At 32.4% G+C, this 70,233-nt stretch overlaps 7 protein-coding genes and 1 pseudogene across 14 annotated transcripts in view; 2 read left to right on the forward strand and 6 right to left on the reverse strand.

Moving 5' to 3' along the window:
- Nucleotides 1–2,824: 2,824 nt before the first annotated feature.
- Nucleotides 2,825–4,892, reverse strand: LOC148762876 (toll/interleukin-1 receptor-like protein; annotated as a pseudogene).
- Nucleotides 4,893–14,385: 9,493 nt separating this feature from the next.
- On the forward strand, nucleotides 14,386–21,791 carry LOC18599487 (zinc ion binding / DNA binding protein). Of its 4 annotated transcripts, none has more exons than XM_018121427.2 (10): nucleotides 14,386–14,625; nucleotides 15,624–15,703; nucleotides 16,209–16,396; nucleotides 16,788–17,634; nucleotides 17,832–17,941; nucleotides 18,634–18,693; nucleotides 19,730–19,780; nucleotides 20,417–20,487; nucleotides 20,855–21,088; nucleotides 21,189–21,791. In XM_018121427.2, the coding sequence occupies exons 1-9, from the start codon at nucleotides 14,516–14,518 to the stop codon at nucleotides 21,051–21,053; spliced, it is 1,716 nt and encodes a 571-aa protein (XP_017976916.2). In that variant the 5' UTR covers nucleotides 14,386–14,515; the 3' UTR covers nucleotides 21,054–21,088; nucleotides 21,189–21,791. The 4 variants fall into 4 exon arrangements, with proteins under 4 accessions (XP_017976916.2, XP_017976917.2, XP_017976919.2 ...); XM_018121428.2 differs by having other exon boundaries at nucleotides 21,210–21,791; XM_018121430.2 differs by having other exon boundaries at nucleotides 16,788–17,039; nucleotides 17,238–17,634; nucleotides 20,855–21,791.
- An 811-nt stretch (nucleotides 21,792–22,602) lies between these two features.
- LOC18599489 (disease resistance protein At4g27190-like) lies at nucleotides 22,603–27,939 on the reverse strand. Of its 3 annotated transcripts, XM_088806476.1 has the most exons (6): nucleotides 25,051–27,939; nucleotides 24,470–24,646; nucleotides 23,898–24,329; nucleotides 23,346–23,643; nucleotides 22,920–23,274; nucleotides 22,603–22,751 (listed from the first exon to the last, which is right to left on the reverse strand). In XM_088806476.1, exon 1 carries the CDS (start codon nucleotides 27,310–27,312, stop codon nucleotides 25,855–25,857), a length of 1,458 nt encoding a protein of 485 aa, XP_088662602.1. In that variant the 5' UTR covers nucleotides 27,313–27,939; the 3' UTR covers nucleotides 22,603–22,751; nucleotides 22,920–23,274; nucleotides 23,346–23,643; nucleotides 23,898–24,329; nucleotides 24,470–24,646; nucleotides 25,051–25,854. The 3 variants fall into 3 exon arrangements, with proteins under 3 accessions (XP_088662602.1, XP_088662601.1, XP_088662603.1); XM_088806475.1 differs by having other exon boundaries at nucleotides 22,920–23,643; XM_088806477.1 differs by having other exon boundaries at nucleotides 22,920–23,643; nucleotides 25,051–27,923.
- A 3,809-nt stretch (nucleotides 27,940–31,748) lies between these two features.
- Nucleotides 31,749–37,677, reverse strand: LOC18599491 (uncharacterized). Of its 2 annotated transcripts, none has more exons than XM_007029484.3 (7): nucleotides 37,310–37,677; nucleotides 35,413–35,503; nucleotides 34,262–34,377; nucleotides 33,750–33,809; nucleotides 33,602–33,667; nucleotides 32,116–32,315; nucleotides 31,749–32,020 (listed from the first exon to the last, which is right to left on the reverse strand). In XM_007029484.3, the coding sequence occupies exons 1-6, from the start codon at nucleotides 37,364–37,366 to the stop codon at nucleotides 32,124–32,126; spliced, it is 582 nt and encodes a 193-aa protein (XP_007029546.2). In that variant the 5' UTR covers nucleotides 37,367–37,677; the 3' UTR covers nucleotides 31,749–32,020; nucleotides 32,116–32,123. The 2 variants fall into 2 exon arrangements, with proteins under 2 accessions (XP_007029546.2, XP_007029545.2); XM_007029483.3 differs by having other exon boundaries at nucleotides 31,749–32,029; nucleotides 37,310–37,676.
- A 1,280-nt stretch (nucleotides 37,678–38,957) lies between these two features.
- LOC18599492 (anthocyanidin 3-O-glucosyltransferase UFGT-like) lies at nucleotides 38,958–40,886 on the reverse strand. The gene is made up of 2 exons (XM_088806922.1): nucleotides 40,298–40,886; nucleotides 38,958–40,043 (listed from the first exon to the last, which is right to left on the reverse strand). The coding sequence occupies exons 1-2, from the start codon at nucleotides 40,797–40,799 to the stop codon at nucleotides 39,178–39,180; spliced, it is 1,368 nt and encodes a 455-aa protein (XP_088663048.1). The 5' UTR covers nucleotides 40,800–40,886; the 3' UTR covers nucleotides 38,958–39,177.
- Nucleotides 40,887–45,728: 4,842 nt separating this feature from the next.
- LOC18599494 (anthocyanidin 3-O-glucosyltransferase UFGT-like) lies at nucleotides 45,729–47,711 on the reverse strand. Its single transcript, XM_018121566.2, has 2 exons — nucleotides 47,072–47,711; nucleotides 45,729–46,803 (listed from the first exon to the last, which is right to left on the reverse strand). The coding sequence occupies exons 1-2, from the start codon at nucleotides 47,562–47,564 to the stop codon at nucleotides 45,938–45,940; spliced, it is 1,359 nt and encodes a 452-aa protein (XP_017977055.2). The 5' UTR covers nucleotides 47,565–47,711; the 3' UTR covers nucleotides 45,729–45,937.
- A 70-nt stretch (nucleotides 47,712–47,781) lies between these two features.
- LOC18599493 (protein EXPORTIN 1A) lies at nucleotides 47,782–60,771 on the reverse strand. The gene is made up of 32 exons (XM_018121565.2): nucleotides 60,358–60,771; nucleotides 58,945–59,061; nucleotides 58,586–58,678; nucleotides 58,396–58,467; nucleotides 57,934–58,041; nucleotides 57,773–57,855; nucleotides 57,017–57,155; nucleotides 56,865–56,933; nucleotides 56,680–56,757; nucleotides 56,410–56,472; nucleotides 56,271–56,315; nucleotides 55,777–55,884; nucleotides 55,558–55,656; nucleotides 54,803–55,006; nucleotides 54,343–54,402; nucleotides 53,778–53,888; nucleotides 53,298–53,395; nucleotides 52,923–53,031; nucleotides 52,392–52,457; nucleotides 52,195–52,293; nucleotides 52,007–52,087; nucleotides 51,789–51,878; nucleotides 51,296–51,381; nucleotides 51,104–51,184; nucleotides 50,837–51,019; nucleotides 50,240–50,306; nucleotides 49,633–49,743; nucleotides 49,326–49,433; nucleotides 49,103–49,240; nucleotides 48,893–49,030; nucleotides 48,704–48,808; nucleotides 47,782–48,491 (listed from the first exon to the last, which is right to left on the reverse strand). The coding sequence occupies exons 1-32, from the start codon at nucleotides 60,454–60,456 to the stop codon at nucleotides 48,369–48,371; spliced, it is 3,231 nt and encodes a 1,076-aa protein (XP_017977054.1). The 5' UTR covers nucleotides 60,457–60,771; the 3' UTR covers nucleotides 47,782–48,368.
- A 3,891-nt stretch (nucleotides 60,772–64,662) lies between these two features.
- Nucleotides 64,663–70,233, forward strand: part of LOC18599495 (ER lumen protein-retaining receptor-like) — a 5,870-nt gene continuing 299 nt past the window's right edge. Inside the window, exons 1-6 of one of the 2 annotated variants that reach the window (XM_018122375.2) lie at nucleotides 64,663–64,850; nucleotides 67,112–67,377; nucleotides 67,917–68,032; nucleotides 69,761–69,834; nucleotides 69,917–69,980; nucleotides 70,219–70,233. The exon at nucleotides 70,219–70,233 is cut by the window's right edge and continues 299 nt beyond it. In XM_018122375.2, coding sequence (XP_017977864.1) covers nucleotides 64,760–64,850; nucleotides 67,112–67,377; nucleotides 67,917–68,032; nucleotides 69,761–69,834; nucleotides 69,917–69,980; nucleotides 70,219–70,233 — 626 coding nt within the window. In that variant the 5' untranslated portion in view covers nucleotides 64,663–64,759. The remainder of the gene's footprint in view (nucleotides 64,851–67,111; nucleotides 67,378–67,916; nucleotides 68,033–69,760; nucleotides 69,835–69,916; nucleotides 69,981–70,218) is intronic. The other variant, XM_088806827.1, reaches the window with a different exon arrangement.

Consider the following 70,233-nt stretch of genomic DNA (forward strand, 5'->3'; position numbering starts at 1 on the left):
TATATGAGAGAAATAAATAAATATTTGGAACTAAAAAGTAGAACTAAGTAAAATAATATCTAGTTATATATAAAAGACATATAATCATAGGAAAAATAGACTAAGTAACTAAGTAAGGACTGAAACTAATATTAAAATAGATAATCATATAAAAACGAGTTAAATAAATAGAAGTAAATAGGATATGCTTTAATAATGAGAATAAGTTAGGTATGTAACAGAAATAAAACATTTAATTATACAAATTTCTATATATAGGTATATATAGAAAATAAAAGAATATAATATAGTATAAAATTATAAAAAAATATAATGATTGTTTTGGAGATTAATGCCGATGATGGAATGTTCTCTCGGAACGTGAAAAGTCATAATTCCGAATAAATTTTTTTAGGTTAGAGATTTAGATTAAGACCCCACCAATATGATGGGAGGGTTTTAATTTTGAGTCTCAATGTTTAAAATCTTAAGTGAATAAAAAAAGCATTAACCTAATTACTAATCAAACAAAAATATAGAAATAAAAAGAAATAATGAAGTAATGAAAATAATAAATGTGGTGATAACAATAAATGCAAGAAGGAATAGATGAAATATAGAGTTCATAAAAATACATAGGATTATGAAAAATAATGATATTCATGATGAATAGTAAATAAAATAATAATAAAATTTCCAAAGATGGTAAATTCATAATAATGAGTATAACTAAAATAATAAAAAGGCAAATATTTAGTTATAAAAAATAGATTTATAAGAACATAAAAAAGGAGAGAAAATAATATAATAGTTATTCAAAAAGAAAATAGGAGAGGTAATTAAGAAATAGAAAAGAAGATGAGTTAATATATATATGTCAGTAATAGTAATGAAATAAAATATTTTGTTTAGAGGACATAATATTTAGGTGAAAAGAGAATCTATATAGCAAGGTAGATAAATACTTAAATAAAAAATACATAATAAAATAACATAAAAAATAGTTCATGATATATATGCATAGAAAGAAAAATAACAAAAAAGAAATCTCAAAGAAATGACAAAAGAGTTACAAAAAGGTTAAGAAACAAATATTGAAATTTATAGGCACTTCACGTATCATTATTGCATCGTTAAATGTCATGACATGTAGACATATTATGTGCACGAGTCAAAGCCCCAAGGATGGGACTTTTCAAAGGAGCTTGCGAAGGTGAGTTTCTTGGAAAAATTTCTTAGGTGAAAAAATATCTCCAAGTCTCACTAGTCAGATGGGAGGGCTTGGAGAATATCTTTAATAAAAGGCTTCTGCTTGTAATAGGTTTGCATTCACGAAAATATTATTTTCAAACGCGAATGATTACTCCGATGATGAGATTTACCTGAAAGACTTGTGAAGGCAAGTTTTCTCGAGTAATTCTCTAGGTGAGAGGTAATCCCCGAGTCCCACCAATGTGATGGGCGGATCCGGGGAATAACCTCAATGAAAGGATTTTTTTCAATATTTTGCTAGCTATAGCGTACATTTCACGACTGCATCATTTGCACGATGCTATAATAAGTTGTAACCTGATTTAATAAAATAAACAAATAATGGTTAAGGAAACACAATGAAATAAATTTTAAAATTAAGGCTTATATAGGATAGTATATGACTAGATGATACCGTTCGTAGAACTGGCGTTACAAGGGTGCTAATCCTTCCTCATGCGTAACTGTACTTCCGAACCTAACTCTAAGATTTCACAGATCAGTTTATTATTCTATAGACATATTTAAAATCAATTTAGAACTCCGTCGAATAGAATAAATTTAATAGGTGACTAATTGCACCTAAATAAAAAAGATTGGTGGCGACTCTCTAAATTTTTCACGTTTAGCAATCGAGTTCTCGGACTCGCACATTTCGACAGTTTGGCAACTCCTAGGTTTTTTTTTCTAGGTCTAGTAGTCTAGTTCTCGAATCCGCACGTTACGACACGTCCTTATCACTTTTTGGTTTTGTGAAATTTATTGTGTAATATAGGATATACTAATAGGAATGTCAACTTAGAAGACACTGGAGAGCGAACACACAAACATATATAAATATTTCAATTTCTTCTGCTTAGAATATTAAGCATGAATAATTTTAAAAAAATGAGATAAAGGTGATTAATTATATTCAAATTATCAATGCTAATATATAATGTAACTAATTGAATTAGTATTAAAAATTAAGAGATGTCAACTTAACTAAAATCATGAAAAAATAAATAAAAATAATAAAATCACAGATAAAAATAAAGATATATTATTCTTTTTACTAACTCAATTCAATTTAATTTTCTTTAATATCTATTTTTTTCTTCTTTAAATAATTGTCTCTGTAGTATATCTACTTTGTTATGTACTCAGGTAATAAAATAACTAGAATAGTTATTTTTTTCTTTTTACTCAATCAGTAATATTTATTTCATACATCCAAGCTGAACGCCAGGTAAAATTTAAAGTAGAATACCTAAACGTACGGCCGCTCCCAAGGAAAAACACGTCTTACTCAATTCAATTTAAATTTCTTTAATATCTATTCTTTTCTCTTCTAAAAAAAATGAAATTTTTTATTTTAGAATTCTTCAAAAATTGTTTTTTGAAATTTTAAGTACATATAAGAATATAATAAATAATAATCAAAGTCGATTTTGTATGATAAAAAACAATTGAAAGTAGACATTCGATTTGAAATAGAAGTTGTAAAATAGGCTGTTCACTCGCGTAGTGAAAATACATATAACTAGTATCATAAAATAATGAGCATATATAAGTTTGCAATTTTTAAGAAGACATCAAGTAGTTAAAAACTTGCTTACCTATCTTCTAGAAGCATGCCTCCCAAATCCGCAACTTCTCTTAAAGCAGCCTTCCATCTTTGTACCATGTGCATCTCAGACTTGAAGCTCTCTTCATGTCTAGCAAACGCTTCTGCAAAACTCCCTGTCTGCTTCTTGACTTGAGATGGATTCACGTCATAGAAAATTGGTAAAACAATGTGTTTGGAGAATTTTCTATGTTCCATTATCTTTACAAGTTCATTAAGGCACCATGTTGACGAAGCATAATTCTTTGAGAAGATAATGATAAATATTTTTTATTCTTGCAATATTGCTTTGTCAATCTCCTCTCTTATATTCATTCCTCTCTCAATTTCATTAGCATCTCTACATGTGTGAATCTTTACTTGCACCAAAACCATGTAAATATGATTTATAAATTTTTTACACGTATCTGCACCTCTAAAATTCAAAAATACATTATAAGTGTATTGAAAAATTGATGCGGAGAACTCTTGGTTGTGGACCATTGGAACCTGTCATTGAAGAAGAATACAAAAGAATCCAGACTGGCTGATAAGGCACCTAAAATAGTATTGAACAACTTAATTATCTCATCAAAAGAAAGAATTTAATAAAAAAAATGAAGGCCTTATACCAATATTAAAGAATAAAAAATAAGTAGTTATATAAGTTGAAGCTAGAGCTAGGAATATTAAAGATCATAACTAAGCTGGATAATGAATTTAGACAAAACAGCACCAATTATCTTTGTAATTAGTAACCGACATATATATTTTGGATATATAATTTCAAATACATATGAAGGAGTTAAGAAGAGAAAAGTTAACTAGAAAAAAAAAACTAGATTGGCAACAATTTTCATTTAGGTTAATCGTAACTAGGACACTTTTCTTTTTTAAGAAAGTAACATTAACTTAAAAATAAGTCACTAAGTAGGTAGAGCTTTGATGTATATATCTTAGATATATAATTTTAAATACATATATATGTCACGAATTACAATTATCGTTTCACTGAAATTAATATTTATCAATAAAAAATTTTAAAAATATATATGAAACAACAAGTTATAATATATACAAATAATATCATAATAGTTTCACGAGACTTTCTGAAATTGAAATCTTGCGGAACTTATTAATTTGTTCCTTATTTGCACTATTTCAAGAGAAATTGTTTTTAATTACTATAACTTATTTGAAGGTTAATTGTAATTTATTAAAAAATTAATCATCCTATGCTATCTAATTTCAGACAAGAGTTTCACCTTTTTCTTTCCTCTACAGTCCAATCTCAGACCAAGGCTTAATTTGCTCTCTCATTTTCTTGGCCTGAACAAGACTGGAGACACTACTAGTCCAATCACCTGATAGTCTTTTGCAAGTTGCAAGTGAGCTGAGATCCAAAAGTTATCGGCCGTCCATATCTGTCAATCAATTTACGGTAAAAGGTCAAATCAAGCAAATGCATTCCTGCTCCAAGTACATCTGCGGGTCAATCACTCCGTATGCCACACCCATTCACACCTCGAAAGAAGAAAATTCAAGATAAATTCATTTTTCGTCGTGCCTACTTTTTCCAATTCAAACTAGTGCCACTCTTTGTCCCTTCCCAATTATAACAACTACTCTTTTCTATTATTTTTTTAATTTATTTGTCTTTTCTTCTTTTTATTATTATTTAACTTAAAGTGATAATATTTTATTTGATGTTTCAATTAGTTGTTGCCCCTCCATTCTCTTTCTTTCCTTCATCTTCCTTGTACATGTTAGTTAAATTCATTCTTTATCATCATTATAATTTTTATTATAGTGATTTATTTATTTTCTATATTTTTTCTTTCCTTCTTTTTATTATTGTTTATTAAATTTATAATTTTCTATTGATTTAAATTAATTTAATACTAAAATACATTTTTACCTCAACAATTATCTTTTTCGCTCTTTTTTATACTTCCAATTACCTGCCATAGGAGCTACCCGCTTTGATACAATTTGAATGGTCCATGGAAAAATCCTGTCCGCTATAAACCTTAGCTGGAAGCAAAAATTCTGTCCATGCCTTGGTTTCCCACCACATTCAGACATATCATGTCTAAATTCATACCATGATTAATCACAAAAACCCAGCTGTCCAATTGGCGATTAAATACCATCAATTATTCTCCAAGCCGCGTAGGACTCCATTAGTTTCCGAGAATCCCTCAGCACCGTGTTCAAGAATCAAGCAGATCATTGCGCCAACTCATGACCAGATTACTTTCCAACTCGCGTAAGACTCCATCAATTACCAGAATCCCACATCAACATGACCAAGAATTAAGCAAATCATTCGGCCAACTCATGTCCAGATTCAGACATGAACAAATTATGATCGATTCCAGCGCTCAGCTATTACTCACAAACGGTGTGTCCCAACTACAATGAAACAGAACCATTCGTTATCAAGAACGTTTAGGACTCTTTTCAAATTTCAAATTTTTCCAGCCATAGCTCCAATAAGACCGTTTCCACTCAATCCAGCTGCTAAGAGATAGAGTCCTATTCCAAATAAATTCAAAAACTTATCATACCCTCCGGCGCTTAAAGATTAGTGCGGGATAATCTGGATTAAATCAGAATTTCTAAGAGTCCCCCCTTAGCCAAAAATTCAGCAACTTCTTTCCCCTGACGCCAAACATGTGATATTTTCCAACTTGGAATCTTCTCTTTCATCCGTTCCATAGCAGTTATTACTTGTGTATATTTTCATGGTGCTTCCTCCGGATTATTCGATCACAATACAGTTGAATCACTCTCAATCCACAAATGACCATGCGTGTGTAACATATGTGTAACAAAAAGAGAGAAGGCCTCTAGGATTGCTAGTAATTAAGCCAAGTCAGTATCCTTCACACCAATTGGTTTAGAGATCTTAATTTTGGCCTCACCAAACAAATCTCTTAACATGCCTCCATACTTGCCCAACCCGAACTACTTGATTGTTAGAACACAGAACTAGAAAATCAAGAAATTAACTTCAAGGCATGAACAATGCCACTTTCTTTAGTTTTATTCGCCTTCTACTTGTAGTGTGCAAAAAAGTTACCAACATATAAATTTCAAAGATAAAATAAAGCAAAATAATTAATGGTGTTTTGCATTGACAAAATCAATTCATTCAGTACTCATAAAGTATAACAAGATTATCATTCTTCTATAAGATTTTTCTGCAGCAAAACATTATAGAAGAAAATTTGGAGAATATGGAGAAAGGGGGAGAGATTGTTTTTATGTTTTTTTTTTTTTTTGTGTTACAAAAGTGAGTCTTTTTATAGGCATAGGTGGCTATTCCCAATAGACACTGTTGTATTCATTCCAAACAGTCACCACAGTTGGTTTTTTCTAACAATCATGACTCTTTCTATATTTTCAATTCCCAAACGTGACTTTTATTAGAAAATGTCCAACAATCCCCTACTTTTTCAAATTAATCCAAATTTTTTATAATCTTGAAAATCGATTGCATAAATGAAAAGGTCATTCGATTGAACATTCATTTAGTGAAAACATGTTAAAGTTAACCGAAACTGTATGATAGACTATGTTTTGAACCAACTATTCCATTTTGTTAACTAAATATGTCTCACACAATGATTTCAATACCAATAAATACACAATATCCAGTGACGCTTTTATGACCATGCATCTGCATCCTCTTTTCATGAGTGCTAATAAAGTCACTCTTAGAAGCAGCCACACTTCACACTCACATAAGTAGATCTAATCAAGAACATCCCTGTAACTAAAGCATTCTAATAAATTTATGTTATGGGTCTATTAAAAGTATATAACTTATCATTTCCTTACCATTATAGGTCACTAGCACATTACTTGGGATGGAATATAGTATATCATATTATAATGCTAGCAGCCACATACAGATAGTGTACTTTATCTCATTGACCTCAAGACTTGACGTTACACCAAGCATTGAGTCAAGTTTCCACCATGAGTGACTTTCAATTTATGAGCTTGAACCCCATCCCCTTTGAGGTCTTATTTACAAGATCTCTAACAAGATTTTTTGTTAAAGAATTCGCCAAGTTTTCACTAGACCTCATAAAAGTTATAGTAATCACTCCATCAGAAATTAATTGTCGGATATAACTATGTCTTAATCCAATATGTGTAGACTTTCTATTATACACTTAGTTATATGCTTTTGCTAGGGTCACTTCACTATTACAACGGATAAGAATTGGAAAAATTGGTTTAGGCCATCAAGGCACAACATAAAGTAAAATTTTGAGCCATTTGGCTTCCTTGTGGCAACAATCAATGCAATAAATTCGATTACCATGGTCAAATCCGTTTCACACGTTTGTTTCTTGGACCCTTAAGAAATGGCATCCCCACCAAGCATGAAGATCCATTTGCTTATGGAAGCATGATCTTTTAAACTTGTAATCCAACTAGCATCCAAATAACCTTCTAATACTGATGAATATCCATTATAGCAAAGTGCATAATTAATTGTTTTCTTTATGTACCTTAGTATACTATTTATAGCTTGCTAATATAAAATATTTGGATTATTTGTGTACCTACTTAACTTTCCAACAACAAATGTTATATCTAGCCTTGTACATTTTATTGCATACGTTAAATAATAAATCATTATTGCATATTATAATTGATCAACAATCCTACTAGCATTAGGTACTAATTTAATTTAAGGATCCATGGGTGTAGATGCTAGTACACAATTACTAAGATCAAATTTTTTAAGCACCTTTTTAATGTAGTGTGATTGTAACAAAGTTATGTCATTTTCCTTTCGAAATTTTTAATTCCTAAAATGACATTTGCTACACTCATATAATTTATTATGAAGTTATTTGACAAAAACTTCTTTATCTCCTCGACTTATTCCAAATCTATGCCAAAAATTAGAATGTTATCCACACATAAGCAAATTATAATACCTTTGCCACTTTAGAATATGTTATATATGCACTTGTTAAATTCTTTTATGTTGTAGCCATTGGCTAGAACGACTACATCAAATTTTTGATATTATTGTGTTAGTGCTTATTTAAACCCATATAATGTTTTGATAAGCTTACAAACCTTATGCTCTTGTCCCTAAACAATAAATCCTTTAATTTTTTTTCTTTAAATCCCAAGAGCATAATTTCTTGTTTTAGAATCAGTGCAATGAATGATCACAAAGCTATACTATTGTATTAGACCTCTAAATTAATGTTGCATGGACATATGACTCTTTATAATTTTTTTTCTTTCATTTAGGAGTGATTCCCTACAATAAGGTCACATATCTCAAATGTTACATTAGATCATTCCATTAGTGGTCACATATCTCACATATCTTTTCATTTTTTTTTCATTTCTTTGGAAAAGTATATAATAAATTCTCATTAAAGCTCATGATGTCTAGTTTTCTACACTTACAAAGAGAATTTTTGTAGTTCTCAAATCACTATAAAGCATAAATTAGAAGAGCAACAATGAAAAATTGACAAGTTTTTACATGTTGAGACTACCTATGATCAAAGCGGACAATCCTATTGACATTAAGCTTTTTTTTCCTTTTTTTTTATTTTAATGCTTAGTCATCCATAAAGAAAAATCATAAGATCTTGACTATTTCCTCTTGAGAATTTATTCATATATTTGATGTGTCTAAATACTGTACATAACAATAATACTAAATTTTCAATTTTTTTTTACTTTTCAAAAATTAAATCAAATAAATCATGACTTGTTCTGTTGAGAATACCCTTGTTAGAGTCTCACAATTTAAGTCCTTTCCAAAAAAGGAATAAGAATGATGACAATAGTTGCCATGGCAAAGGCCTAAAACTCCAAAACCAAATATATATTAAACAGCAAAAATTGAGAAGAGAAACAATAAATTTCTACAGAATTAAGTTTCCTCACTTTTTCCTATTACAAGATAGTTATGGTTACACGTTACCCAATTTAGATAAAGACACCAATTTTTTTTTACTTAACAAGTGCAGTGTACCAAGATTTTTCAATGAAATTTCTTGGATCATAAATCATTAGAAATTCTTGAGATATTTAATAACTAATCTTTCAGAGTAGATATTGTTACGACAATTCATGCAAATCAAATCAATTAAGGAAAAAAAGCTTATCTAGTAAACTTGTGAAAAATCATTTTTCTATTTTCTTTGTCAACATCAACCCCATCCAATTTTACAAAAATCAAAAGCCAATTCCCTCAGTATTCCACTTACAGTAGTCATTATTAAAATGAAATAAAACCTTAAAATTGTTAGAACACGGACACATCAACACTATGCTATGTCAGCATTATACCATGTTAGCATTGTGCCACATCAACATGACCATGCCATATCAACACATAGTCAACGCCACATCAACATACTTAACAATTAAATTTAATGGTATTAGAGTTAAGGACTATAATTAACAAATTCATAAAGTCTAATGACTCAATTTATACAAATTATTATAAAGGGACTAAATCCATTCCTTTTGTAGAGTATAGGGACTAATTGCATAATTTAATTATATAATTTTGATGTATAAGGAGATTATTAATTTATATATCAAGTAGGATCTATATATATTTTAAAGTATATTATGTTATAAATTTAGTGAATTATTAATTTATCATATTAGTTTCAAGTCAAGTGTCACGACCCAGAATTCCCATCGGGCCCGTAACAACCACCGCGACGTCCTGATAGGCACTCATTACCCCAAATGCCGATCGAAACCCCGCAAGGCTTAGCATCAGCTTCTGCATCTCCCCGGTGAGCGACAGTTATTAAATCTTGCATTTCAAGAAATCATAAGTAGTTTCCAAATCAAAATAATAAAATATTATTTTCTGACTCACAGGGGCATTTTCGTCATTTTTTTTCGATAATATCGAAACTCGCCAAAAACATGGTGTAAAAGCTAAATATGTTCATACATATTTTAAATCAAATAACTAAAGTATAAAATTACTTTTACAATGACACGTAGGCCCCCAACTAACCAATAAGATGCGAGTCTGTGAACCTATAATTTTGACAATGCAAGGCTAACTGAAGTCCTTGATGCAATCGGCTATCTACCGGCTATCCCGAACCTAAAATGTGGGGAATTGAAGGTGGTGAGATTATAAAATCTCAGTGAGTAAACAAACACCATCTAAACTATCTAAAGGCGAGTAAATGAAGACAATTAAAAATAATTAACTTCAACAAATTTTTCACATGATGAATATTCATTTTAACCAAATAATCAATATGACTCGTGAATTACTCAAAACTTGGCTCATGCCAAATCCTGTACTCGGTGACACCTGGACCAGGGGTATCCAACCGAGCCCGTCAAGGCTGTTAAAAATTCATATTTCGCATAAATCATATTTTTATTTTGAAACATAGCCGTTCCTTGGCGTTGGCTGAGTCTCACTTTCACGCGGTGGTCCACGTGAAGTGCACTCAAAAAGCCCACCTCAAGAGATACCCTACACGCCTCTACGACCCAGGTGAGAATATAAAGGAGTTTACCGTGCCCCTCTAATAGGCTGGCCCACGGAACCCCCCACCACTGCAGTAGCTAATCTTTTATCTACCACCTGATTTATAAAATCTTTTTCTGCATGACATGGTAATTTATCGCAACCTAGCCTCTCAAGGCTAAATACACAGTACAAGTAATTCTAACACCAAAATCAATTTAGCCATTCATGCTCATTTATTCTCATAAGCCATTCAATTTAAAACCATAAATTTACAACACAAGCAGGCAGTCTCCAATTACTCTATTTTCAAAATCAATATTCGATTTTTCAGAAAATTTATAAAATCATTTTATAAAATCACAATTTCTCTTAAAACATAGCAATTTACTATTTAAACCCATTTTTCATAAAATCACACAATTGTATAAAACTACTCTAGATAATTAAGACGATAATAAGTTTACTCACAGTTTCTGAAAACTAAATTCGGGTATTCCAACTATTACTCCTCGAGTGCGATTTCTTTGCCCTTGCCAGAGGATTCGTCACCTTGACAAATTGTACAATTAAGAGGTTTACTACTTTGGTACTAAACCAAAATAAACTAATTTATACTACTAATGCATGATATGAAATGCAAAATGTTTAAATTTTGCCTAAACGAGATGTTAGCCTATTTCAGTCTTTTACCCGATAAATCAATATACGCGTCCGTTTAAACTCCAAATTAATTTTTTTCAGTTTCTATACCTCAATTGCACCCAAATTGACTTAATGTCCCTAAGTGGTGCAAATTATCAATTCCGATAGCAAATTACGAAAATACCCCTAGTGGATAAAAATTCATATTTTTGCTATGAAAATTCCCATTATTTTTCTAGGCTCATAATTCATCATTATTCATCATAATTCCTCAAATAAACATCAAGATCAGCAGCCAATATTCCCCTAAAAAATTCGGCATAATGGGTTTCAATGGGAGAAAATTATTTCTCTAGCTTATTTTTTGCTATATTTCAATATAACCTAACTAAAATCACTTAATTCAATTAAAATCAACCAAAACTCAAGCTCAAAACTCATCCATGGAGGTTTGGCCAGCATGGGTGTCCATACCCACTTTCTAAGTTTGCATGGAAATGAGAAAAAAATGCATGGGTAGTGAAAATCACAAGAAAAATCAATGAAATTTACCTTTTTAATGCTTGATTTCTTGATTTCTCTTGATTTTCCCCAAATTGTTTTAGCTAGGGTTCTTATTTCTTTTCCCCCTTTTCCTCTCCTGGTTTGGACAGTTGAAGAAGATGAGAATTCTGAAATTTTGACATTTTTAAATGCTAAAATAATATAATATTATTTTATTTTATTTTTTTTTGTTTTATTAATTCCTTAAATTCTAGCCATCCATTTATTTCCAAATTTTCACCATACACTTGTCCCACATATCCATAGCTTAGATAACATTCTCAGACTTATCCAAAGTCTTGGTGGAGTAATTTTTGAAATTCATACTTTTACCCCCGTAAAAGTAAAAAATTACATTTTTGCCCCAAAAACTGAAAAATTACCCATAGGCATATTTTTCATCCCTTATACTCATACCATTCTTCAAGTTGTCAAATTTGATCTAAATTCTCTCAAAATCTCAAATTTTGTCCGTGAGTGGAAAAATTACGATTTTGCCCATACACTCCAAAAATTACCGAAATTAAACTTTTTCACTGTCAAACCCTCAAATTAAACTCCAATAAGTTTAATATATTCAATCTTAGTCAAACAGGATTAAAAATTTTCATATTCGTCCTCAGGTGATAAATTACCATTTTGCCCCTAAAATACTTAAAGTCCGGATTAACTCCATATCGGACCTCAAACTCTGAATCCTCATTTTAAATCAACCCATGGGTTTTAGTTTTCTCAAATTCATCCTCGATTCTCTGTGTAAACTAGTTCAAGACTTATTTGACTGAACCGTACCATTAGGGGTAATACAGTCATTTAACTTGGTTTCCGGGGAAATTCAATATACAAACATGCTATCCAAAGCATGTGAATGATATATCACAAATAATTTAGAGTCGGGTGTTACATCAAGATTGACTAAAAATATTATTTAATTAAAATTATTAATTTATAAAGATTTTACTATAATGGGAAAGCATTGGTCTTACATTGATTAGCCATTCAAATTCAACACAATCCTTACAAATGCTACTCATACATCTTTAATTTCTAAATTTGACACATGAAGTATTGCCAAATGAATTAAAAAGGAAGGGTTACCATTTTCTATTTTAGTGAATTCACATGCAATGAGATGTTATTAAACAAAATTAATAAATAATAGAGAGAAATAGCTTTACAATCAAGTAAATCGGGGCGAGTTAGATGAATAGTGCTTTTCCCCAATGAACTTAGTGATGCACAATGTGTCACTTGTTCTTGAGGAAAAAGATAAAAGAAAAAACCTCTCATAATTCAAGAAAATGTGAAGAGAAAAATCTATTTAAGTACTTTTATATCTTAGTCACCAAACTAAACTTTCTAAAATATCTCAATTTCTAATCTTTTTAGATTATTTTCACTGTTACCTAAAGTGGTGATGGAGCTTTTCAGAGTGTTCCGAGCTATATTCACTACTTCCCATGCAATAATGTATTTCCCTACTAGACAACTCATTAATATATCCAAAAAATAATATATTAATAGCTAAAATCAAGTATCTACTTATTATTCATTTATTATTTATTTTAATTAAATTGAGATATAATATGAAAAGAAAATAAATATTATATATGATCAAAATTTGGTTTGTAGGTGTAAGTCACTTAAGTTCAAATCGTTTCAAATTAGGTCAATCTAAATTTAGATCTCTTCAAAAATTTGATTCACTTTTTGAAAATTGATTTGGGTTGGATCGGGTTGCTTTAAAATGGATCACTTAGGTCAACTTTTTCCAACTTTAATTGATTCTCTTATTCTTCCCTAGTCAACCATGCAACGCATTCAATAGTTCAAAAGAGTAAGTCCTTATTTTGAGATCAATAGCCTCAAATTTAGATGAAAACTATTTTAAAAAAATGTTTTTTCCAAGTCAATGAGATCTTATCTTAATGATAAAAAAGTTTCGAAATTTTTAAATTTTCAATTCAAGTTCCACAGTATATGGATTTAGTCTAATTGTATTTTAGTTTTGTTAAATTAGTTTATTTTTTTGTATGGATACAACACGTGAAATTTATAATATTTATTTAATTGTAATTGAAATTTTTGCTTGTAATTTATAATTTTAAAAAAATAAATATGATGCTAAATGAATATTTTTGAAAGATTAAATATCTATTTTGAGATCAATTGTACAAATTGAGAAGAAAACTATATTCATTAGAGGATCTTTGATTCAACAAAAATCAACTCCTTAAAGTCAACATAGGTACCAACCAAAATTTTCATTGGACAATCCCTATAATTTATTTTAGCAAATTGGGTGACACCCAATATTACACTGACGATAATTTAATCAAGCATTGGCTTCAAGCAAGTTATAGTAATAGATGCAACTCTAAAAAGTTTAATCATGCACTTATGTATAATAAGTTCATACCTAGTGATCTTCTCCCTCCTTTCCTTCAAAGCCTCTGAATGGATCTGAACGTAATTATATTTACTTCTTCAAAACTTGATTTAGCAATTGAAATGAATTAAATACCAATTGAATTGAATTTAGGTTTTAAGAGTGAGGTGGGGATGTTGTGTTGGTAGGAAGAGTTGGTTCGGTTCCAGCGGTAATACTCTCTCTTATTAATTGAAAACCTTTAATAGGGTACAGACTGGCTCTTCCTGTCCTTCGAGTGTCAGCAATGACCAAATTTACCTAATTATCCCAGCCAATATAACCTTTAAATGACGTAAATAACCGTAGTAAAGTTGGGACAGAGTTGGAATTTAACATAGATTTACATGATGATTAGTTTCCCTGCAAAAAGAAAGTTACCTCCTGCAACTTTGATTACCCTACGTTTGTTTTCCGGAAGAATCCAAACCTCCTCAGTCAAAAAGTTAAAAACAAAGAAAAGTACTCATCTTTTACTTTGGTTTCTTAAGGACAAAATCTGTCAACACCTTCTGGCTCTTTGTCTTTGAAGTTTCAACGTACGAAGAAAAGAGAGTATTTTTGTTTTTTTGTGGCAATGAGCAAAAACAAAGGGAAGAAAAAAGTGAAAGCAGAAAAAGAAGATGAAGCTGAAGATTGGTGTTTTGTTTGTAAAGATGGTGGGAAGTTGCTTCTCTGTGATTTCAAGTGAGTTTTTTTTTTTACATTATTTTTCTGTTTTTTTTGGGTAATATCAGGGTTTGTTTTTATTTTCTTTTTTGGTTTTCTAGGTAGTATTAGGGTTGTTTTAATTGGTTTTTGTCTTTGATCTGAGTAAAAAGTCAGGGCTGGATCAGTTTGTGTTGCGTTCTCTTTTTCTATGGTTAGGGAAAGAATATTTACATGGAAATATTTTGGAGAAGAAAGGGAACGGAGTAAAAGGAATGGAAAAGGGAGAAGAATTCGGATAAAATGAAAAGAAAAAGAAAACAAGGAAAAAGGAAAATTGAAAGTGATGATGAAGTTGTTCTAATGCTTAGAAGAGGAGGGACTTGTATTGAAATGTGTAAATATAATTTCTAATGTAATGTAGATGGCATTTTGTCAGTAAATTTCCAAATAATAAATGTACGGTTCGCATTTTACTGTTTAATAGATAACGACCAAGAACTGGTTTAAATTTCGTTTAATATATATATTACAAGAAATAATCATTAAGGAAGGAATTTGTTATTATTTTGTATGCATTTTAGTTATAATTTGATCACAGAACTCTTTATGGAACAATTAAGAACCGTGTAATCTATTAAGAGTAACTGGCTATTAAGTGCATGTAAATTGAATGTCCTCTGTAAACGTGCCGATACAATTAGAGAACTTTGTTTAAGAGTTCTTGCAAGTATCCTTGGTTGAATACTTGAACTTATCTTCCTTAATTGCTCATGGTATATACTTCTCAGTTCTCATTGATGCCGTTTTCGATCTAGTATGCTGAACTCTTGCTACTGGATTTTTGAGTCAGCATTCATACTTCCTTTATGTACATTCATTGTCAGGCTCTGCTATATTGCTATTAGCTAGGTTTTCTATTTTGAAATTTTGGTCATCCATAACTACTATTAGGATGGTGTGCCCGTTTAGGGATGCATATATTCTAATTCCTTAATAACATATGTATATATGATTCCTGTTTTCTCTGTTTTCAGGGGTTGTGGAAAAGCTTATCATCCCGTATGTGTAGGAAAGAAAAATTCTGTTTTGAAGTCTGAGGGTCGCTGGACCTGCTGTACGTCACTTTAACTTCAAATGATACTGTAGAGCATACACAATTTTCATTTGTCTATATCTACTAAGTTAGTTATGCACAAATCTGAAAAGAATAGCATGTGACAAGGCTCTTTAACAATTGATATATAAATCAAAATAAAGGTCAAGTTGTTGACTAATCCTGATTCTGCTGTCATCATTTTATATTTGTGAACAGCTTTCAATAGCTCAAGGGTATTATCTTCCTATTTGCCAGTAGTTGGTAGATGTACTTATCTTAAATGTAGAGATTTAATTTTACATGATTGGGAAAGAAAAGTGCAGTTATGTGCTTTGGCAATTTTAGCTTCTCTTATGATGCACTATGATAATCAACTGAATACCCAATAGACTTGATCACTGTTTTTCCCCTTATCTAGGATTCCACATATTTATATATACTGGTAAGCAGAATCATAATATAACTTTGATGGCTCTTCCCACTTCCCTCTTTAAGCCTTGGTCTCAATAAATTGTGTTTTCAGGCAGGCATTCTTGTTCCGTTTGCGGCGGTCCCCCTCGGTTTTATTGCCTCTGCTGCCCTGATGCTGTTTGCAGGCTCTGTGCAAGATCAGCTGAGTTTGTGTCTGTTAAGTTGAAAAAAGGACTCTGTAAAACATGTATAGAGGTTGCACTACTTGCAGAAAATAATGCAGAATTTAACTCCCAAGGGGTATGCCACTCAATTGACAAGCTGACTGATGGATTTATAGCCACTGTTTTCTTTTCTCTTGGGCTTTATCATGTTTTCTTCAAATATTGTAAATGCTATGTAATCTAATATTGCAAGGCTTTTTGGTCATGGAACCCTTTTTATAGAACTAGGCAGAACTTGATATTCTTAGAAGATTAAAGAGAAAAGAAAGTGGTATCAGAGAAGAGAGAAGTGGGATGGGTGCAAGGCGAAAATAGAAATTTTGATAATCTCCCTTTTTTCCTTGTGGCCAGTAGAGAGAAATGTTTACAGCATGTCTTCTGTTTTCTTTAAATCTCTCTCTCTCTCTCTCTCTCTTTTCCTTTGTTCGTGGGAGCATGGCCTTTTGAACTTATGGCTTGATCCACAGGTCAAGATGGATTTTGAAGATCCCGATACAGAAGAGTTCATGTTTAAAGGTTATTTGGAGATAATAATGGAGCAAGAAGACTTGACATTTGATGATTTGCATCGTGCTGCGTTGAAGAAGGAGAATTATGACAGTAGCTCAGATTCTGATAAGATTGAGGATGAAGATGCTGTAGTGACAATTTCAGATGGTGATAGTGATACAGATTTTGCTGTAATAGATAATTCATTGGGCAAAAGAAAGAAGTCTGAGGTTAGAGAATATGTTGGATGGGGTTCAAAACCTCTCATTAATTTTCTAAAATCTGTTGGCATTGATGCAACTGAAAAATTATCAAAATTTCAAGTAGATATAATAATTTCAAAATACATTCTAGAGAAAAACCTTTTTCGTGAGGAAGGGAAAAAGAAGACGGTTCTTTGTGATGAAAAGCTGTATTCTCTTTTCCAGAAGAAACAGGTGCACAAGAACAAGATATATGATCTTTTGGAAGCTCATTTTGTTGATACTTTGGGACAGTCAAACTCAGATGAAAACGAGAATGATAGTGGAAGTTGTTCAGGGAATGAAGATGAACATATTATTGCAGTATGCAAGAAGCAGAGAACATTGAGCACTGATAAAGTGCCTCTTGAGGAAAAGGTGGACTATGCAGTCCAAAAGAATTGTTATGCTTCTATAGTTGCTGAAAATATCAAGCTCGTGTACTTAAGGAGGAGCTTAGTAGAGGAGCTGTTGATGCAGTCTGATAATTTTGAAGACAAGGTTGTGGGAAGTTTTGTCAGAGTGAAAAGAATGCATGGGAACTGTTCCATAAGGACTTCTTTTCAGCTTCTGCAAGTTACAGGTAATCTTTCATTTGCAAAAAAAATTCATCTTTTTGCTAATGTTGCACTAATTATTTGTTATTAATCTATAACCCTTATTTTGCATCGAATTTAAGTCATCAATATACAATGAACAGAAAAGATGCTTTCTTTATTTTTGTCATAAATTATTCAAGATTCTGTTAATTCACATGATTCTTGATCCTTTACTTCTCAGGCATAAAGAAAACCTCTAATGCCAAGGTTGACAGGGGCATTCTGCTTGAGGTTTCGTGCATGCCAGTTGATATTTGTATTGACATGCTTAATGATGGTGACATCTCAGAGGTAACAGTTATCTGGGAGGTTTTATCTTTTGTTGTTTTTCCAAAATTTGTAATATTGATATAAATCACTAAAATGATGAATTTTTTTTATACCCATATAAAAGGTAATTTGGTCTGAACAAATTTATTTTTTTTAACAGCATTAAAAGAAGTCCTTTCAATTTGAGGATTTTCTTGAGATTGTCTAAGGTCTTTATTGACCTCATTTAAAGTTATCTGAATTATGAATTCTTGCAATACCTCCTTACGCCTCAACCAAGTAGACTCTACAAAAGTTACTAAGTGAATTTGCTTGGCTTTCTAGAAACTGTTAGATGATACCAGCATGGAGTGAGTTTCTCATGATATACTTAAAACCTTTTTCTTGCATTTGATTGGGTGTGTCTGTGTTCATCTTCATTCTTTTTTTTGGCCACTTTTGATTCATTGATTTCAGTTAACCGCTTGAGCTGTGATGCTTCATCAGTTCTCTTAGTGCTGTTCACACCAGGCCAAAGTGGCAGTTGTATTCTCTTCTTTTGTGTTCAGTTCTCCTAGATCCTTTGCTTAAATGCTATTTTATAGTCTATGTATTTTCTGTTCAGATGAGGAGGAAGTTATTGATGAGGAAATCTCCTCACTACATTGTTTATTATTGATATGTTTGGTTAGCACCTTTATTGTTTTTTTAGTTGCGTAGTGTTGACTTAGCAGGAAGAATGTGAGGATTTGCGACAGAGGATGAAAGATGGTCTTCTCAGAAAACCTACAGTTGTAAGTTCTTTGACAAACTTTTACTTTCCCAGAACCAACAACTTATTTGATAACTTTTTATGAGTGATTACTACTTGTTTGTTTATATGACCAGTCTATGCTAATGTACTAGTAAGGTTACTCAAAGGGCACTATTCTTAGAACTACAAGGAAAGGAAATGTTGGCTCAAAATGGTACTGGAGTTATTACTTGTAGTGAAAGTAATGTGCTGAACCTAACAATCAGGTGAAACGAAGAAATCATTCAAGGGTTCAATAATTGCTTACAGAAACACTTAGCAAAACTTATCTCTTTGTGAGAAGGCAGAAGTGATTTGAATTTGACTTGAAGGACATTCTCTTCTTCCGACTTGGAAAATGCACTCTTGAGGGTTTGCTTTCATACTAGAACATTGCCTTCACCCGGGATGAAAGATTTTTGTGTAACTCAAAGCTTATACACTTTGCAATTTGATCCTATTTCCTTAAACATGTTTGAAAACTGAAAGATATTGCTATAAGTGCATTAACGTCCATCATATACAAGCTGGCAATTGGTGAAAGAGATCTATTGATGATTTTAATCAACCTATAATCACAGTTCTTTCAATGTGCATCTTGTTGAAGGCTGTTTCAGTCCTTCTGTTGCTTGGTGTTGGAGATATGCTATTAGGATTTAGGAGATTAACCTCAAGATCTGGATTATGAATTTCTTGGTGACGATTTATGGTTACAATTGCAATTTTACAATTTTGAGTTCAGTTGAAGAGAAAGATGGAATACTTTTCTTTCATGGATGTGAGTTTCATGTGTGAACCACTTAAACTGTAACATATTCTTCTATGTTATCACTTGTCATTTCATTGTTTAGAAACTTCAATCTCTTTATCTTGAAGCAAAAACAATTTAAGTTAAATGGCAAAGTTTGACATTGTGTGTTGTATCATGGCTTCCTATTTATTTTAATTAATGTTTATTGAATCTGGATTTATTAAAATTCTTAGCAAGTAGGGAAACAGGTTATTCAAAAATTTAAATAGAATATTCTGATTGACAGGTGGAGCTTGAACAGAAGGCAAAAAGTTTGCATGAAGATATAACAAAGAATGTATGTATATGTAATCATTCTGATTCTCTTGTTATACTTTAGAAAGTTTATGTGTTTTCATTTGCATTTTGATTCCCAATGCCTTGGCTCTGTAACTTTAGGTCTGATCACTTGATTATCTCTTGGGGCTTGCAGTTTGATAAAAGGGAATAAATGCAAATTCTAGTTAATGAATTTAGAGCAGCATACTTGCACTTTAGTGTAACTGTCTATTTGTGGGTGTGGGTGTGTGCATGATTGAGGGGGAGAGGTGTTGATTATGGACAGCTTAGACCTTTTGGCCGGTATATATTTAAGATAAGGTACTATCTTTAGAAGGAGGTTCTATTTGAATGATTAATTTGAAATATATACTTTAATGTCTTTCTTCTCACCCAAGAATTTATTTTTGCATGATATCATCTTTGTGCTATCGTTACCCTGCATTGATAATGCTCATGATTTATGAAAATTCATTTATTGATTAGAAATTGGTTTTGATACTCATTTAGGAGCAGGTGGTTGAAAAATATCGTTGATGTCCTTGCGAGTCTAATATCTATATCTATTTATAGTTCATTTCACTTTTCTTGTTACTAATTATTTGAATGTAGATTTCTTTAATTGTCTTTGCATTATATGGAATATTGTTGCCAGTGGATTCAAAGACAATTGGTCAGCTTGCAGAACAAAATTGATTTTGCACATGAGAAGGGACGGAGATATATATATCCTTTTTATGATGTTGAGCTATATTGTAGAGTCAGCCATAGTAATGTATGCTTGGTAACTACCAATACCTGAAATTCACCTGAATTGGTAATTTAAAATTTTAAACATGCCTTTTATGAAAGCCAACTCTTAATTTCCTTCTGGGAGGATCCAATTTTTTTTCTTCATTTTCTGATCAAAACTTTTATATAAACTTGTAGAAGATTGCCTTGAACTAGTATATCCTCAGTACCTTATGTTTTTGTTACGTATAAAATATTGTCTGCACGGTGACTGTAGTGTTATGTGTAGCGTGTCCACATGTCCAGGTTCTATGCTAACTTCAAATGAATGGTTGTGCCTTAACTTCCCCTGATTTTATACGTTAGAGCGATTTTTGGATGAAAGAGAAATGCTTAAGAAATCATCTGAGCAGCAACGATTGCTGCTAAAGTTGCCGAGGGTCATTGCAGAGGAAATTGAGCCTGATCCAACTGCTAGGGATTCTTCAGAAAATAATTGCTCAAATGGGTCAGGCAAGCTGCAATGTCCCGCAGTTAATCAGGCTGATGGTGGAGCTTAATTGCAGATTCTGGATTGGCGAAGGAAATGCTGCAGGTTTTTAACTTGATTTTCTTTGATGTCAGCATCATTTATCATTATTGGTTTGTGCATAATATTCAATGGTGAAATTTTCTGACTCATAATTCCCATACAGCAAATTTGGTTTTTGGCTTAGGTGAATATGGATTACAGGGTTAACGGCAGCTGCTGTACAGTAAATAGCATAATTTCATCTAACGGAAAATCCTAGCAACATTCTTTTGGAAGTTGGTATATTCAACTTTAGGTGGTAAAAGCAATATGATGTTTAATAGTTTTTAAGTTGCCTCCTTTGCAGCCATCTATCATTTGGCTTGATAACTGATTATCTCCTTTGATTATGTGTGTCATGATGCTGCGTCAATTCTTGCCATCAAAACTTATGAACATTGTTAATGATGGGGTAGGCAAGAAGTGTGCTGGTGACTGGCTCGGAGTCATTTCTCATTTGCATTTTGCAGATGATAGCCGTTCTGTTTCTTTGAGCCTCTAAATGTAGCTGAATGGCTCTACATTTACTTCAGCAACTATAAAGAACCTTCAAAAATTTATGTTCGGATGATCTAACAGAAATTTGATAATTCGCTTTCATGAGTGAAAGCTAACCTGAGTATAAACGAGTTTAAACAATCAGATGGAAAGCTTCTTTGGGGAAATCCAGTTGCTCCTGTGCACCTTCAAAGCTGGGTTTCTCATCTTCAAGGAGGTCTTTTAGCTCTGTTGTGTTCTTCCTTCTCTTGATGGCTAATATTAATAAGAAAACAACATTAGGATTCAAAAAGCATGTCGATAATTAAGAAATATCTGCTTATCAAATTAAACCAAAAGGGAATGATCGAGGCTGAATATGCATGGCATGAACGACGAAGAGCAAAATTAGCATAGAAAGCATATGTAAACCATTAACAAGAAGAGAGGAAAACCAACACCACTTGAGTTTAGAAGCCAATTTGTACCTTCTCTTCTTCGCTCAATCTCTTAATATCGGCATTCAGATCATCTGTCTGACGCCCTTTTCCCTTCCCTTCTCCAGGTTTTACTCTCAATATGCCCGTGATTAACTTTCCCTGACAGAAGCTATTCATATTGGGACATTGTTCCACAATTACTTTTTCCAAGGCTGGGAAGTCGAAGCCCAAGTTCCCTTGGCAAAAGCTTGTGAGCCTTTCTAATGATTGAAATTTCAAAAATTTCAAATTTTGAAATACAATCTTATCTCCTCTGTCTCCTTCCTCCTCTGCCACTTTTCTGTCAACTTATTGCATTCTCTTATTCTCATGTCCATCAGTTGCACCAGAGTTCTTGCTGTTGATGATGAAACTAAATTGATCATCCCTTGGCAGTTCCACACATCAAGAGTTGTGAGACTCTGGAAAGATGCTGAAGGCGTTAAATTACTCAACAAATCACATTCCCACACTTTTGTACTCTCAAGTTTTTGAATAACTCTTGATAGGGAAGTCCCCTCAAATAACTCTCTGAATTTACAAGAAACCACAACAAGCTTCTTCAGATTGTAGAATCGTCCGAGAAAAGATAGAAAACCAGATATGTTATCAGGGCAGGACACCACACGAAGAACTTTTACATAATGAAAATAGTCCATTGGATACCGGCGGTCAGTTATTGATGCAATGTCATCACGGTTTAATGACAATTCGTCCAATTGATGGATGACCTGCAAACATATTGAGTATGAACAAGTTAAGACCAATGCACCTCTTTACCATGAAATTTCAAAAAAAAAGAAGACGAATGCACCTCAGTAAAAGTGAACAATATTCTGCACTTATAAAGCTAGCTTACAGGTAAAACCCCCCAATTATGCATTTTGGGACTTCATTACCTTTTCAAACAAGAAAAGTGGCTGCTGTCTGTCCATCTCATTTATTTCATTGTTGCTATCTTCTGTACCAAATATCTTTAGTCCTTGGCAGTGAGAGGCAACCAAATTTTTCAAAACTGGCCAGTGTGTAGTATGTCCCTGGATAGAAGCATTTGAGTTTCGTTAGGTGGCAAAGTTCTAAAGTTGATAACCGAGGAAATCCGAATTCAATGGCTTCTTCTATTCCCTCTTCCTTTGCTACAATTTCCTCCAACCCGCATTCCTTCACTTCTAGCATTTCAAGCCGCGCAAGACCTTTAGCCACTGAGGTTGGAAATATATGCTTGAGACTCTCACATTTACGGGCGCTCAGAAGCTGCAAATTTTGAAAGGTAAGTATTCCTTGAGGGTCCTTATTCCACACAAACTTCAAATTTGGTAGCTTACAGAGATACAGCTTGCTCAATTGAGTGGCTACTGCAGCTTTTGTTTCTTCCACAGGTATCCCCTGGAGATTAAATACTTCTTGTAGTGAACCACAATCATATATATCCAGTGTCAAGGGTTCCTGGAATCTCCTTAACGTGCTTTTATCAGACGGATAAATGGTTAAGAGCTTCTCACACAGTCGAACTCGCATTAGTTTTAGTTTGCAAAAGGAATCTGCAGCCAACTGGTTATGATATATCTAAGTCAAGTTTTTCAGACGGCTGATTATCATTGTCTCCAAGCTAGGAAATGTAACCTACAAAGTTCAGGGGCCCATAGTCAGAAGAATACGATTAGTAATAAGAAATGGAGATGGAAAGTGAATAGTAGATAGTTTATAAGTTCAATTAAGATAATAATCAGGATTGGCCAAACAATTTGTAACTTATTATCTCTTTTCAAGAGGGTTGAGGTTTAAGGTATGAATCCTTTAGACCTTGTCAAAATGTACCGAGAAAGGTAATGAAAGTATAAAGGAAAATATAGAAAAATAAATAAATTCCGCAACACCTTTTCATTAAAGAGAGGTATTTTTAAGCTGCTGCCAGAGTCAGTATCTTGAGGTTTTCTGTCTATACTGATAGATTTGAAGACAAATTCCTTCAATTCTGAGCATTGGTCTATCTCCAATCGCTTCAAGGATGGAAATTCGATTAATATGGAGTTCCCTGAACAAAATCCTTTTAGCCTGCAAAGATTTATCAGCTTCAGAGAGTTCAGCTGAGAAAACGAAACCTTATATATGACTTGCCCCGTTTCTTCTGTGACTAATATCGCTCTCATCATTTCACATTTGTTTATCTCCAGAAATTTAAGCTGCATTAGAGTTGTAGCCACGGAAACTGAAAACAGGTGTTGTGGTGAATTACAATCCCTAATAACCAAGCTTGTCAAATTTTGAATGCAATGGAACGATGTAAAATCCTTGCTAGGGAACAAAATCTGCATACATATATATAATTCCTTTTGTAAGAAAGCAAGAACTGATCAGTTGGTATATTTGAACTTGTTACACTAACTTAGTTAATGGTATTGATTCTATGTTAATCAGCCCAAAAGCATTAAAAATGAAAGTCATTTACCTTTTGGTTCAACAGTGTCATGTCTCTGGAACTTGTGCTGGTTGTCTCGATATTGCTAACCTCTCTACAGCAGAAGCAAAGCTTTGAGAGAGACTGTAGTCTCAAGGACCTAGACAGACTAGACACACTTTTGTTGGTTGCTTCATTGTCATCCAATATTTCACTGCAACAAGATGACTGCAATTCCTTGCCAGGGAACAAATTCAGCATACATGTAATTCCTTTAATTTCTTTGTTTCTGAACAACTTTCTTGGTTGATTAAAACAAATAAACATAGGATATGGTTCTAATTGTTTCCTAAACGTTAAAGGGGTAATGCATTTGTTAACTAAAGATGGACATGCCTCACATGGTTCATCTGAAAAATTCTGATCAAACATGGTAAACGCCCTGATAGATATAATGTGATTATTCAATGTTAATAAGCCAAAGGTATTGAGGATTGAGGTGAAGAATCTTCAAAACAGAAACTCTTAAAAAAAACTTAAAATCAATTAAAAAAAGTTCCAGTTCCATACCTCATATCTAGGACTAGCAATGTGGATAAAGTAAAAAAGGGTACGTTTCGCTTGGAAATTACCTTGTCTGATGTGGACCTTGTACTGCTTGTCTTTGGATGAACCTCTCTAGAGCAGAAGCAAATGAGCTGCGGGAGAGATTGTAGTCTCAGGGACCGTAATTGACGAAACACCAGTTTGTCCATTGCTTCACTATCATCAATGGCTTTTTCCTCAGAAATAATCTCTGTGACATTTTCACAATCATTCACTTCAATCTCTTCAAGTTGAAGAAGCACTCTGGCCTCGGAGAATGAAAACAAATTCTTCAGTTTCTTACAGCTTGCAACTTTTACGTTTTTTAGTCTGCTAAATGATTCTGGTGGGAGTTGACCATGGCAAATTTTCTTCAAATTTGTCAAATTCTGCAGAAATAATGACTCTAAGACAGGAAATGCTTTAGAGATAATCCACTGCTTGGAATGAATAATGTACTCAATGTTGGAGCCACTTTTGACATGGAGATACTTCAGGTTTGGAAAACCTTCATGGTCTAACTCGTAAAGAAGGCTCTTCACACCTTCTAGTTCATCTAGATTCAGATATAGAGCCTCGGATTTCTTCAGCAACATTTTTATCCCACGATCTTGATGGAGTCTTGTATTTAGCTTCAGTTTCAACGTTCTTGGGATAGACAAACCATACCATTTCCATGCTTCTCCAATTAGAATTTTGAATCTTTCCAACCTTTCATGGAACAAGTCTTTTGGTATAATGTTGGTTTCACGAATCTGAAATTCCAGAGTTGTCAGGCATGACAAATCTTTCAACTCGACGAGACAGGCATTTTTCCCTCCGTCAACCTCCCACTCAACAAAGCTTTCACACTAATATAGCTGTTCCAATCTGGACAGACTTGAAAGCAGATTTGGTGGAATTGCCTTGATTTTGGTCTTACTCAAATTCAAAGACCTTAGCTTGGTTAGCTGCTTAATTTCCTCTGGTAGTTCCTCAATTGTTGCTCGCTGAAGGGAAAGAATTTCTAAATCCTTCAGCTCTCCAATAATAGATATGTCTTTTAATAGACATTTATCAAGGTGCAGCGTACAAAGATTTGCTAGTTGAGTGATTGATGAAGGCAAAGACGATAAGTTCATGTTGGTCAAGTCTAACACTTTTAACTCACTCGTCCGTGCAAAAAACCCGTCTGGAACATTCAAGGAGGAAACCTTACATGAAATATGAAGAAATTGAAGTCGCTCACAGTTTAGTTCGTCAGGAAGCTCCATGGGCTCATTATCCAATAGTGAAATCGCTGTACAATTTTTTGCAAATATTTTGTCTTCCCAATCTTTTAATGTTACCTCATTCGTCATTGAAAGTATGTTGCCTCCCCTGAATGGAATTGACATCGCAACATCGCGAACAATGTCATGTACGGAAAACTGCCAATGTGCAAATCCGTCACGCAGCAAATAGGAGCATTTGAGTTGATTGATCAATGCCTCCACCTTGACTCCTGCTTCTTCCAATGTAATTATGCCTTGAAATAAGCCCAATCCCATGGCATATGTCAACAAGTTAAACATAGTCGCTTTACGACCCAATAGACTGCACAACAAGAAAGTCAATCTATGTTCTTCACTTTCTAAGTAGTCATAACTTAGTTTTATGGCTGAATAGACATCTGCTGGTATTCCAGTGAGGTTTCTTGAGGAAGTCCCTTCCGTTAAGTTACTCGGATTATGCCATTTCAATTGATTCAAGGCAGCCTTCCGTTGGATGAAACTTTTATTCTTCAAAACCTTTGCAACTGTCACAATGGCTAGAGGTAAACCCGCGCACCCGCGAGATACTTCTTTCGCTGTAGACCGCAAGCGAGGATGCTCAACACCATCGCCAGCCATCTTCTTGAAAAGGTCCCAGGCTTCTTCTTCAGCTAAAACGCTAATTCCGAAATTGTTTTCGACTCCCATCTCACTGGATAGGACATTGAGATCTCTAGATGTCAGCAGGATCTTGCAAGCCACCAGTTTATGTCCGAAGGGAATACCAATTGCTTTCAGATTTAGTCTGCTCCTTATGTCATCTAAAATCACAAGAGTCTTCGTGGACTTTAATTTCTGACGTATCCGATCCGCTCTCAGACGTGTAATATTTATGTTGTCAGTAAACACCAAATCAATCTGGTCTGCCAACTCTTCTTGAATATTTTCTGTGTCCGAAGCCTTGGTTACATCTACCATGGCCAGTGCATCAAATAACTTGCTCTCTTTGGCTTGTCTAGCAACTTCTTTGACTAGGGTGGTCTTGCCCACACCAGCAAGCCCGTAAAGGCCTATCATGTTTACATTTGCATCCTTCAATGCGTTTATAATCTCAGCCAAAGCATGCTCTCTTGACTTGAAGCTGATATCTGAAGCAGGTATATGGGCCACTCCGTCAAATTCGCCATCTTTCAAGAGTTGAGCAATGGCCTTGGCCTCCTTATCCACTTCCTTCCTGAGATGTTAACGAGACATGAAATTCGGAAACGACTCCAGGAAACATCTCTTCCTTGCTGTTTCTTCAGCCTTGGTTATTTTCACTTCCTCTTCAGTAAGCTTCTTATCGACTTCAATAAACCATCTATGGACACCCTCTAGAATCTCTTGCTCATTCTTTATAGCCACATCAACAGATTTCTGCACTTGATTCCTTGCATTCTTCAGTTTGTCAACTTCCTTCTTGAGTTTTTCAACTTTCTTATCAGGGTCCCATATGCGGTCGAATGTGTACAAAATGCATTGAGCAGCAGCGGGGATATGATCCAAAATGTTGTACATTTCTTTGGTTTTTTTCTTGGGTCTGAAATAGAAGTGGAATCCAAACCGAAAAAAGAACCTTGAGAGAGAAGCACAGAACAAGCAGGAGGGAAATTGAAAGAGAAGAATGTTTACAACCAGAATATAAGGTAGGATTTCTTTTTCTTTTTCAATGGACAGATACACTCAAATGGAGAAAACCGTACCTACCCAACTTTATTTCTTTATAGCTTTTTTTAAAAAAACGTTTTAGATAAATTTATAAAATATTATAATTGAAAATCAATATTTTCAATTTTTTTTCAGTAAAATATAACTTTATAAAATTAAAATTAAAATTAAAATTAAATAAATAATTAATGTAGGTAGCGATTGACACGTGTCCATAGTTTGCCGCCCTTAATGATAATTTTGAGAAAAAACCATTATTTTGTTATAATAATGTTTTTTTTTCCACGTTTATAGGGGACAAATATAGGAGTGTATTTTGAATTTGTAGCCTCAAAATAATATGAATTTTATTTAGTTTGAAAGTAAAGAAATAAAATTAAAATAAGATTAAACTAAATTACACCAAAAAATCAAAGAAAATGAGTTGTCTAGCTACATGATACATCAATCATTCTATTAATAAAATAGAAATTGTCATGATTTTCTTCATTTGCTTATAGTATTACATCATCGACTTTAAGCATTGATATCACAATAATCATTTAACAAATTGATATGTTAAAATTTGAATAATATCAAATTTATAAAAAAAAGGAAATATTTTTGAACATTTTTTTAAAATTTTAGAAATATTAAATAAATAATTTTTAACTTATATAATATAATATGAATTTTTTAAATTGAAATTAAATTAAAACTTTTTAAATAAATAATTAATGTACACATCAATTAACATTGATAGAATTAATGTTTGGTTACATTAGAAATTAATATAAAGACTAACAAGATACTTTTATAAATTGTAAAATCAAAGTGATATGTGCAAATTAATTATTCCTTTTTTATCCTGATTTTATTTGCTAATATTTCAATATTTTTGTTTTGAATAAACGTTAATGCATTTTTTCTTTTCTTAATTACTCTTTGATTTTTTTGTCATAGTTCATCATTTTTTTTCTTGATTAAGAGTCTGTTTGGTTTGGTTTTTTTTCTAGCCTTAAAGCTATTCTAAAGTTGTTTAGTAAATTTCTTTTTATAAGTTCTTTTTTATAAGTTATAATTTTGGTTAAAATTATCGTAAAGGGTTTTTTTTTTAGAATGTAATATTATAATTATTTTTAACAGATGAGAATATTTTTGGAACAAAAATAAAAATTTTCTTGCATTTTTAAAAGCAGAGAAAAAAAAGCTCCTCACATAAGCTTTTCCTAAAGCTCTTTTTTTCATAATTTTATTTTTTTTTTAAAAAGTTACTTTTTTTTTAAAAGCTTTTTAAAATTTATATTTGGTCTAACTTTTAGTTTTAAGAGATAAATAAATTAAAAAAAAAATCAGACCAAACAAGCATTAAGAAGGAAAATCCTAATATTAGAATTTTCTATAAATCCTACTGACACTCTAGCAAGACTTGGAAAAATCTGTCTCATGCATATTACCACTACAATTTCAGTAAGAATTTAATAATTGGTTAAATTTCCAATTTCTCACAAAAATATAACATGATTTGAAATCTTTATTTTTTTCCTTATTTTAGTTCTTTTTCTATTTCATTTTTCATATGCTTCGTAACTTTACTTACATCCTTTTTTTCCCTTATCTTTATTCTAAATTTTATTAGATTAAAAACACTTAAAACACAACAATATATTTGAAAAAGAAAAATGCAATTATGACTGCAATGCTCTAAACAGAACTCCGCCATCGGGGGACTTGTAATTTTGAAAAAAATAAAAAATAAAAATGAAACACAAGAGAAAATGTACCTTGGTACGCAGGGGAGGGCCTTCCTCTTTTCGTCTTTATTGCTTGCTTCTTGTATTTATGGAGGGATGGGATGGGATGGGATGGGGGTATTTATAGGTATGAGTAAAGGGGAATATTTTAAACGTTGAGGGGAAAACTGTTGATTATTGAGGAAAAGACGAAAAATTTGGAAAAAAATTTAGAAAAAGTTTGTTGATCATTGAGGAAGAGACTAAGAATCTGAAAAAAAATCTAAAAAAAGTTTGTTGATTATTGAGAAAGAGACGAAGAATTTGGAAAAAATCTAAAAAAAGTTAAGAGATGAATAAAGCTATGATTGTATTGTTTTATAGTCAACCTTACATTGTCAATGCAACAGACTGTCTATAGTTAAGTCTTCATGTAAAATCAAAATACAATAATAACCTTAAACATTTAGAATATTTACAAATATACTACTGCACATGTCAAAATATAATATCTAACAAAAACATCATTAGCGATGCAAATAAGAGATTGGCAGTCAACACGGGAGTTTCACATTTTTGTGTTGAATGAACTAATATTGCAAATGTAAGAGAGAATGGGCGAAGGGGACAAATAAAGGAGAGTATTTTCAAGTTTTATAATAATTATGAGTATAATTAAAAAGAAAAAGAATAACAAATATAAGTGCATTCTTCAAATGGACCACCAAAAAGAAGACTGAAAACGTTGCAAATTGTATAGGAGTTGTTCTTTTTTATGAAGCTATGCAAGTCAACGTTTGTTTTGTAGTAAAATATTTTTTGAACAACGTTTTCAAAACTTATGCTTATTTAAAAAATAAAAAATTAATTTTAAATATAAAATATTTTACGAGTCAACAGGGTTAATCACGAAAAATGTCTTACGCTCTTAAAAGACGTAAGTTAGTTTTCAGAGAGTAACAAAAATATTTTTATATTAAATTTATGAGTATAAGTTTGATGAATATTAATATTTAATTTAAAATATTAAAAAAATATTAATATTTAAGTTAAAAAAATTAATTTAAAATATTAATATTTAAATTATACAACACTATTAAAATTAAAAATATGTTTATTAATGAAACCATTCAATACAATTGAATTTTTATTTATAAATGGAATAAATCTTACTAATAATTATAATAAAAAATATTTTCAAGATCATCATTTGATGAATACACATTTATAATAAGTTTAAATCTTACTAATAATTATAATAAAAAATATTTCAATGATCGTAATTTAATGAATACATTTTTATAAGTATAGGTTTTGGATATCTTATATTTTATAATTATGATGAAAAAGTGATAAGATGAAATTTTTTTTTAAATTAGAGTTTATTTTTATTACAGATATGTGATTAAATATTTTAAAAAATATCATTATTGATTTTGTTCATTTTCATTTTCATTCTTAATTTTGATCTCAAATAAGTGAAAATCAAATATCAATATTGCTTTGTAATCAACTCTTATTTATTATTTTAGTATTTAAATAACTCCGCCATAATGAAAAAATATTTTTCATAAAACGATATAAACAATAAAAAATACTTTCGTCAGTTTATTTAAAAGAGCAGAAAACATTAAATTTTTTATAAAATATTTTACACAAAAACACTTTAATAAATTATTTTTCGATTGTCAAAGGGACCTAAGAGATACGAACCATTCTTCAATAACGCAGTTATATATGACCAATAAGGGAAGAAAACTCAAACAAAAATCCCCAAGCAAAACCGTGCAAGTTCTAGAACATCTGAGCCGCAGTGAGTATTGTTTTGAAAATGACAAGCTATCGACTATGTTGCCTCCTTCAATATTCGAGCCCACTGCAGCGATAAGAGAGAGTTGACTCGACTTGATTCGTTGGCCAATGCAACCCTAACAAAAAATCGTTTGCTACCGACTTTGAAACTACAATCTACTGTGTTTTTCAAGTGAAAATTTAATGTTGTTATCTTCTATGTTTTAGATTCCTTTTTCGATATCTATGACAGGAACGATATTTGCAGGCAAAGCTCTCAAAAACGAGAGAATGAAAGAGATATTTAACAATCATTTTCCACTTTATGAAAGAGTCTATGGGTCAATCTAAATCACTTCAAGATCCCAGACTTCACGATTTTCATTGCAAGTAGTATCTGACTTTGAGATATACACATTGGATGGAGGAAGTCAATTGTCTAAGAACCATATAATAAGGCGAAGTGGAAGCACCCTAGTGAATTTCATTAGCTTTAGACAAAAGAAAAGAGAAAAACTTTGATTACAACTCCTGACTTCCCAGTTGTCAAATATGGCTTACAAGCCTCCATGCCTCTGATGCACCTGAGAAATGAAGTCATTACAAATTATTTCTCATTGTCAAGCTCCGTCTTAATGCCATATAGGCAAGCGAGAGAGAGACTTCCAACCTGAATTATTAGAATGATGATGAACCCAGTGATGAATATCCAGCAGCTTTCATCTCCTTGAGGGTTCCAGCTAACCAGTCCAAGCCTTCATAGAGACCATCTCCTCTAAGAGCGCAAGTCCCTTGTATGTGCCACTTTCTGTTCTTTAGATCAAAAAGGCCTAGTCCCTCACATACCTCCATTGGGGTCATTGCTCCTTTCTAGAAGGAGAAAACAAAAGATCAAATTAAACAGACATTTCATGCAAAAAACCTCAGATGTATGCTTTGTACCTACAAGGAAGCAAAAGCAACAATGGCTCATTCACTTCAACTAGCAAGCTCAAAAGATGCCTATTGAAACACCCTTTTATTAGGAGGTAAAATTAAAGCTGGTCGATGGAAGAATGGGGTCAATAGAAAACTATCAAAGTTCTACCATTTGACCTACCAATCAAGTGGCCCCTCCCTGGAGCCTGAGGGATTGTGATGACAAATTTCTGACTAATCCGACACAGTTTTGCAGACCATATATGAAAGAAAATTTTGGTAAACCAGATGATAAATTTAATAGTTGGATGTTGGGGTTAAATGTAGGACAAGAAACTAGTATAGCCTGGAGTCACTTAGTAGAAGCAAACTTCATTCAGACCCCCAGAAAGAAGATGGGGAATAAATATTTTTGCCAACATGTAGAAGGGAGAGGCTGTTGTCCAATTTGGAAAGTAATATGGTAGTATAGATCAAATTCAAGTTACATGTACTGCAACTTTGCAGATGAGCATATATATGTATATATATATATATATATATATATATATATATAGTCCCGAGATGCTTAGATCTATTGCAGCTAAAGCAAACATTTGGAGATTCCCAGATGGAAGACACATCATCGAGTGCAGCATTGATGAATTCTTTCACTTTATGCCCTGTTAGCCGTCCAACTCTTTCTGAGATGAATTCGCCAGTGCTGCACTCAATCATGTGTTTTGCTTTACTGAAACAAAGGCCATCAAGATTCAAGGGAATATTCATGTTACAGGTTTTTTCCTCTCTTCCTCAGTTATTCTTCTTCACCTTTTTCTCCAATGTTTTGGAAATTAATGCCTTAGGAATGGTAAGCGAAGCTGATATCACTATAGTTATTAGCAATTCTTCTGTTCTTGATGGAAAATTGAAAAATCAATTTCTTCTTCCATGTTAACTTTCTGTTCTCAGGATCTGAATGGTTAAAAAGTTTATTCAAATGATGTACTGCAGCGTTTCAATAGCTTAATTGAAATATACTTTCTTAACACCCAAAAAAAGGAGGATCCATTAGAAGCATAACAGTAGCAGATGAGAAGACAAGAATCCCTTTTCAAGAATAAATATTTCCAGAGGTTGTTATTCAAACTACTAAAATTGCATGCCTGTGTTCTCAATAGTTCATCTAGTAGATGTCACTTGCATTTTGCAAAATATGCAGAAAGGCACAGGTCTAAAACCTCTAATAGAAAACATACCATGTCCTGCTTGTTGGCAAACACCAAGATGACACTGTTGCGCATAAATGGGTCATTGATGATAGCCTGAAAAGAACATTAACAATAAAATGAGACAATGTTAATCCCAAATGTCTTAACAAGTTTGTGTACATTCTAAATTTACAACCTGAAATTCTTGTTTAGCTTTCCCAATCCTCTCTCGGTCCAAGGAATCGACAACATAGATCTGCACAGACAAAGATATAAGAGAGAGATATGAATGATCTAATCTTTTCAACCAGTGATGAAGAACATGAGCACAAACATTTTAACAATTTGAATCTTTAAGTTTTGAGAAAATGCTGTGAAATATTAACCAACACAAATTTATAAAATTCCTCCTATGTTTGATATTGTACCTAACCTGGTTTCAATAATACAAGTTTCCCTCCAAAATGACAACAAAAGATAACATCATGTAATAAAACAATTTTTTTTAAAAATGGCAAAATCAAGGAAACAAGCAGCTACAAGATAAAAAGGGGATATGTCTGACATGAAAATACTTGAAGGTTTTGCAATCTAAGGAACCAATAAATGGCAAATATTGGGGTCAAAATCAATCGGAAGAAACAATAAAAGGGAGAGAAAATATTTTTTTCATGAGAGAGACAGAGAGAGAGAGATGCTATATCTAACCAGTCCATCTGTATTATTAAAATAGTGCCTCCAGAGTGGCCTTAGTTTCTCTTGTCCACCAACGTCCCAAACTGTGAATATCACATTCTTATATTGAACTTTCTCAACATTGAAACCTGGAGGAGACAACAAAAAGAACTCGAGTTGTTAGATCAACTTGTCTATCCACCTCCACAGCAAAGTTCATTAGATCTAAGTTAAAGCCAAGAAGAAATTATTTTTTGGTATAATAAGCCAAGAAAAAATTTTTGAAAAAGAGGGATGGATCCAAAGATTATACAAGGAAAAAGAAATAAGACCACAAAACTAATCCATGGTAAATGCCAAGAGGAAATGAAAACAGATTCCAAAGACTATACAAGGAAAAGAAATTAAGATCCAAAAACCTTATCAATGATATACCTAATACACACTGAATCAGACTTCACACAACCCAACCACTTTGTTCAGATAATACATATGAGGATGAAGGCTAGAGAAGTGCGATCTCACTGTCCCACACAACAACCATATTGCTATCGAAAGCTAGTGCATAAGACAGTCATGGAGAAACTTCATAAATAATTAGCTAATACTTGTTATTGACAAACGGGTCTAAACAAAGCAGCAACAAAAGCCAAGAAGACAACTAACATGGTAAAAATGTATTGAATAATTTCTTTAGACCACATGATCCCTTTTACAGTGATTTGGCCAAATGGGATGAACAATCATTTCATTGATGCAAAAGAAAATCCAAGCAAAGTAAAGGCTAAGGCCCAGTAGTCCACTTGGACAGGTTAGCTAGTTTTATGAAGCGCTAAAGTTTAACTTTATCTTCAAGGGTTGCATTTGGAAAGGGAAAACAAAAATGAAAATCAGTTTTAGTATTATGGTTTTAGCCTTTCCCGAAGCTGTGCCTTGCATATCTCTTTTAGGGAAAAGGGCTGGGAATGTGTCAAACAACAAAAATAAAATAATACAACATTATCCAGGCATTTTGAAAGAGCATCATCTAAAAGCCTATTTATATTTTAATGAGAAGAAAAAAAAACAGAAAAGAGTAATGTTAACAGCTCTGGTGAGGACAAAAAAAACACAGCAAAATACAAGAGCATCAATCATATCATAAACATTTGTAAAATCAAGTTTTCATGAGCTAAGTTGCCTACCAATGGTGGGGACAGTTGATAAAACTTCTCCAATGTGCAACTTGTACAATATAGTCGTTTTGCCAGCTGCGTCAAGGCCTAGCATCACTACCTAAGCCAGCTCCAGAAAAATTACACATAAGAAAGGAGTATATAAAGTGAAAAAAAAAAAAAAAGTCAACAGCACTCATGTCTAGTCATAAAAGCAATTTAAAAACTGGAAGAACCTTCAATAATGCCCAGATGTGGTACAGAAATGACATGTTATATATGCTAATACTTAAATTCAGAAAGTTGAAAACAATATACTAATTTCTCAGAAATGCACTGGCTTGGTCTCTAGATTCTACAGTGAACTCATATCAAACATTATGTCTCTAGTTTTAAAAGTGGACTCTATACATTTAAGCTGATCAATACCATATAATGCCCTGAATGAAATCACGTATTTGTTTGATTCATCTATAAATGTCTAGCATGGCACCTAAAATTCAATAAACGAGTTCATTAAGCCAAGTTCATTCATCCTTCTCTTTCCCCAGCTGTTTGACTTTGTCCTCAGATTCATAATACCAAGCACTAATGACAGCGCAAAATATCAAGTAAACATGCTATTATTAGATGCCCCATAATAAATCACATATCTTCCACATAATAAGCATAAAATACTGCATGTACTATAGACATTACAAACCTTTTACGAATTCATCAGAACATAAATGATGTTAATGAGCATTTCATTCAACTTTATGCTACACACTTATAGATGCATAAGATAACTATTTCAGGAATTGATTCATAAATACTATACATTTTTCAGATGAGACAACCACCCAAAAGAAACATCAAAAAAGCATTAAGATTCCTTTCGCATTGGGTAGAAATCAGGTCTAACAGGATTTTTATCATCTTCAATGGCAAGGAACTGCCGAAGAATATTTCATGCACTAGTTATAATGAAGAACAATTAATCAACAACATTTAACTATTCCTTGTTACACTATCAAACTAGACAACTGAAGGGGGGAAAAGAAGGAGACAATAAAAAATAAAAAGGTTTTGCTTCACGAGAAGACTTTTGTCTAAGTTGTGCACACCAATACATATATATTGAGCCCTTCCAAGGAGTGAAGAAAAACAACTGTGAATTCAGTTACTCTTAACTTCCCAATACTATTAATGATGAAACCATCCAATTGTTGATGTGTTTATCATTTTATCTCATTCCAGCCAGAACTGGCTATACCAAATACTGAAGAAATTTGGATTATTTTGCGTTCTACAAAAGACATGATAGAAATCAATACTTGCAGCATCCAACTCAAGCTTATCAATAAACTTAACCAAAAAAAGAAAAAAAAAAGTTCCTTCCAAATTACACTATGCTATCATTTTTCCATAAAACAAAAACTGTGGCTTTGCCACTCCCATTTCATGGAACCAAACAAAAATAGATTTTTTTACGTGATACAAATGCAGTCCTCAAAACATTCAAATCTGACAAATTTTCCACGCTCCAAAAATGGTTATTACAATCAAGTATTTCTCCGTCATAGGTTGATCAGATATTTTAACACTATCTAACAAAAAGCAATACAAGAAAGAAATTTAGTAAATTCGTAGACATCTGCAACTGCATTTACAGACAAAAATTCAGAATAAAAATTGAATAAATTTAAAATTGAAGTTTCTAACATAATTCAATTGGAGATCAGATCTTCCGCAAACCTACGTCGTTTTTAATGGCTTTTAAGTAATAATATCCACGTTAAAGAATTTCTTCAATCTCACATTAATTTTTAAAAAAATAACGATAACGTAAAATAAAATTAAAAAAAAAAAAGAGCAATAGTCAATCAACATCAATAAATACAGAAAATAATAAATAAAGAAATGAAATAAATACAGAGAACAATACCCTCATCTCTGTGTTGCCGAAGAAGGTATCGAAGAGCTTGCGAAAAGTCTGACCCATGCCTTTTCAATCTTCGATTCTTTCTCTCTACAAAAATTGACTCCTGATTTTGATTCTTCGGTGTTCTTTGGGTTTCTGTTTCCTTTCTCTCCCTAACAAAAAAGCTGAGAAATTTGGATTATTAGAGAGAGAAATTCCTAGTAGTTTGAGAATGATGATCAAATTAAAAGGAAAGTGTTTTTAGAGAGAGAGAGAGAGAGAGAAAAGGTCGCGTTTGTTTGCTCAAGGAAAGAAGGCTGATTTGCTTTTTTCTTTTCTTTTGAAGCTGTTTCGTGGTGGAACTGTGGAAGATGTAAGCGGAAAGGGAATATGCAATTTTCATCATTTTTAAGGCTAATATGAATAGTGACATCAAATTGGCAACCTTGTAATAGCATATTTTACCTTGCATGATTCGATTAAATAAGATTTAAGATACTCCATAATTAAATTCAAATAGAAAAATTGTTATTTGGTACGGATTAAAGCAGTGATTTTAAGTATCCGATTTCCTAATTTGATTATAAATAATAACTTTTAATATTAAACTTTAATTTTATATTTTTTTAATAAAATTTTTATAATTAATTTAATACTTATTAAAATTATTAATTATTATAAAAAATTTTAAAATTATAATTTATTTTTTATGAATTAACTTTAATTTATTAATTTGATTTTAATTAATAACATACATAGAAAATCATTTTAAATTCATTTTAATAGAATATTTAATAAGTACAAATATTTAATGGGTAGTGTTTAAGATATTGCGTATGAATCCAGATAATAATTTAATATTTTAATCAAGTATTTATATGATTCAAATAACTTATCCAATAATCGAATTCGAATTAAAATATTTAAAAAGTAGCAGATACTTTATGCATTTATTATGGATCAATACTTAAGCCTAACTTCATACTACTTTAAGTTCTAAAAATAAAATTTAAGTAAGTTTAGTCACGGACCCACGTTTTCAATCGAAAAGATTTTCAAAACTTAAAAATCGTACGGAATTAGGTTTAAGTTTAGATCCATGACACGTTGACATTTCTAATTGTGAAAATTAAAATAAATAATTGTAATAATAAGTAAATTAAATTTATTTTTTTATTTTTATGTTTCTTTCATTTAGCATTTTGTTATACTTTTGGACAGAACTTTGAATAAAGGTTCATTAGGTAAAGTTCCTAAAGCATTTCATATAAGAAAGATTAAATTACATTTGATAATAAAAAATAGTAATATTTTGATATAAAATTGAATCAATGTTGTTGAAATTAAGAAGTAAAATTATTTTTCAAATTGGTAAAAAACTTATTATAATTTGAAATTTTTATGATATTTGACATTGTAAATACACTGGAATGCAAATTCAATCACAATATGAAAAGGAATCCAAGAATTCGCCTAATAATTTTTTTTTTATTTTTGGGTTAATATGATCATCGAAAGTATATGTTGGGTAGGTAATTGGTCCTCTTACTCTATTATTTTATACTTTATATTTCAGATTTAAAGAACAGACCCAAACATGCAAATCACCTTTTTAATATTTATCTGTGCTGAAATTCAATTAAGCAACAACCAACATAAATAACTGTAAGTCTAAAACACATATAGATTCAATAATTAACATTTAAAAGGTAACTAATACATTGATTAATGTCTTTCCAGCTTTAAAACTAAAGAAGAAAAACAAATATGACTAAAAGTAGTGCACTGCTTTTTATTTAAACAGAAGTTCACTTGATAGGAACTTCTTACTGATATTATATGGTAATGCTAGCTATTTACCAATCCCTTGGAGTGGTAAACATAGAGATGACCTAGCTACATACAAAATCCAACAATGCCTTGAAATTTTTAGTGGAGCTACCTTCTGGTCCAACTGCTCTATGTGCAAGTTCCTTGAGTGCCTTCAAATTCTCCCTCATTTTCTTCCCCTTCTCTTGTGCTAAAACTAGATCCAAACAACTCGTGACGCACTTCTTCGTGAAAATTCCACCCTCAACAATCACACCAATCTCCCAAACGTGCTCTACCATTCGTCCGTTGAGCCCATGGTCCCCAAAAAATGGCCTGACAATCATAGGCACCCCACTTGACATGCTCTCTTGCATGGAGTTATAACCACCATGGCTTATGAATACCCCAACAGCACCATGAGCTAGCACATCTATTTGGGGAGCCCATGGCACCAATATGCCATTGGCCCTGTCTAAGAACCCATTAGGCAAATGTACCTTCGATTTGTCTCTTAAAGACCATATGAAAGGAACCCTGCTGGCTTCTAATGCTTCTGCTAGTGCTACAAGTTCATTTGGCGGTGGCGTTGCGACCGAGCCAAAGCTAATATATGCCACTGTTGCAGGCTTTTGCTTGTCAAGCCATGTGAGGCAACCATAAGAATCTGGAACTGCTGGTGCTGGTGGTGTTGAAAGGGTCAAAGGTCCAACATTTAAGAATTTCTTGAGCTTGGATTTCATATCACTTGTAACCACAGGGTCTAGTTCTTCAAAGGAGTTTATGAAGACTGCAACTGCCTCAGGTAGCACTTGCCCCATTCGATGTATCATGCGAGAGAAGATTGATTCCAGATTTCCAAAGAGGATTCCTTCAGGCAAGTCACGGATGCGTATATTAGACATTCCAGGAATGAAGTCGAGGGTCTCATCTTCTCGCCCAACCATGCCTGTATTTACATATATAGATACAAACCAACGCCATGAGATGAGTGATTAGAAGTCCATATACAGAGTTATAAGGTAGATGGCCATTGGGCCACTCAGCTTTTAAGTTCTTGGAATGACGAATTTAGTGGCTGATGATATAACTTCATTCAATTAAAAGCTGAGTAGGAAGATTAGATTTCTTCATCAAACTCTTTCTTTAGAGTTTTGACAGTTTCTTTTTAGTATGTGTCAAAAAGAAAAGAAAATTAGATACCTCCAACTCCAAAGTTTTGCCTTATGGTATCAGTATAAACATGGGAAGAAAGGGGGCAAGCTCCTGAAACAAAAAAGGGTACCCAAGGCACACCGTTCTCCTCTGCCAGATCCTTGCCAAACCAAAGAAAAGCGTCAGTCACCAAACAGCTCAGTTTCCTCTCTGTCTCTGCTACTGCCACTTCCAATATTCCTTTCCTGAAATTCTCCTGCGCCACTGTCATGAACAGCTCAACATCCTCCAGCGGCTCCCCAACAAAAACATAACCCTCCGGCGCTCCATCCGAAACGTTATAGGCTTTGATGTTTGGTAATGTAGTATTGTGGTGGGACGCGGAGAAGAGGTAGGCGTTGGATTGCGCAGTGCTGAAGAATGAAAACAAAGTGTCAGGGGCAGCAGAGGCTAGGCGGCGGGTGATGGTGAGGAGCGGAACAGCGTGGGTGCCGAAGGGGAAGGCTAGGACAGCAACGTGAGGGCCAGACCCGGTGGCTTGCTGCAGCATGGTTGGTTAAATTATTGTGCTGTGTTAGAGAGGAGATTGAGATGGTAGTATTGCAAGGAATTCTTTCTCTTTTTGCAATGAATGTGAGGTAGGTGGGCTTTCATCCTTTTACTATGTATACAAGAGAGAGTGATGAGCTATTAAATAAGTATATAATGTAGGGAAACATCTTTTAATGAAGTTGCTAACAATTTGTCTGTTACTAGTTGCAAATATTTCAGCAAACAAAATTATATAATAAGGAAACAAGCCTCAAAAAAAGTTGTTCCCACCCTAAAACCCAATCAGACCATTAAAAGGAAGAATTTTCTCCGTTATTAAAAAACATATTCACTATTTAATCTTGAAATAATCAGACATGTTTTTCTTATGATTTGATTTTTAAGTAGTATGGGAAAAAAATTAACCAACAAATCAAAAACCAAATCTAACCACGGATCAAGTTTAAGTTCAATATGCATAATTGGCAACATACTTGTAGATCTTTTGAGTCACTAGATTGTTTGTCTATTTATTCGTCGAGCGCGTAACGTTGCGAGGTGACCGCAGAAACTTAAAAGAGATACTCAGTGCCATCATCTTCCAAATAATTACAGCCATTAACTATAACAAAATTAAGCAAACTTTTATCAAAAAACAGTATATAAAATATCATATTTAGACATAAAATGCACATCAAGATTTGTCAGGCTACAAATTAATAACATTTTGCACTGTACTGTTATTGTGATAAAATATATACTTAAAATTAGATATTCAAAAAGCTAAAGCACGAGTATTTTATTGAAACGATAACTTTATTTAAGATCATCCATTTTTGTAATAAACCAAAATGAATGTATATGCCTTAGAAACCATATATTTCAAGTCAAATAAGAGTAATTCAAAGTATCAAAACTTTTATTCTCCCTAATATGATTCCACATATGTAAGAAAATAACATACTCAAAGCTGGTAAATTTATAAGGAATGAGTATAATCAAATTAATAAATTAATTCAAAGAAAACATTTAAACCTTAAGAAACCTTATTATGAGTTGATTTTAGAATATTTTTTAATTTTAAAAAAAAAAACCAAAATTGTGCAGAAAATGTTACAAGATTTAATTAGCAAAAACCGTACAGAAATCATGCAAAAAATGGTACAAGGTTTAAAAAGGTATGGAGTATGATAACAAAGGTTTTTAAGTTTGAAATTGACATTATCTACTTCTCATATATATATATATATACACATATATATATATATATACACATATATATTATGCATGCATTTTTGTAATAAACTAACATAAATACAAGCTACTGCTTAAATCTTATGTCAAATGATAATAAAAATAAAGAAAATAAATAAATATTTGCTTAATGTTGTGCCATCTTTGAAAAAATTATCAAGCTATTGCTCTGTATTTGATTTGCATTCAAATTACATCAAACATTTCTTTTTCATGATTTGGTTTTTGAGCAGCATGGGAAAAAAATCAACCAACAAATCAAAAATCAAATCCAACCACGGATCAAGTTCAAGTTCAGTATGTACAATTTGCAACATGCCTGTAGATCTTTTGACTCACTGGGTTGTTTGTCCATTCATTCGTCGGGTGCGCGACATTACGAATACCCCGCAAAAACTTAAAAGAGGTACTTAGTGTTGTCATCTTCTAGATCATTGCAGCCATTTACTGTAACAAAACCATGCAAACTTTTACCAAAAAATAGTATATAAAATACCATAGTTAAACGTAAAACATACATCAAGATTCGCTAGATTACAAGTTAACAACATTTTGCACTGTACGATAAAATATATACTTAAAATTAGAGATTCAAAAAGCTAAAGCATGAGTATTTTATTAAAACGATAACTTTATTTGAGTTCATCTATTTTTGTAATAAACCAAAACGAATGCATATGTCCTATAAACCATGTATTTCAAGTCAAATAATAGTAATTCAAATTATTAAAATTTTTATTCTACCAAATATGATTCCACATATATAACAAAATATCATACTCCTAGCTGGTAAATTCATGTATTTCAATTCAAAGTATTTTATATATGCACAACATATATCAATAGATAGTTAACCGAGAACAATATAAAAGGATCTTGACTTGAATCTATCGATAGATACCGTGTATCTATTAATAGATAGGCACCCAAAAACACTTCAAAAGGACCCTAACTTGCATCTATCAATACATAGCCACTGGAGGATACTTCAAAATGATCTTGAGTTGAATCTATCTATAGATACTTACATTTATCGATAGATGGGCACGAATTTAAAAATTATTGAAGACAATTTATAGATAAATGATGACTGTTGGAGCTTAGAATAGTGTGTTGAACGGCTATTTTCACATTTAATACATCCTCAACCACTTCTAAAGTTTCAACAACTATATATTTAAGCTCGCACAACATTTATTAAAGTTGAAAGACTTTGAAACACAACTTCAAAAAAAGAATCCAGCAAAAATCATTCAATACACTTTGTATTTTTCTTTTAGCATTTAAGTCTTCTATTGTATCATTTATTTAGCCTTCATTGCTTGTTCTTTTCCTCACCAAACATTGTACTTAACTTGTTACTCAATCTTTAAGAGATATTCTAGCTACACTTACATTTCTCCCATTGTATTATTTGAGTGGTTATACCTTAACCAAAATAAAAAGTAGAGTGGTTGTGCTTTAATTATAAAAGGCATTGTATTAAAAGATTATGCTTGATCCACAAAAGGCAGTGTATTGAATTTTATTTTAATAGTAAATTTAAACACCTTAGTGAATCTAAGGAAAATGACGTAAGTAAGGAGGTTGAACCTTTATAAAAATTATTATGTTGATTTTTTTTCCTTTCTTACTCCTTTAATTTCATTTGTGTTTTCAACCTCTCTCACTTTACAAGAAATCAATTGTCTTGCTTATTTTCAAATTGGGGATTTGGCTTAAAAGAATTCTATTTTTTTTCAAAATTGAAAAGGAATCTTCAAAAATATAAAAGTATTCCAATTCACCCCTTTTGGAATTATTCACATTGAGCTTATTGCACTAACACGAACCATGCCTCTAAAAGTTCGATATAACACTCCAAAATCATCTCCATTATTTCAGTTTCCTCAAATGTAAGTAACACCTTCATGCCTTCAAAGGCTCTTACCTTGACATAAGTTCCCTCATTAGCCGGCTCTGCTTGAATCACACCACAAGCCATTCCTAGAATGGCTATTCTGCAAAATCATCTAAAACCAAGGAATAACTAATATTAACTTCCCTCATAGTATTAACTATTTCTTAGTTGAGGAATAGCCTTAAAAAATAATAAAAATCAAAATGCCTCTTACAAGTTTGAAAAATTACAACCCTACCTATCTAAAAACATTCTTTTTTTTCTCTCTCTCCTTTCATTCAAGCTTCTAATAAACTATTAATATTTAAATGATCAATAATTAATATTTTAAGCAAATTATAAATTATTAATTTTTATAAAATATAATAAAAAAATAAATAATGATAATAACATTTTAATTATAAATAAAATATTAATATTTTGAAATGTTAATGATTAAATTATAAATACAATATTAACATTAAAATTATCAATTATTAATATTTTAAATAAATTATAAATTATTAATATTTAAAAAATAAAATAAAAAATTATCACAATAACATTTAAATTATAAATAAAATATTAATATTTTAAAATATTAATAATTAAATTATGAATAAAATATTAACATTTAAATTATCAATTGTTAATAATTTAAATAAATTATAAATTAGTCATATTTAAATAATAAAATAAAATCAAAATAATTAATCGTATATTATGATAAAGGGTATTTTTGTCTTTTTATTTTTTTTATTTCTTTCTTATTCCAAAGTTATTTTTACCAACTAAACACTACAATAATTCATAAATATTTTTAAAATTATAATTTATTTTTTATGAATTAATTTTAATTTATTATTTTGATTTTTATTAATAATATACATAGAAAACCATTTTAAATTCATTTTAATAGAATATTTAATAAGTACAAATATTTAATGGGTAATGTTCAAGATATTAGGAATGAATTCAGATAATAATTTAATATTTTAATCAAGTATTTATATGATTCAAATAACTTATCAAATAATCGGATTCGAATTAAAATATTTAAAAAGTAGCATATATTTTATGCATTTGCAGCTCAGTACTTAAGCTTAATCACAGATGACTTTAGGTTCTAAAAATAAAGTTTAAGTAAATTTATAAATCACGGACTCATGTTTCTAACTCAAAAGATTTTCAAAACTTAAGATCGTATAGAATTAAGTTTAAATTTAGATCCGTGACACGTTGACATTTCTAATTGTGAAAATTAAAATAAATAATAGTAATAATAAGTAAATTAAATTTATTTTTTTATTTTTATGTTTCTTTCATTTAGCATTTTGTTATACTTTTGGACAGAACTTTGAATAAAGGTTCATTAGGTAAAGTTCCTAAAGCATTTCATATAAGAAAGATTAAATTACATTTGATAATAAAAAATAGTAATATTTTGATATAAAATTGAATCAATATTGTTGAAATTAAGAAGTAAAATTATTTTTCAAATTGGTAAAAAACTTATTATAATTTGAAATTTTTATGATATTTGACATTGTAAATACACTGGAATGCAAATTCAATCACAATATGAAAAGGAATCTAAGAATTCGCCTAATAATTTTTTTTTTTTTTTTGGGTTAATATGATCATCGAAAGTATATGTTGGGTAGGTAATTGGTCCTCTTACTCTATTATTTTATACTTTATATTTCAGATTTAAAGAACAGACCCAAACATGCAAATCACCTTTTTAATATTTATCTGTGTTGAAATTCAATTAAGCAACAACCAACATAAATAACTGTAAGTCTAAAACACATATAGATTCAATAATTAACATTTAAAAGGTAACTAATACATTGATTAATGTCTTTCCAGCTTTAAAATTAAAGAAGAAAAACAAATATGACTAAAAGTAGTGCACTGCTTTTTATTTAAACAGAAGTTCACTTGATAGGAACTTCTTACTGATATTATATGGTAATGCTAGCTATTTACCAATCCCTTGGAGTGGTAAACATAGAGATGACCTAGCTACATACAAAATCCAACAATGCCTTGAAATTTTTAGTGGAGCTACCTTCTGGTCCAACTGCTCTATGTGCAAGTTCCTTGAGTGCCTTCAAATTCTCCCTCATTTTCTTCCCCTTCTCTTGTGCTAAAACTAGATCCAAACAACTCGTGACGCACTTCTTCGTGAAAATTCCACCCTCAACAATCACACCGATCTCCCAAACGTGCTCTACCATTCGTCCGTTGAGCCCATGGTCCCCAAAAAATGGCCTGACAATCATAGGCACCCCACTTGACATGCTCTCTTGCATGGAGTTGTAACCACCATGGCTTATGAACACCCCAACAGCACCATGAGCTAGCACATCTATTTGGGGAGCCCATGGCACCAATATGCCATTGGCCCTGTCTAAGAACCCATTAGGCAATTGTACCTTCGATTTGTCTCTTAAAGACCATATGAAAGGAACCATGCTAGCTTCTAATGCTTCTGCTAGTGCTACAAGTTCATTTGGCGGTGGCGTTGCGACCGAGCCAAAGCTAATATATGCCACTGTTGCGGGCTTTTGCTTGTCAAGCCATGTCAGGCAACCATAAGAATCTGGAACTGCTGGTGCTGGTGGTGTTGAAAGGGTCAAAGGTCCAACATTTAAGAATTTCTTGAGCTTGGATTTCATATCACTTGTAACCACAGGGTCTAGTTCTTCAAAGGAGTTTATGAAGACTGCAGCTGCCTCAGGTAGCACTTGCCCCATTCGATGCACCATGCGAGAGAAGATTGATTCCAGATTTCCAAAGAGGATTCCTTCAGGCAAGTCACGGATGCGTATATTAGACATTCCAGGAATGAAGTCGAGGGTCTCATCTTCTCGCCCAACCATGCCTGTATTTACACAAATAGATACAAACCAACGCCATGAGATGAGTGATTAGAAGTCCATATACAGAGTTACAAGGTAGACGGCCATTGGGCCACTCAGCTTTTGAGTCCTTGGGATGACGAATTTAGTGGCTGATGATATAACTTCATTCAATTAAAAGCTGAATAGGAAGATTAGATTTCTTCATCAAACTCTTTCTTTAGAGTTTTAACAGTTTCATTTTTGTACGTGTTAGAAAAACAGAAAAAAAAAGAGAAGAAAATTAGATACCTCCAACTCCAAAGTTTTGCCTTATGGTATCAGTATAAACATGGGAAGAAAGGGGGCAAGCTCCTGAAACAAAAAAGGGTACCCAAGGCACACCGTTCTCCTCTGCCATCTCTTTGGCAAACCAAAAGAAAGCATCAGTAACCAGGCAGCTCACTTTCCTCCCCGTCTCTGCCACGGCCACTTCCATTCCCTTCCTTAAGTTCTCCGGTGCCACTTCCATGAACATCTCAATATCCTCATGAGGCTTCCCAACAAACACGTAACCATCCGGCACTCCATCTGGTACGTTATAGGCTTTAATATTTGGTTTCGTTTGTTGAGACGTGGTGGAGAAGATAGAGTTGTTGGATTGTGCAGTGCTGAAGAAGGAGAACAAAGTGGCTGGGGAAGCAGCGGCTAGGCGGTTGATGATGGTGAGGAGTGGAGCAGCGTGGGTGGAGAAGGGGAAGGCAAGGACAGCAACATGGGCGTCAGAATGGGTGAGCCGAGGCATGGTATTAGAAGGTTAGACTGCTGCTGGTACTGGAGAGATTGCTGGCTTGTGGGCGTTGAGTCTTGCAAGAGTTTAAGTAGTACATGCCTGACTGAAACCCAACCTAACAATGTGGGGGTTGGGCAGTTGGAACGTGCTAATGGATACTGCGACAGAGTGACGCATGGTAACCCCCGTTGAAGGGATTCTAACTTCTGCTTTAAACAAAGAAAAACAATTTGTCCAACTTCAACTTACTTTAAACAAAGTAAAAGTATATTATCTTCCCTTGAAACTATAATAAAGTTGAAAACAAAGCCAACGCCCTGTAGCCCAAACACTGAAACACATAAAGATGGCATTCTACTTAAATCAAAAAAAAAAAATTTCTGCACAACCTTCCGAGGTTAGTATTCCCTTTTTAACCTAGGATGAATCAACAGTACTTCAAAACGAGTCATCTAAACAGTCTACACTGCATCCCAACCATCATGATGAATACAAATATCAAGCTGGAGCTAGAAAACCCGTACAATGACTCGGATCGGATATATATATTATATATCCCTACGTCAAACACCTAAATATTCTACACATCACCAATAGACATATAGGCAGCACCTCCAGCGGCCAAACCTGTGTGTAGCAGCGCCTTCACGATTCACCGCTTTCAACAAATATAAAAATTTTGGGAAAGATGAGAAACAATGGGTGAAAAATGCTGTATCTGTTCACATTCAGGAATACTGGTGGTAAAACCGAGACGCAACTTAACTCCCGAGTCAAAATTTAAGAAATTAGCTTCCACGGCAGAATTAGCCACATCTATGAGTCCAACATCTCATCTTGTATCTCATTCGGGGCAATGAGCCCTGGGATAGAAAGCATCCGTTGTCGCTCTCTTTCCCTCTGTACAGCAGCCTCTTCTGCATAAAGATCTTTGTTGTCCTGTAGAAAGCATAGCTAAATGATCAGTTCACTCATCAATGCAACCCATATAAAGAAATAGAAAAATTACTACCATCAGAAAGAGACATGTACAGAAACTTCTAAATTTTAACTAAAATTAACAGTTGATTGAACTCCAACAATGATAAACGTAGACCCATTACAAGCTCATTAGCAAAAACGAATACTTGTTTACTCTTTCAAAGCATTACCTGAGCTGAAAATTCTTTTGATTGCACAAGGAAGTCCCGTATGTGATTCTTAAATGTGGACAAATCATTTCTCGACTCAAATAGTCCATTCACAAATTGAGTGACCTGAAACCCAAAAAGATCAGAGATATCAACTTGGTAAATAAAAGAATAAGTAATTGGATGAGAACCTGTTGACTGTGATCATACCTCAGCTGCAGTCATGTTGGGGAATGATGTACTCAGAAGTTTTATCGTGTATTCACGAACAAACATTCCATTATTTGGATATGGATAGGGAACCGTAGCAGCATCCCACAAGGGCTCAGTCAACAAACCGCTCTCAACCTGAAAATAATTCATCAAATAAGATTAAACTGATGCAAATCAGAGCAATCAATGCACACTACAATAATTTACCAGGCAGAACAGGTGCTGTAAAACCAAGACATGCAACTTGAAGCCAGGTTTGTGAAATGTGTCTGTCAAGACTGCAAATATTTCTTGCTCAATTGTCAAAAAGTATGTTCGGTAGAACTGGTTACAAAATTCAGAAGCCTGTGTCAAGGTACCAAAACCAAATATTCAGCATCTGGTGTATCAACATAGTTATCAACCATGCAAAACCATAACACTAACAGACCTGAAAGTTTTTCAGCATCTCCAATAGAAGATTTAGACCAGTTTCTGCTATATTCCTCTCTGTATGCCGGAATGCCCAAATGATTGAATCCATAACTAGCTTTAGTTGCTGATGCAGATGGATGACAAAAAATTAGAAAAAGTCAATGATTTCCTTGACTCCTTCAAATACCCAAATAATAATAATAATAATAATAACTGACATTAGATAATCTGTTAATAGTTGAAAAAGTAAAAGCCTCAACCAAAAATGAAATTATAAAGCACAGCTTTAATAGATCAGTAAAAAGAAGAAACTCAACACCAACCTGACTTGACAACCGAATAAGTGCAGGAAAACAATGAGTAGCAATGGCACGAAGCAAGGAAAAGAACTTGAGGCGATGTTCTGGATAATCTTCAAAATTTTTGGTTATCATCTGCAACGCATAGCAACAAGAAATTATTGCAAAGAAACTTAAGAAAGTAAACTACAACATCTCTAATCCTGGCCATCAGCAAAACAGCATCAGACTTTCAACAACAATATTATCAAATAATACAGTTATGGCACTTTATCTATCAGCTACATCACACAGTGTGAATCCAGATTTTATAAAATCTTAAAGAAAGGAGAGAATAATCCAGAAATCCATAAAAAAAATTAACAGGATGATAACTTTGGAGGGACCTTCATTATATTCACTAATGTGTAACCAACATTTTTAAGTCATTCGTACCATGCATGAGCTGATTAACTCTCATGACTCTTATTACACAATGTCAGACTTCCAATTCAAAGTAAGGGCTTTTGCCTATAATGCCACATCCTTAACAGAGGGCTTAGACAACAACCCTAATCACCCCATCCCTCACAAGCTATTCTCCTTCAAAAAATACACGCCTAAAATAAATATATATAGATAAAAGACTAACCTCCAGTGTGCACTGGAAAACAGCTTCAAATATACGGGGAACATCATCTATCATTGCAGCTTTATACCTTCATGCATGGGAAAACAGGATCAATAAGAAATGCACGGATTTGATAACAAAAGTAACAACAAAAAGGAAAAGAACTAAAGAGAAATGCCATCACTTCAGCAAGCACCAGTACCATAAACAGAAGGCAAATGCTACTATGTTTTAGGCACAATAAACATGCCACACATTAACAATTTAGTAACAAGTCAAGCTTTGCTCAGAGCATATGGGAATAAAGCACCAAATATCATAAAACTATTTGCATTTATAAGGGAATAAGGAAAGATAGCTCTTTTGGCAGCAGAATCATCAGTCTGGGAAGATTAATGTGCAAAGACAACACAGGCTTCCCGTATCTTTTTAGCAGGGCCTTAGAAAAATCATCAACAATAGAAATAAATGATTCTCTGGTACAATAAGCACTAGTCAACAAAACCATCCAATCCTCAATATCTAAAGAATCAAGATCTTCAAGTATTCAACAAGTTGTTAGGTAATATTAGATATTATATCATCTAAATGGAAGACTGTATGCATTGGTTACCATACTTGTTTATTATTGTCGCAAAAAGTGACAAAACTTCAGATTCTCTTGCATCAGGCAAATTCCTAGCATAATCACCAAGAACTGGATCCATCATTGGAGGCACAAATTGTTTCCCAATTTGTGGTTGATCTTCTGCCTTGTCCAAAAATGTCTCAATAAGCTTAAGAGTCTCCCTCTTAACAGATCTGCTTCATAAAGCACATTAGCCAAACAAGAAATTTTTGGTTGAACCAAAAAGACAAAAGCATGTCTGTAAAGATTGGTCTTACCGTAGAAGTTTTACATAGGACGTTTTTGAAGCAAAGGGTCCTCCTTCTGCAATACTACTCGATATAAGCTCACTGTACATTCTGTTCAATATATTACAGCACCATAAATTACCCATATTACCAAAGACAAAAGTTAAAATTGCATTTCAATGCTCAAACTTGCACTTTGAAATACTAAATCAGAAACTTTACCTGTATACATTAAGCATATCCAGAAAGATCAAAGAAATTTGGGTTAAGAAATATGTTCCAAGAGAACTGGCCACACTAGTATTTGTCTGCAAATTAAAAAGATTCCTTCTAAGTCTCACTAAATCCCAATAAGCATTAAATTATAACCACAGCATGTACACGATCAGAAATATGAGGTCTGCAAGGAAACATTAGCACTAATCCACCATCAAAGAATCCAGTCAACAGATACATGGCCATAAACTATTATATATAAAAGCAATTAAGAATCCTCCCTCCATATACACCACAAACTTTCAAGAACAAACTATCATTTAAATTTCTAGTTTTTATTTTGTACAATGCAATAAAAACAGGACAGAAAAGAATAGTTTTTTTGCCAGCAGAAGGCAGGTCCCTGCCTACAATACAAAAAATTAACTAGGTCCACTATGCTCTTTAAAAATTCAATAAAAGACATGATGGACATGCTTTATATGAAAATAATAAATACCTGCAAAATGTTTAGCACAGTTCTTATTACATCCTGATCTTTAAGGAAGTCAACACTTTGACGTGCCTGCCCTATAATTTCAACCCATTTCTGCAAAACAAGCATCATCATAAAAAACTTGCTACCAGCACAACCCCACATATTTGCATGCAATGGCACAGACACGTGCATACATATGTGAGAAACAAAAAGGTTACTGTCCTCTATCAATGACAAACCTGGTTGGGGAGTTCCATCAATCTCTGCAAGTATTCATCCCTCTTATGGGGATCAGACTCTGCTTGAATCATATGACCAACCTAAAATTTAAGATTTAAAAAAATAAGGAAAAATGAGCTCATCCAGCAACAGAATAGAAATTCTCCAGAAAAGATTTTAATAGTACAGGCATGGAAAAGAGGCATACAGATTCATAAAATGTATGAATCTGATGAGGCTCTAGATCTGCAACTGTTGTTGCAAGAGCAGATAGAAGTTCAGACACAAATGGTTCACTTTCTCCAACCTGCATTCACAAGATAAAGTTCATCGATATAACAGGTTTTGGCCTGACACAAAATAAAAATAAAAAAGAAGTTATAACCATTGTGAAGTAGATGATACCTGCACAATCACAAATTTTCGCTTGCATTTCTGAACAATTTTCAAGAATGTGTCACAGGCCATATCCTGAAGCACATGACATGTTATATTAAAACATTGTAACATGAAATAATAGACACAATCTTGTATTCTCATCATTATCAGCAGTGAAATCTTAACATAACAAGATGATCATAAACAAAATTAACAGTAAGTGAAAAGGCAAAATTCAACTTATTGTGTACTTTCAAACACACTTCGCAAAACTTGTTAACCAAAACAAGCATATACTAAAATAACGAGCACATCACTATCAGTAGTGAAATCATAACATAACAAGATGATCATAAACAATATTAACAGTAAGTGAAAAGGCAAAATTCAACTTATTGTGTACTTTCAAACACACTTCGCAAAACATGTTAACCAAAACAAGCATATACTACAATAACAAGCACATCAGCATGTTAATTATTCAAGTGTTTTCACCATTGAAAAAATTTGATCTATCATTTCAGAAGATAAAAGTTATTTCTTTCCCAATGACTTTACCTGAACTCCTGGATGAGTTTCATGCATGAACTCAAACAACTTATTCACAACAGTTTTCAGGAACTTCCAGTGAGCCCTTAAAAACCTTGGATACTGTCCAACAACATACCTGCAAACAAAACCAATAAACATTAAATTAAGATTAACAATTTTAATATGTAGCATGCAGAAAAGAAGAAGCAGTTAAGTTCCTTCAGTTCCCCCGGTTACCAATAAGCACATGACACACCGAAGGTGCCCAAAGAAAACCACACCATTCAAATAAAAGCACATGTTTTAAAAACAAATGTGGCATGCTTTAATTGGTAACTGCAGAGTCCAGAGAGAAACTAACGCAGACAGTCCATACATACTCATGAGATTATATATTCTTACATAATGTTACTAGCAATAACAGCTTTATTGTCTTTTCCTTTAGTGATTTCACACAAATTCAGCAAATCACGAATGACCATCACCAGAAACCTGTTTTCCTGCCATGAACACCAATCCTGTTAACTAATTTCAGCAAAAAGCATAAGGGACAAGGAGCTAACAACTTTCATGCAAGTATACCATATGTGTCTACATCACATCATCTTTCTGTAGGAGAAACCTTTTTTTTTTATCTTCTTCTCTCTGTATGTATAATTTGCAGCATATATACCGACAGCATTAAAGATTATATGAAAGAAACACCAATATCTCATAGTAAACAGTCTAAGAGGATAATTACTAGGCACTAGACCAATTTTGTTCTTAATTTAAGGGCATTGCTTTCACTGTCTAGAAGCTAAAGCATCATTAGCTCCATATAACTTCTTTCTTTCATCAATGAACTTGTGGTTAACATTTCTAGCGTAGATAGAAGGTTACCTGCTCTTCCATCATGGAACCAGAAATAGATCCTATTGCCCAGCATAACGTGTTCAAATTGTTCCAAGTCCAATCCTCACCACTCAATTGCTTGCTTAATTTCTTTAGCATCTGTGTTACATAGATATTGACCCAAATCCAAATGAATCAATTAAGTTCAACAATCAGCCATAAATTTTAAAATAGAATGACGAACTGAAAATAATTAACACATAAGATCCCTAGAGAAATAAAAAACTGAAAATCAAGAATGTACTATCACAGAAAGAAGACTCCTTCATTCTCCCTAGATTCTCAGAATTTAAATTTGATTTTTTTTTAACAACTGTTCCTTCATTTGCCATACATAAGCAGAAATCATATGCAACAGAATATTTACACGCCAGATTGCTGCAGCAGATTGTGTAGAGAAAATAAAAGAAAGAGAGTGAAAAAACTCATTTTCATTAGTAAACAAAAATTAAAATTGCACACATAGCCTAGGTAAAAATAGGTCAGAAAGCAGTACATAACATCATTTAACTTTTAAAAAACAGAAAATTATAAATGTCTCATAGTTCAATACCTGCTTTTCTGTATCCTCATGATCAAGGTGAGACAAATAAATCAACGTCTCCCTCATAATCTGCAATACATAACTTTATTAACAATGGAATCCAGGAGAAAACAACTGATTCAAAAATATAAAAAATTAATACCCAAATGTAAACTTCTAAAATATAAGCTGTTGAGAAATAAAGCTTCAAATTGTTAGTTTCCACAAACCAAAACACAGCATATTGTTCAAAAGATATATTTTTAATTTACATGCACCTTTAGACAAAAAACATACATGCATAGCAGATATCTTACTAAATGAAGTTTCAAAATAATGGCAGGCAGAAAAATACTCAAACTGTCTTCCGAAAATATCACAACCTATCATTCAATCCACTTAGCCATAATTAGTAGATAGATGTTTTAGGAATAAAAGACTAAGCCATCTAGATTAAGCATCATACATTTTGATATAAGAGATTTATCACCTTATACTGAACAAGAACATCATTGTCTTTCATCGTCTCTCGAACAATATTCCCATTCTCATCTTCCACTATCAGAACCTCCTCAGGCTTAGCCATACGGCAAATCATGAGCATTCTCAACTTCGACATTGTACCAGCATAAAGTTGTCGCCGTTGCAGAAGCTGGGCACCAAGACCATCGACCATACCAGGAAGCAAAGGCACCTGTCATATTCAATTCATTGACAAGAGATGAGTGACCCGTAATAATCTAGAAACAGCATCTTCTAGTAATTAAACAACACAAAAACGACAGTCATTTACAAAAGTAATAACAATAACGCTGCAGTGCTATCTAGAGTTAACAATAACAATTCCAGATCAATTTCCACAGGCAGGTATAAAATCATCTAAAAACAGAAACAAAAAAAAAATTCATACATAACCAGTCATCCATCTAAAAACATGCAAAATAGGTAGTTCAACATGGTTTTTCTTTTGCACACTTTCCAATATATTTATCATTGCTGGATTTGAGAGCAATAACAGGTACACCCCTAAGCCATTTGTTTCCAGTGGCATACCTCTCAGACAAAAACCATGAAAAGAAGAAAGGAGGAAGATTTTTCTAATAAGGTTGCTAAAAGAAAAGAGTTACAGGACATGTGCTGCACATAGACTCGATGGCACTTGAACTATAATGAAGATTAACAGTAGTAACAAGTGCATTTAAACAGAATTATAGCTATATCTGACAATAAAATAATCCACAATACCTGCAGTCCCATCATGTTTGCAGTTACCGCAGGATTATCCATGTTATGATGTGCATCAAAAAGCCCCAAGACCAAGGAGTTCCAATAGTCCAAGCAAACCTATTTAACCAAAAGATAAGCAACATAATACTTCAGAAACCAAGTTCCAAAAGGTTAATAAAGGAACAAGCAGATACAACAAATAGTTTACAAATAAAGTATATCAAATTGCTATGATACCTTAAAGACTTCTGTATCATCCACGTATGAAATGTTAATAAGGTATTCCAGACCCACTAACAGGGCAGAAATATTCTCTTGTGCAGTCTCTAGCACCCGAATGTGAAACTGAAAACAAAGTAAAATTTCAGCAAAATCATCATCAAAGACACCAACTGCGAATGTGAAACTGAAAACAAAGAACAATTTTAGTAACATAATCATCAAAGAGACCAACTGCAACCAAGCCATCAAATTTAGTAACATTTTAAACTTGATCGGTCTAATGTTTACCAATATGCTTAATCAAAAGACAGAAACAATATCAACTAAAAATCCTGTATTAGAACCACAATATTTGTAACATGGATCATTCTTTGCATAAAAATGCATATTGTCACCCATCAACCACATCAGACTAAGGACTTTGAGGGCACCACACCAACCCTATCACTAATCAACCATCTTTCACCTTGTAATCTGAAGGAGCTTTTTTCAATATATAGATTGCTTACCTTGTAGAATGAAGTGAAGAACAGTGCCAAATTCTGAATGAATGCCTGGTGCAACAACATAAAAGAATGAGTTTACATAGACAAAACCTAAGTATATCAAACTGTACCACTGATCAGAACCATCTGACTGGAAATATACCTGCTCCTCACTGCTTCCGTGCGCATAAGCCTCAGGGATGTTCGTAGTTGGTGGGAGAATGGTCTAAAAACATCCCAAAAAGTACCCACATATTAACCAGAGAACAAAAGGAAAAAGAAAGAAAGAAAAACAATGAAGAAAAGAAACATCAAATCTACACATCGACATGATAAAATAAAAAGCACTGAGCAAAAAAGAAAATGTACAGATCAGCAAACCTAAGTTCTAAGTGCAAATCCCAATGAATTTATTGAGTACATGCTGACACACCTGAAACTGGACCATGAATATATTGTACATCTTAATATATTGCACATCGTAGTAGTCCCCAAAATTTAAGGCAGCAATCTGCAATCATCCATTAACATAATAAATAAAGCTTCACGTTCTTAGAGTGACAAAAATATAGCTTTATTCCACTTAGAAAGAAAATGAAAAAAAAATAAATCATTTACCTCTGTTAGACATTGGAGGGTGAGATTCCGATATGATGGCACAGGGAAAAAATTTAGGAGTGTTTCCAGCTGTAAGACACATTAACATAGAATAAGAGGTGAATCGTAACACATTGATCGCTGAGTCATTTGGGAAATCAAGAATTATTTACCAATGTCGATTCAAAAATATAGCCCAGAGGAATCCACGATAGAAATGCATGCAAGGTAGATAGCGTCGCCCGTATAAGCTCTGTTCTCTGAGAAACTGATAGTACGTATAAGCATAACTCATGAATGAGTTGAAACTCACTGCAGAAAACAAATACAACATTTAGAAAGATGAATTGCAAAAAGAATAAACAAATATCAAACATTGAGGGGGGAAAACTTGAATATTTAAGAGGGTGAGAGATCATTTTGGACCCATTTTTGACTTACCGTTTGAACTAATCTACAATCTTATTGTCAACTTACTGTGCAAGACCATGAGTTCATATGCACAATATCCATGTTGACATGCGAACACAAATCCAAAAAGCATATTATCCCAAACATGCCATGCCCACAAATAATAGTTGTTAATATGATCTTCAAGTGGGGCATATCAAAAGGCAGACAGATGTGCCAGAAAAATAGTCAGAATTCTTTTTCAAACTTAAATTTACATGACTCTGACAATCACTGACAACTGAATTTTGGGCTTTTTGAAATCAGAACGCACTATTCAATCAGAGGACAGCAGTTTTATACAGTAGTAACAAATTACAAACAGAGATCTTACCAATGAACATCCAAGAATTGTACAGAATGACAACTTTTACAAAATAGAAACTAAAATGAACAGAAATCTCCACAATAGACATCCAGAACTATTGCATGAAAACAGCATAACCCTAATGATCTCAAAATAACAAAAATATTTTCACCTGTTTAGTGATTGTTTAAGCTCTTTGATCTTTTGTTGAGTCATTTCACCTCTTGAGAAGTCAAAAACTTCTTCACTTAGAAGCTGACAGCAAAACAGCTCATGTTACCAACTGATTCTGCAACCAGTTTTACCGAGAGAGAATTCTAATACCAAACTTACTTTCAGTATTGCCATGCAGTTTTCGCAAATTGTTTCGCTAGTTTTTGCAGCTGCAACAAGATCAGGAATGAAGCTTTGCCATCTAGCTGGCCAATCATGCTTTAAGATCTGTACATTCAGCATGCATATTAATTTTTTAGACTACAATTACTCCATAAATAAATATATTTTAGTCATTAGTTTCCTCTCATTTTAGATTAAAACAAAGGAATACTTGTGAAACCTTCTAAGGAGAAATTCATAGATACTCACTAATATGGTAACGAAGGGGCCAAAGAAAAATCAAAATAATATTTTCGTGTTATAAATTGTGAAGATTGCCATTGATAGAAAAAATAAAGAAGGCAGACAGAATAAGCCCTAACCACAGGCCTCCTAATTACTCACAAGCTCGGTGAACTCTAAAGCAAGTCTGTCCCTCTTTTATGAAATACATTTTTTTGTGAGGCAGGTAAGTTATACCTGAACCAATATAATATTCAGCTTGTTGACATACAGCCTCTCTGCTCGAAAGGAGGCCTCATTGCTTGACAACTATTACAGGAGAAAGCACATGTAAGAATGAATATACAAAGGCAGAAAAGATAATAAAAGGGATGAAAGGACAAAGTTTTGAGATTCCTCTGTCCTAAAGGGAAAAAAGCTCCTTTACCTGTACAATGACTTCAGAAATGTAGTTTTTCATTCCATCTCGCTGCTCGACAGGCAAAGCATTCCATCTATACTTGATAACACCTTCAAGAACCTGTAGATAAGAACAAAAAAAGCACCCTAAAATCATCAGACTGAATAGAGGATTTCAAATTCTTCGTACAGTGTTCTGCAATTCCCAAATCATTTGTTAGAAAAAGTTCTTCCAAAGTATCAATCAACGAGACAGCCAAAAGGTCAAAACCAAATTATCAGGTATATGCACCACACACAACATAGGAACATGAACTAGAATTCCCTTCAGCAAGTTTGTTGTACTAGAAATTATAGATTACACAGCAAATAGTCATTTCAACTGACCTGCAAGGCAAAGAACTTGGTATTAAGGCTCTTTGTGTGCTGCAGGATGTGCACAACTTGAAGCCACATATCCGGATTATTTTGAAGATCTCGCAAGATCTGATCTGCATGAGCTCTCTGTGAAGTATGTACAAGAAAGAAAAAGAATAGTCAAAAACCAATAATGACAAGACAGAGCAAAAATATATATATATATATATAGCCCAATGAGACATGTCATTTACGGAAAAATACCAAGGACTGATAAAATGCCAGAAACATTATAATGTTCGTAACTATCTGACAAATTATGCCATAAAATTTAAAATGGTCAGCAACCTAGGAATTAAGTGTCACACAGCTTTTTACAATTCTTGAGCTTGAGCAACCAAAATAAACAATCTGTTCCACTACAGAGAAACCAAAGCAGATTAAAACAGAAAAAGAAAGGGAAAAATGTGTAAGCCTTGATCAACCGCTTCAGCTCATTAGATTGATCAGGGAAAAGAGAATGAAGAGAATGAAATGAATTAAATGAAATTCAACTTTTCTTTTGTTTGTTGGATAAAGAGAACTGATAAAAGTAACTGAGTTATGGATGAATTTAAATGGCATATTCATCAATAATCAAACAATAAAGATTGGCTTCAATTCTCTCTGAACCTATTAATTTTCAGAAAGAGTTGAAAATTTGGTCAAGATGAGAGAAATATAATGGATAAGTTCTCTTCTTTTAACTTATATCATAATTATTCTATTTGGATGGAAAAAATTTAGAGCCTATCAAACCCAAAGGACTAAACCCTAAAATTTAAGGCTAGCCACATCCTAGACCAAGACATTACACCAGCAGAAAAGCTTCAACCTACCTTCGTTTTCAAATAGCTGAAACGAAGTCTTACAAGTTATTTATAAAAATGACAATTAAAAATTGCCCATAATTGAAATATCAATTTTTACCCCTGCATTCAAATGGCACTTCCCAGAGCAAAGGTTCGTGCACCCAAGCCTTACCAGGTAATTAGGTCTATCCTCCACACTCTCAAATCACCACCACATTTTCACACATTATCTGGCAAACTGAAAAGAAATTTGAAGTCCTAATAAGCTCAGTCAAGTAAAAACTCACTCACATTAAACCCTAGAAATTCAAAAAGTCAAACAATTCCCTCCAGGTTCCCCCACATTTACCGAGATTTTTGTCCACTTAGTAGTAAATGCCGAGCCATACTAAACCCTATCAAACCCCAAATCCCCGCACTCTCCCTTACTTTCTCGCAAACCAAACAGAAAACCACTTTCAACTAAAAACAATGAAATCCACACAAAAATTTACCCCCTCATTTCCCAGTCAAAGAGTCGAGTAACCGAAACAGAAAAATGTAAACATAGAGGGAGAAAAAAAAAAAAAGAGAAGCAGAGAAATAACCGAACCTCTTCTTTAGATCCAGTGCCGTAAAAGGCCGCGACGGTGGCGTCAAGCAAGGAGACATCAATCGGCTGACTCAAATCCCTAAGCCTCTCAGCCGCCATATCTTAAAAAATCCCGTCTCTCTCACTTCCCCCCTCCCAACAAAAAAGAGGTAAAACCCAACACTATATCTTCCACAAGAGAAATGTTACTGAGCAAAAACCCTAGAAACTGTACGAACCAAACCCTAAGAGAGAGAAAGAGAGAAAAAAAAAAAACGCCTCAAAACCAAAACGAGAAGGAAAGGGAAACGAACCCAAAAAAGAATTAGAGGATCTTCTAGAAAGAGAGGAGTGGGAGGGTTTTTGGTTTTGTGGGAGTGACAAATCGTTTTAGAGAGAGAAACAATTTATATATATATATATATATATATAAGTGAGAGAGTGAGTAATTTTCTTTTATTTTTTAAAAAAAACAAAAAGACAGCTTAAAATTGAAGCAGAAAGAAAGAGGGAGTGAGGCGGACGGAGTGAGGAAGAGGCTTTCAAACTCTTTTTATTTTTATTTTTAAATTTTTGCGTTTGGCCACTTTTTGCTTAATTCTTTTTTAAGTTAATTTTGAGTGGAGAGGACAGATTTTGGGGCCCTAGATTTTAGAAAAGCCACAGTGAGGGGAAGTGGACGGAGTTTAACTGTTTTTTTTTTTCCTTCTTTTTTTCTTTTACTGGAATTTAATTTTGAGAAAAACTATTCACCATGATATTATTCTTAATTTTATGTAATTAAAAGGATAATGTATATTTGTATATATCGTTTTTGGTCCATAGGAATTGTTCCCTTTTCAATTCATTTATAACAAATGCTTTTTAATTTTCTAAAGATAAAATACTACTATGATTTTACTTTTTTTAAAAATTATTATTTAAAAATTTTTGAATTAAATATCTATTTTTTGTAAAAAAACAACAATACAAAGTTTATAACTCTTTTTATGAATGGAGTTAACAAATCTTACAAACCAAATCATATTTTAATCAAAACTATAAAAAAAATACGAATGTTTTAAATATTATGCATCAATATAAACATATAAATATATGGACATATATATAAATTCGTATAAAATTTTACCATAAATAATATTAAAATAAAGATATAAAACTTAAAAAAATTATTGAATTAACCCTACAAAATTTAAATAAATTCTCATTAGTTTATTACTTTTAATCAAATTTTGTATCTTTTATTTTAAATTAAATAAATTTTTATAATTAATAATTAACTAATTGTTATTATGACACTCTAGATAATTTTAAAACACTTCACTCAACTGAAAATTGGCAAAAAAAAACCTATACTAAATTAGGCTAGATTGCTTACTTCATAAAATAAAAATCTAAATTCCTCTTTACTTTTTTTATTTATTTATTTTGTAAGAACTACAATTTGAACTCATAATCTTCCTTTGAAAAGGATCAATCCATTGAGCAAAATATAAATCATTGTTAACTTCTTATATATATATATATATATATATATATATGAAATATTATACAACTTGGTAAAACCACTAATTAAATCCACTAAACTCATACTTGATCCATCAAACAAGTCATTGATCCATCCACTAATTAGATTTTGTACTTGACACATCGTATTAGACATCAGTTCCACATGTAAGAAAATATCTCTATCAGACATTTACTTAGAATGCATGTATTGCTACAACTATCTTTTTCAAGTTTTTTTTCTCATTTGCTAAAATATGTCAAAAGCTCTTATCTTTATTATATTTTTAATAAATTATTTTCATTTAATTAAATTATTATTTGATGGAGTTTAATCATGTGATGTATGTAACTATAGCCTTCTTTTAATTCCTTGGACGATAGGAACTTTTTGGTTAAATAATTAAAAAAGATTTTTCTGCAACTTTGCAAATTTTTTTGCTAAATCTTTTTTTTTTTATTTTACCCAATTGAATTTTTTAAAATAGTATCTTTGTTTAATTGTACTCTTAATTAGATGAAAATAATTACAATTCATTACTTTTGTCATATTAAGATTTAAGCGACTTTAACTTTGTTACATCCATATTTACATGACTCATAACTGATAAAAAAGAATTTTATAAAAATGTATATGTAACATGTTACGTAAGTTAATACTACATGCCATGTAAATCTTAATTTAATATTAATTTTCATACATTGTCACATAAATATTGTTATAAACTAGAAATGTCAACGAGTAAAATATTCGTTATTTTTTATGTAACTGTAACTTAAATCTTATTAAATTATAAGATATTTGAAACTTATAATTACTCGAATAAAATTTAAAAATACTTAAAAATGAATTTGGTTAAATTAACAAAATTTTTTATTGTTCAAGAGGATAGTTTACTCCCTTTTAAAAGCATACAATATATTTTATAAATATTTATATTTAAACGGGGATGTTGACCAAATATAATAGATGAATTTTTAGCGAAATTTATACAAAATAAGATTTTTAATAAATAAAAATAATATTTTATGAGTTTAAGTGGATATAATAATAAAAAAATAAAAATTTATTTAAAAAATGTGATAAATGTTTTTCTTTTTAAGAATTTTAGCCAATTTACACGAAGAAAAAATATTTTTCCTTTTCTTTTTCTCTTTCCCTTCCCTTTCTTCCTTCTCTTAAATCCTCTTTCCCTTTTTGCCGGCAATCCTTCACTTAATGATGCTAGAAAATGAAATCGACGATCTGAAGCAACAAATTTAGTATCCAACGCTAGGCCTACGACAAAAAATGGCACTACGCAGCGTGGATCTCGCCTTTGGTGTCATCTCTCCACATTGAAATGTGTCCGATGCGGTGCTAGTGCTTTAGAATTGAAGCCCCATTGCATGACATCTAGCTTTAGTTTGGAGTTCGGAAACGATTTGAGTGCCATCTTGGAGTCTATTTAGGGTGAGGAAGAGGAGGAAGATCGTAGGAGAAGTGAGAAAAAGAAGAAAAAAAATTAATATTTTATTTTTTATTTAAAAATAATGAGAATTTTATTTCTTTTCAATATATGAACAAAATTTATTTATCTTTTGTCACATGAATGCACCACCGTACACACCAAGTATTATAAAATTTTGATTTTTTTTGTGGTAAAGACAACCTAATTTTCCTCCAAATAAGATTTCAATTATGCAAAAACCCTTGATTTGATTCTAATAAAATGAAAAATGCTTAATTGGATTGTTTTAAGGGTTAGAGGGGCTTTTGATGTATTTAATTTATTATTTTTATTATTTAAATTATACAGTTCTCTTAATAATTTTATATTACAATATGATCCAAATAAATATCAAATTTATCATTATAATATAATTTAATATTATGTTTCAATTACATTTAATTTTATTTTCTTGTGATATTTATCACAATATGAGATCTATTTAACAAGCTGATAACTCTCAATATATTTAAACTCATCATAATAACTATTAATTATTATAATTAATATAAAAAATTATTCATAATTAATGTTGTAGTCATTTAACTTGTTTACACAACATACATTATAACTTTTATAAATTATTAATACTGGATAAATTAATAATTTTGATTAAATAATTTTTTTAATCTATATAGACTTGAGATCAATATAGTAAATTAATAATTCGTTAAATTTATAAAATAATAAATTTTAAAAAAATATATAAGTCTCACTTAATATATAAATTAATGATTTTTTATATATTAAAATTATATATAAACATAACTCAATTAAAAAAGTTTTATTAAATATGACTTCAAAATTACTTGTTTTCCCTTAAAATTGATATCGCCTTTTACGTCATCTAATTTTTCTTAATGCATTAAGATTTAAGTAGTTCTATTATAATAGTTTTGTATTATAAGAGAAAGTTATGTAATATAATTATTACTTTAAGTATTTTTTTATATGAAACATGCTCTAGTATAATATTATGGTTTTAATTGATGTATAAATTAATAAATTATTAAGTTATCAATTAAATAATATTTAAATTAATTAATAAATTTTCATAGTCTAAAGATATTAATATATAAAATTTAACTATATTATGCAAATAGAGAATGGAAGAAAAGTTTGAGAAATAATATAGAAATAAATTTAAATTTTAATCCCAATACAATCTTTAATGAACACTTTTAAAAAAAATCAATTACCAAATTTTGAATTCTAAATAATTAAATTACTAAAAAAATGTTAAGTAAACAAAAATATAACCTACCATTCCTAAGATGAGACAGTCAAAGTCAACGTTAAGGAGCTGTTGTCAACCTTAAAAGTTGTCCGTTCAAGGCGAAATCACCGTCCGAGGGAAAGAGAAGGAAACAAAAGGAAAAGCAAAACAGGAACAGCAGAAGTTTGAGAGACAAAGCAAAATAGCAATCATGAACATATTCAGGTTAGCAGGGGACATGACCCATCTCCTCAGCATTGTGGTCCTTCTCCTGAAGATCCGTACCATGAAATCTTGTGCTGGTATATTCTTTTTGTTTCTACTTCTACTGTTTTTTTTTTTTTAACTTCCATTTTTTCTTTGAAGAAAAGAAATTTTGGATACCCAATATTGTTAATTTAATGATGGTTTCTGGCTGACACCGATAAGAAGATGGGGTTTTCCATGTTTGGAACATTTTTGCGAATACCCTGTTACTTGTATTTTGTAGATACCAATTGTTTGGTTTTACTTTTCCGTTTCAGTTTTGAGAGATTGCTTTGATTTTTTTTGTAGTTTTATACAGATACTTTGCGTGAAAAAACTCAATTTCAGAAGCTTTTCAGGCAACCCTTTTGTTCTTTCTTTATTTTGTTTTGGTTCTTGTCTGTGTTGACTTCTGTTTACCATGGGCTGACTTTTTAGCTCTTTGTTTGATTTGCTATGTTTGGTGCTTATTTTAGTTTGCTGGTTAAAATCTAGTCTTGTTAGAAGAATATATGTGATTGTTTCTATGTTGGTACATTTGCTTGGTTAGATCATAGTTGGTTCTCTGGTTTTTATATTTCTTGTAATGATTGATGGAAGAGCTATTTGGTTGTTGTTTTTAACATTGTCTGCACATCAACATTGTTTTTATGTATTAGACTCATAGTAATAAGTCAAGTTTTCAGGAATTTGTCTTTAATCTTTGGTGGTGCAGCAGGTGACAAAAATTAAGCCTTTCTTTTGTTTTTCTCAATGCCTATTCTATATTATCATCATTGCAAAAACTATGGGAATGAAGTAATTTTCAGAAAATGGATTGTAACCTGTGAGTTTATTCCAAACTCTGTTTTATAGAGATTTTCTTTCAAGAACACTAAAGTCAAGACTATTTGTCAATTCCAGGCACTCTTTTAAGAGAAGATAATGATTTTACTAATCAAAAATTGAGGGAGAACAGTTTCAAGAATTTACGTTGTTTACTGCAATGAAGTTATTTCTCTGATGTTATATCTTTACAGCGCTCGATGGAAGAACAAAACAATTTTTTGTTTTGAAATTTTCAAAGCTTGAGTATCGACAATGCCCGTTCTTTCCCTGAACTTAGAACTTCCATGTTATCTCACTCTTCTTGTTTAACTTGTTCAATTTCCTTCTTTATTTATTGGTTGGAATTTCTAATTTTAGAACTCATAATTCATGCCTTATACATGAAAAATTTCTACATTCTCATTTTGGATTAGAATTTGAGTATGTAGTGGTTGTCAAAGAATGAAAATTTTGATCACCTGATAATAGACTCATTTTCCCAAAACCTTTAAAATGCATTTTCCAGAAAATACTAAGTTTAGTTCTTTATATGCCTCAATCTTATACCTACCTCACCTATTTTACTGACTTTCCAAATTGTGCTGAAAGCAAGGATGGAGACTGCTATTTCTGGAATGGCAGGACTGGTAAAAGAATTATCTGAAATCCTTGATATACTCCTTTGTTCTGGTTTGTAATTTGCTTATCTCTTAAAAATGAAAACGAAATTGTTTGGTTTGGTGTTCAAGAAGGTCAAATAAAGTCTTTGTTGCAGAATTTTTTTCTAGAGATTGGTTTGAAACTTTTTCCCCTGTATAAAACCTATGAAAATTCATTTTCATAAAACTATTGGTAGTTCTTTAAGGTTCTTGGTAGGAAGCTTTTAAATTTTGTAGATGAATGTTTGGAACCGTGGATAAAATACCCAATTTCCAAGGTCTTAATACTCAATTTTCTCTGCTTTCCGTTCTTTGTGTTTTCAGAGCCATTGTCATTGCTTCAGCCTCCATGCTTGTTTCCTTGGAGGCATAGTGCTAATTGGACTAAGGAAAATTGCCTTTCTTGGAAAGCTTGAGCTGTGCACAGAAATACGCATACTCACACCACTCTTAAAATTCTCTTTGTTATGTGTCTTTTGCTTGAAAAATTTACATAGGCTTCATGTCTATTATATTTAATAAATTAGTACCCCAGAAGTGGAGCTTTGGTTGAATTTTGGCTGGAAATACTTGGAAATCTGTTTCACTTTAATTTGCTTGCTTTAAGATCCTGGATGATGATAGGTTGTACCAATCTTAACTCTTTGAGAGTATTCTGTTCAAAATGCAAATTAAAATTACAAAAATGATGCAATTTAATCTGGAAGACATGTTTTGATGCTAGATAAATCAGTTCAAAAGAACCCACAAGCATGCAGAGCATATAGATCTGAATAATATTTACATTATTTTTTTCGGTGAATATCTTTCCTTCTATTAAGTCTGAAGCCCAAAATAATTTTTATTTTCAGGAATTTCACTTAAGACTCAGGAATTGTATGTTATAGTCTTTCTTACTCGGTACCTTGATTTGTTCACAAGGTATATATCTTTCTACAACACTGTAATGAAGCTAGTTTTCATTGGAACTTCAATTTGCATTGTTTGGTACATGCGCTACCATAAAGTTGTGAAGCAGACCTACAGCAAGGATCAGGATACTTTTAGACATTACTTTCTGATCCCCCCATGTTTTCTGCTGGCCCTTCTGATTCACCGTGATTTTAATGTAATGGAGGTATGAAATCGTCTGCTCTTGTCTTGTGTATGTTTACTGTTGACCTTCTTTTCTTGTTTGGTAAAATATTTACTTAAGGCCCTGAATTATTTCTTGCACATGAATATTAGTAAGGAATTACAGCAAAAAGTTGTTGAAGGGAATATTTGTGATGAGCTCCATGATATTCAATAAGAATGTGGTTCCCTGTGGCCTTCCTCTTGAATGACATGCAGTTAGACAGAGATGTATTCTGAATAGGATAGCATTTCAGGGTAGACCTCCATGCACTGCAGATAGTGGTGGCTAATGTGAAACCATTAAAGTTCGATAAAAAATCCCTGGGCCCTTTTTGAATTGGGATGGAGAAGAAACCAGAGGACGGCCTAAATTTAAGAGACATGATCTTTGCCCTTGAAGGGACATAAGACTCATTTACCAGAAATGGCTCTTATGTCCTTATCAATTATTTTGTTTAAATTTGTTGCTCTGCTTGAAAAAAAGAACTAGTTTTGTAACCTGGAAGTGTTTTCTAATAGGAATTTGACTTCTTGTAATAGGTGTTGTGGACATTCTCCCTCTATCTCGAAGCACTGGCAATTATACCACAATTGGTATTACTGCAAAGATCAAGGAACATTGATAACTTAACTGGAAACTACATTTTCTTTCTTGGGTATGTTTTGTTATCTTGTTAATGCTGCATTACTTGCTGTTATTAAATTGATCATTCTTTCTTGCTTTGTTTTGGTTGCTATTCTACAATCATTTAGTGTCCCCCACCCCTCCCTCTTCCTATACAGAATATGTTCTGTTAAGTGACTGTGGTGCCTCCCTAGCTGTCATTTGTGTTTGTGTACGTTTTTGCTTGTGCAAGTGGAGACACGTAAATTTTTGCCCCCTTCCCAGACAGGTATGTTTGCATGTGCATTAAGTGGTTTTTTCCCCACTTCCCAAACAAACTATCAACTGTTAACTGAGTATGGAGCTGTTGCTTGTTGTTCTAAGTTTTAGTTGGCCTGACTAGAATGAATTATTCTAATGCAAGGGAGGAAATTCTTGGGGAATGTATTATTCTATATAATGGGTTCATTTAAGTTTACAGCTCTATTATCTAATAGTGCTGTTGCTGGCCCTTCAGAGGTCTGTGTGATAAATTATTAGGTGACTGGCCCCTCTAAGTGGGTTTGAATTGAGCACGATGCACCCAAACTTGAAGAAGTGTCTTGTTCTTGTTGTGATTTTGTGAAGATTTGGTGGGAGGCTTGCTGTCTGCAGTCCCTTGTCATGCAAAGCCAAAATCAATCATTGATGTTTTTCCAATCTTATCTGTGTATTTTCTCTTTAAAATTGTGGTCGAAGTTACTTGAATTTTGGATAGTTTGGGAGGATGGTCTGAGGAAAAGAGTGGGTCTAATCAAATTTGAAGGATGCATGGGTGTGGTAGAAACAGAGGAGTGAAAATTTGCTGGCAAAGAAATGTAAAATTTGTGTGGACCTTACTCAGTTAATTGATGCTAGCTTGATAGGATGGAGGTGAACTGGTATGGTATAGGAAAGGCCAGGTTCAATATAGGTTTGTAACAGTTGTAAGTGGACTTCTCAAAGCTGAGCACAGAGCAGAATTGTTGGGATAGTTTGGAGAAATTGATGAAAATGCCATTCAGACAGAATAATAGAGGGGCCTCTAATTAGTTTACTGTTTGTGGCCCTCTCTGTTTCATGTCTTCTGCAGGTCTTCCTGGGAATTATAGTTCAAATTTGCATTCTGTCTTCATGATAAGGTTTTGAAAGGAAAAACTAGAATAGTATGGTTTTACAAGGGATAAAGAATTTGCCTAGACATGCTTTGTGCAAAGCAAGATTTTTGTAGAATGTCGCTTGCTTGTTCAAATCTGATTATTTTGTTAACTTGAGCCTAGTTGAACCAAAACCTGACCCAAATTGCAGGATAGAGCAATATGTTGAAATCGAATCTATGCTGTTCGTGAAAATGCTTTGATAGATTGTTTACTATTCAAATCAGCTATTGTGATTTTTATAATTTCTTATTGAAGAAAGAAGAACACTAGGTTAGTTGAGTTCATTAGATGACGTTCATGTGATATGGTTTTCTCAGCTTAAGATGTAGTAGAAACCGCTCCCTAGTTAGTAGATTGCAGCTTGCTTTGCTTGCACACTTGCTTTTATCCATCCATAATTTGAATTTTATGTTGTGCATGACATACCATTTTTTTAACAAAGACACGTTGGATTGATAGTTATATTTTCATTTTTCCTTTTATATGTGAATGTATTTTCAGTTATGGTCTAATTATATTTTAGTTTCTAATTATTTGGTTTTTCTTTGGTCATGCATTTGGTTTATCGATTTTGTGATAATTTTGTTTAATTTCCTACGTAGTGCTTATCGAGCTTTATATCTCATCAATTGGATTTACCGTTTCTTCATGGAGAATTTCAAGTTCCGCTGGATACGTAAGTTTCTCTAGCCTCCCATTTGCATTTTCTCTTCAAGGTAGCAACGTTAACAAGAATTTCTGTCAAATGCCAAGAACAGCTTGGATTTCAGGCTTGGTCCAGACTGCTCTTTATGCTGACTTCTTTTACTACTATATCAAGAGGTATGAATGCATTGTTCTTGCTCGCATTATCTTAAGGCCTTGCTTGTTTTGTATATGTTGTGACCTTGGTTGATTTCTTAAAACACATTAAACAGGACATCAACAAAGAATTATCATTTGGTCTTGAACCCAAATTTACTTGTAACTGTTTATGCCGGAAGATACTTTTCATGGGAAACGAAGCATTTTAAAACGATTTATGATTCAGTACTGACAAGTTTGTGTTACTCTGTTTCAGCTGGAAGAACCACGA

Source organism: Theobroma cacao, chromosome 5 (genome assembly GCF_053813885.1).
Source record: "Theobroma cacao isolate CCN51 chromosome 5, ASM5381388v1, whole genome shotgun sequence".
NCBI classification, from domain to species: Eukaryota; Viridiplantae; Streptophyta; class Magnoliopsida; order Malvales; family Malvaceae; genus Theobroma; species Theobroma cacao.

Bases quoted from the DNA above. Each gene is read 5' to 3' on its own strand.
- LOC18599487 (XM_018121427.2), top strand. From the start codon at position 14,516: ATGAGCAAAAACAAAGGGAAGAAAAAAGTGAAAGCAGAAAAAGAAGAT. The intron at 17,942-18,633 runs GTAACAGTTATC...TTGACTTAGCAG, and splicing joins ATGATGGTGACATCTCAGAG to GAAGAATGTGAGGATTTGCG. The intron at 19,781-20,416 runs GTATGTATATGT...TATTGTTGCCAG, and splicing joins ATGAAGATATAACAAAGAAT to TGGATTCAAAGACAATTGGT.
- LOC18599489 (XM_088806476.1), bottom strand. From the start codon at position 27,312: ATGATAGGCCTTTACGGGCTTGCTGGTGTGGGCAAGACCACCCTAGTC.
- LOC18599491 (XM_007029484.3), bottom strand. From the start codon at position 37,366: ATGGGTCAGACTTTTCGCAAGCTCTTCGATACCTTCTTCGGCAACACA. The intron at 35,504-37,309 runs GTATTGTTCTCT...GAGCTGGCTTAG, and splicing joins TCGGCAACACAGAGATGAGG to GTAGTGATGCTAGGCCTTGA. The intron at 34,378-35,412 runs GTAGGCAACTTA...TGTCTCCTCCAG, and splicing joins ATCAACTGTCCCCACCATTG to GTTTCAATGTTGAGAAAGTT.
- LOC18599492 (XM_088806922.1), bottom strand. From the start codon at position 40,799: ATGCTGCAGCAAGCCACCGGGTCTGGCCCTCACGTTGCTGTCCTAGCC. The intron at 40,044-40,297 runs GTATCTAATTTT...ATGTAAATACAG, and splicing joins GCAAAACTTTGGAGTTGGAG to GCATGGTTGGGCGAGAAGAT.
- LOC18599494 (XM_018121566.2), bottom strand. From the start codon at position 47,564: ATGCCTCGGCTCACCCATTCTGACGCCCATGTTGCTGTCCTTGCCTTC. The intron at 46,804-47,071 runs GTATCTAATTTT...GTGTAAATACAG, and splicing joins GCAAAACTTTGGAGTTGGAG to GCATGGTTGGGCGAGAAGAT.
- LOC18599493 (XM_018121565.2), bottom strand. From the start codon at position 60,456: ATGGCGGCTGAGAGGCTTAGGGATTTGAGTCAGCCGATTGATGTCTCC. The intron at 58,042-58,395 runs GTATAACTTACC...CTGAATGTACAG, and splicing joins TGAATATTATATTGGTTCAG to ATCTTAAAGCATGATTGGCC. The intron at 57,856-57,933 runs GTAAGTTTGGTA...TTTTGCTGTCAG, and splicing joins ACTGCATGGCAATACTGAAA to CTTCTAAGTGAAGAAGTTTT.